The following is a 72,089-nucleotide window of genomic DNA, read 5'->3' on the forward strand; positions in this document are numbered from 1 at the left end:
TGAGGAGTAGGCTGCCCTCAGCTGCTGTGCTAATTCTATATTGCTACAGAAACCGATGACCACAAACGTAGCAGCTGAAAATACCACCAACTTATCATTTTCCAGTTCTGTAGCAGTCCAGGCAGGCTAGGCTGGGTTCCACCCTTGCTCAGTCTCTCGAGGCGCTGGGTGGGCTGGGCTCCTCTCTGGAGGCTTGGGTAATCCACCTCCAAGGTGACTGAGGTTGCTGGTGCGATTCAGTCTCCTGTCGGATGTAGGACTGAGGTTCCTGGGTTTTGTGTTGGCGGTGGATGTCAGCTGTGGGCCCCTCTCTACTCCTGCAGGCCATCACAGTGCTCTCCGCATTCAAAGCAACCACAGGACGTCAAGTCCTCAAGCCGCAGCTCTCTCGGACTTTATTCTGGCCCCCTTGGAAAAACTATCTTCACAGGTTGATGTGATGACCCTGAGCCTGAGGGAGTAACCCAAGATTATCTCCTTGTTTAGTAAAGATTATTTATTCACCTTCCTTGTAGGGTTAGAGACCGAAGTTACCACTACCTTGTAATATAGCATAATCGTGGAAGTGACACTGTGTTTCCAGGTGCTGTGCCCAGAATGGGACATTGTTGAGAGGCTGCTTCAGAAATTCTGCCCCCACAGCTGTCCTTCCAGCTCCCTGTCCAGCGTCCCTTCACCCCAGGTGCTCTTAGCCATCCTTGAATATTTTTAAGAATTTTTATTTATTTGAAAGGGAGCTGAATGAGACGTGATTCTTGTCCTCTGTGAGGCTGAAATGTCATCTAAGTTTCAACTAAACACAGAAAGATTGTCTCCTGGAAGTCATTTAGTACAACGGCCATAAGCTTCCAACTAGTGATCTTATTTTACTTTATTTTTTTATCTTGAACTCATCTCCTCACTCTTAATATCAAGACCAGGGTGTTCCGTGGGTGAGTTGGTGAACAGGAAAATAACAATAGACTCTGTCCTGAAACCCGAAACCAGCTCAGGCATGCGGCTTTAACGCAGAGAATTCTCTGCAATACGTATATTCGTATATTCGTATGTTTGTGCAGCGGCTCTCCACACCACGCTCCCCTGCCTCTCTGACAGGATGAGAGGCCCTTAACTGTTTCAGAGTTCTTTGATCCAAGAGCTTAATAAGTTGCAGCCTCAGGAAGAGCTCAGACCTGATCTTTGTTCTATATTTTAAGACCTGACTGTAAAGATCAAGAACTTGCAGAGAGCTAAGAGTATGTTTAACTTTCTAAACTCCTCAGAGACGGAGCAGCTGTTGGGCTGTGCTGTCTAGGCGAAGCCTTGGAGCTTTCTTCCAAATGCGGCTTTTAGTTTAGGTCAGCTAAACAGACAGGGTATGGCTTACTTCTGAGACATAACAATGCTGAAGGAATGAGAGATACTCCTTCAGCACTTGTTCTTGAAATTTAAGTTTGGAGCCACACTGAAACCTAACTGCTAATGGATTGAGGACAAGCTTTTCCTTGCTCTTAAGACCATATGGGGGCCAGTGCTGTGACACAGCAGGTAAAACTGCTGCCTGTGGTGCAGGCATCCCATATGGGCGCTGGTTTGACTCTCGGCTGTTCCACTTCCGATCCAGCTCTCTCCTAATGTGCCTGGGAAAGCAGTGGAAGATGGTCCAAGTTCTTGGGGCCCTGTACCCATGTAGGAGACTTGGATGAAACTCCTGAATCCTAGCTTTGGCCTTGCCCAGCTCTGGCTGTTGTGGCCATTTGGGGATTGAATCAGCAGATGGAAGACTTCTCTCTTTCAAATTGGAAGAAGGAGGGAAGGAGAGAAAGAGGAAAGTAGGGAGGAAAGGGAGGGAGGGAGGGAGGGAGGAAGGAAGGGAGGTAGGAAGGAAGGGAGGAAGGAAGGACCACATAGGTCAGTTTTTTCTTTTTTAATTTGGAGAGAATCTTCCATTTTCTGATTCACTCCCCAAATGCCTACAACAGTTGGGGCTGGCCAGGCAGAAACTGGGAACCCAGAGCTTCATGTGAACGTCCTACATGAGTGGAAGGGACCCACGTCTTGCGTGTGACCTGCTGCCTCCCAGGGTGCACTCTAGCTGGAAGCCGGATGGTGAGCAGAGGCGGGACTCAAACTCTGGGGCATATGGAGTGTGGGCATCCTAAGCAGTGGCTCTACTGCTGCACCCCAAGGCCTGCCCCAGCTGTGTCCATCCTTGATTGTCTGAAATGAGAGGATTTCCATTAGGTTGAATGCCAGTCAATACAACATGTGTGTTGTACACGCTGCAGCAATCAGGGTGGGGCCTTCTCTCCTTTGGTTTTCTGAGGAAACCGCCAGGTGGAGCTCTGTGTAACTTCCCCAGGAAGTCCGTCAGCAGGAGCGCAGCAACACACACGCCATGGTCACTGGAAGACTTTGGGCAGCACACATTGGATGCTTCCATCTCAGGTTCATTCGTCCTATTCAAAAGGCTGCTGCAATGTGTCATGTTCCTGCCAAGGATGGGGTTCAACCAAAACTAGCAAGCCACGAAAATGTAAACAAATACCGGCCAGCGCCGCGGCTCACTAGGCTAATCCTCCACCTTGCGGCGCCAGCACACCGGGTTCTAGTCCTGGTCGGGGCGCCGGATTCTGTCCCGGTTGCCCTTCTTCCAGGCCAGCTCTCTGCTGTGGCCAGGGAGTGCAGTGGAGGATGGCCCAAGTGCTTGGGCCCTGCACCCCATGGGAGACCAGGATAAGTACCTGGCTCCTGCCATTGGATAAGCGCGGTGTGCCGGCTGCAGCGTGCCAGCTGCAGCGGCCATTGGAGGGTGAACCAATGGCAAAGGAAGACCTTTCTCTCTGTCTCTCTCTCTCTCACTGTCCACTCTGCCTGGCAAAAAAAAAAATGTAAACAAATACCAAAAGAAATAGTAGACAAGAGGCTGACCAAATGGCAACTCAGATAACGCTATTTCAACATGGATTCACTAATTATGCTTAATACGTGTAAGGAAGTTAAGATTGAACACATTGGGAGATACCTGGACATTGGTTTAAACAATCAACAAATGGGAATGGCAGAGTTGAAGTTTGAGTGAAACCAAGAACTCAGTAGATGGAATGTCTACCAACGAAACTTTTTATTGTAGAGCTTCTGGGTGACCTCTCCAAACTATATTCCCAGGAAATGCGTGGCCTCCAGGAGGCAACCTCATTTGCCCTGCAGAGCTTGGTAGGGCTTTATCTTGGGAGAAAGGGCCTTTGGCATCTTCGAGTTTTTCTCTTTAGTTCTAACCCCTGAACCCTAAATGCTCACTTTGGTTTAGTATGTGTGAAGGATGAGGTCATTGGTCCTAGAGGACCAGTACCTGTTGGCTGGAAGAGCTACCTCTAGACTTCTAAGTTCCTAGAGGCAGGACTCCCCTTCTCTCTGCAATCCCACGAGCAGCAAAGTATCTAGGGGCAAGGATAGTCATGTATATGAATGCAGTACTTGGACTTGAAGAGCAGAGGGAAACCGAGGGTATGGTTAATGGGAAAGAGTTTGGAAAAAAAAAAAAAAAAAAACCTAGGCGAAGGCCTGAATGAAGCATATTTGGAAGCTGCTTCGCCTCTCCTCTGCTTCCCCTACTCCACATCAGTCTCCACTGGGCCATCCTCACTTCATAATGACAGCTCATCCACTGGGCCATCCCCCTTCATGGTGACGGCTCACCCTGCCGCTACTGACAGACCCTGAGAGTCGGAGGAAGCACTCACTGCTGAGATTCTCAGAGTAAGAATCACTAATCAGTGGGAGAGTCTGCCAAAGACCTGATTGCTGGTGACAGAGTGGGGCTGTTGGCCCCCACTTTCTCAGTGGTATCAGTTTCTCCCATATGACCCATTTAGAGTGAGCTCAAGTGAACACACATACATACCCCTTGGGAAAAGAAAACAAAAGGTAAATAAAGCCCCAAGCATACAAGGGTACCTTCAAGTATTCATGGAAAATATGTATTTTTAAACTATGCATGGATTTCAAAGCCTTTTGGCGCTAAAATAAACTTCTAATTTCATTTTCCATGAACTTTTTGAAATACCCGTGTACAACTAAATTTCCTCTGCTTGAATATTTCAGTCTTGAGTCAAGGTAACAAAAGAGCAACTTCAATTGTGTGCTGAAGACAAAGGAGGCTGTGGGGCTCCCAGTACATGGCTGAAGTTCCCTTAAGACTAAAACACCAATGCAGAAACAGTCAAGTTGCTGACCTGTTCCTGGTGTGCAAGACAGTGAGGTGGAAATTGGGGCTTCTGTATCTGGGTTCCCTCAAGATAAATCCCCTCATTTCCATTCACACCAAATAGTGAGGGCCTTGAGGGATATATTTCGTCCCGTTGGCTCAACAGGGGGGATGAGTCTTCCCAAGAGTGCTCCATACTGTTGGCAGGGACCATTCGAAGTTCACTGCTCCCATCCTTGGCTCCAGGAGCCTGTTTGCTTTCAAATTGTTTGTGTCTTTCCCACAGCAGAGAGGGTGTTGATGGAGTCTACTCATTAGGGTATCAGAGGATTTGAAGTCTGTTACCACAGCCCAGCTTGTTGGGTGTGACTCTGACTTGTATTGAAGCTAGCAAAAGGAGCTACCTCTAGACTTCTAACTGCATGCTAGCTTACTGAGTGTGCGCATCCGTGGGTTGAATCTTGCATAGAACGACCACTAGGAGAGGTACAAGTGGAAGTAACCTGAACAACTCCTGATTTTCCTAACCATGCTATAGGTGAAGGGTGAAGTTAATTTTTAATTTTTATAATTTTTTATAATACAGAATCTACAGAAAACAATGTCAATTCATAGGAAATCCCTACTTTAACTTCATTGAGAACACAATTGAGCTCCCTGAAGCTAAGAACAGCACTGCTGGGTCAAGTCACTGGTGCCTATTTTCATTGGTTCAGTTTTCCTTGTCTCAGTTTCCTAGCAACAGAAGTTTTGGTTAATTCTACACCGAATTTCATATACAGAGTAAAAATGAACTCTTTAAAAAGACATCATGATGAACCAGTTTCAGGTAACTATGCAGTGACCTACAGTCATAATCTCTGCATTGAGCTAGGATTTGTAGACTACCGAATTAGTAAGAGGCCACATATATTTCTACTGCCTAATATATAACAAAAGTTACACATTAAACCATTAATTTATACTACTAGGAGATTATCAGCCCTAAAATTAGCCCATTTATGACTGAAGGAAGATTTATGGGCACACAGCAGTTTTTCTTCTTTCCACCAAGTCTGCATATTACTCATGTACAGACTGAATCTCGATGTGGCTCAGGTGAAATTTCACTGCTCTGTTCTGCTTTTCTTGTTCATCCTCTGAGTCACTTGACAGCTGGATGCCAGTTTTCCGTTTGACACATTTGTGTGAAGATTCGTCCAAGTAGCCTGAGAGGGTCTAAGTGAGTAAGATGGAATAAGGGGCTCGCCTGGTGAAGACCGTGAGATTTTCAGGAAGAACACGACTTACCTTAGGACCACAGGGGCTAGCTGCTCAGTGTCTACCGTAGGCTAAGAAAACCCAGGTGATTCCACTTATGTCCCCAACCCTTTCCCATTTCTACTTCCAAAATCTCAGTATTTAGAGGAAGATGGATTTGGAAGTAACTGGCTTAAAAAAAGGACAATGATGAGTGACTTCCTAAAGTAATATTCTGTTCAATTTTGAGCCAGTTTGTAGAGCCAAGTGACCATGTGAAGACTAGATCTCAAGATTTGAAACCCTTAATGCACTGAGACAAACAGAACAGAATTCAGCCTCTATTTGGCTGTTGATGCCCTACTTGTGCAAGCAACACAGGACTCTGTGAAATACACTTGCTGGCACCAGGTCACTGGACAATCTTACTGGGGCCACAAACCACACTGCCACATCACACTCCCCCCAGGTAAACATGGGATTCTCTGAGAGCCACTGTTTTCATTGTCAGTTTCCCAGAAAGAGGTCACTTTTCCAGCAGTATGGGGTTGGGGAAAAAAAATCTTCATTTCTCTGAGTGCAGATGTCAGTCTGGCTGTCATTCTACAGCTGTGATGGTACCTGGAATGCCTCTATTGAGGCGGCTGGGTTACTTGTCATGCCTTGGAAACACACGGCAGAGAAGACACGGAGAAGGCTGGTGAGAGGTAAGACTTCTCTGGAGTCAGCGGCTCTCTTAAATTATTCTTTGAACTTTTCCTTACAATTAAGATTTCTGGTCTCTTGAGTGCTACGGGTAATAAGGATAAGTCTTCACCCAGGGTCACACAGGACGCTAGCAGGGGCATCCCTAGAGGAAGACAGCACTGCCCACCACATTAGGTGGTACAGGAGTTGACAGCTCTGGAAAGGCGGCCTGGGAGTTGGGTGACAAGAGTAATGTATTTCTGGGTACAAGAGATACTTGGGAACCTCTTGGGATGGTTGTAAGGGAGGTGATTGATGGCAATGATGATAGACAGGGTTCACGGGCAAATGCATAACGTACAGCAGAGTCAACTATAGTGTCTACACAAAATGTTACTTAAACTGATTTTTTTTAAAGACTTGATTTATTGATTTGAAAGAGTTACAGAGAGAGGTAGAGACAGAGAGAGGTCTTCCATCCGCTGGTTCACTCCTCAGATGGCCACAACAGCCGGAGCTGCGCTGATCTGAAGCCAGGAGCCAGGAACTTCTTCCGGGTCTCCCACGTGGATTCAGGGGCCCAAGGACTTGGGCCATCTTCCACTGCTTTCCCAGGCCATAGAAGAGAGCTGGATCAGAAGAAGAGCAGCCGGGACTCAAACCAGCGCCCATATGGGATGCTGGCACTTCAGGCCAGGACTTCAACCCACGGTGCCACAACACCGGCCCCAATCTAAATTGATTCTATCAGTCATTATGAATCGAAAATCAATAAAAAAGTAAAATACTGCAGAGAACTAAGAAGATGAGCAAACTAGAATAGAATGTTCACACAAAAACTCAAATTGATACCAGAATTCAGTGGAGCAAGCATGTACCCTAGCAGTTAGAGCACTGGAATCCCACGTTGGAGTACTGGGTTTGATGGGGGAATCTGGGGGAGAGCAGTGATGGGCTCAAGTAATCAGATTCCTGGCTCACCTATGGGAGACTGAGATTGTGTCCCAGCTCCTGACTTTGGTCTGGAACAGACTGGTATGGGCCTTTGGGAAGTGAGCCAGCAGATGGGGGCATTCTGTTTCTCAACTTTTTTTTAAAAAAGGATTCGCAAAATATATTGGGGCAATTAGACAGTTATCCTATAGTTATTTTCCTACATGACCAAGCACAATAAAAGAATATTGAGAGGAATCAAAAATAACAGTGTACAGGCTGGTGCCGTGGCTCACTAGGCTAATCCTCCACCTTGCGGCGCCGGCACACCGGGTTCTAGTCCCGGTTGGGGCGCCAGATTCTGTTCCGGTTACCCCTCTTCCAGGCCAGCTCTCTGCTGTGGCCTGGGAGTGCAGTGGAGGATGGCCCAAGTGCTTGGGCCCTGCACCCCATGGGAGACCAGGATAAGTACCTGGCTCCTGCCATCGGATCAGCGTGGTACGCCGGCCGCAGCAGCCATTGGAGGGTGAACCAACGGCAAAGGAAGACCTTTCTCTCTGCCTGTCTCTCTCACTGTCCGCTCTGCCTGTCAAAAAAAAAAAAAAAAAAGTGTACAAAAATTAAACTATAAAACAGGAACAATGTTTTAAAATTAAAATTAGCATTTACTATAACAGGAGGTTACTTCAAAAAGGTAACAGAAAAACGAAACTGAAAGTTTTTTTCTGCAAAGGTTAGTTTCTCTCACTAAAATTAGAAGGTATGGATATTTTCATCTTGTAAGAGATGCTCATTTTTTTTTTTTAAAGATTTATTTGAAAGGGTTACACAGAGGAGAGACAGAGGAGAGGTCTTCCATTCACTGGTTCACTACCCAATTGGCCGCAACAGCTGGAGCTGGGCCAATCTGAAGCCAGGAGCCAGGATCTTTCCAGGTCTCCCACGCAGGTGCATGGGCCCAAGGACTTGGGTCATCCTCCACTGCTTTCCCAGGCCACAGCAGAGAGCTGGACTGGAAGAGGAGCAGCCAGGACTAGAACCGGCACCTATAATGGGATGCTGGCACTGCAGGCAGCAGCCCTGAGATGCTTCATTCTATGAACTATACTTCCTATTCTCCTGTCGCGCCCCCTCTTCGTGGAGGAACGACACTAAACCCTGCCTAGGTTTCCTATCCGAGTCACGGCACCATTATGTTGCTCCCCCTCTTCGTGGAGGAACGACACAAGACCCTGCGCTGTTCTTTTGTCTGCTCGGCCCTCCCCGGGTTGGCTACCGTCCCTTCCACCTCCGTGGAAGGGCGGTTCCCCCTGCCACTTTCCCCACTTCCGCGGGGGAGTGGCACACCGCCGGCCGGCTCTCTCGGGGGCTGCACAGGTGTTCCTTCAGATAGATGTTCCCCTTAGATGTTCCTGGTGCGTGTTGTCTCTCTCCTCCTTTATAGTCCTCTTCCACCAATCCCAACTCTGCTACCCACACGCCGAGTATGCTGCTCTCCTCCAATCAGGAGCAGGTCCTACAGTTTATTGGTTGAACTGGAGGCAGCTGTGTAGAAGCTGTTTACTCCTCTCCCAGCGCCATATTGTGGGAGAGCAAATGCATAGAATAAGTCTTAATTCCAGTAACTTAGTCTAGTCCAAGTTGCTCCCCACATTCTCCCTTCTTCTGCTTGTCAGCTCTGACAGTCCTCAACAGTAGATAACCTCGCTCTTGGACATCGGGGTCCAGTCCCTTTAGTTCTGAGACCACTGTTGATCTAGTGAACAAGGCTAAGAATGCCCTATAGATCAGAATCAGTTATATCAACACACATTTCCTGGAAGTCACTGCTTGTGATGAGGTTTGAATCTAATTTTTTAAATCCTGGAAGGCATCAGTCTGGTCCCTTCTCATGAATTATTTCTATATAACCTCATCACCTGTGGAATCAGGTAAAAAGACTTGTGTATACTTAGCATAGGGAGCTGAGTGCCTTTAAGTTTTCTTCCTCCACCTCCACTTGAAGAAGCTGTGCTTGCATTCAATTACGTTTCCCACATCAGCAGAACTAGGTGCCAAGGACTACTAGCAGTGACAAGACATGCTACCTTTATTATGTAACTTCTCTATATAACTCCCTGTGGTCTGAACCTCACCTCTACCAAACCAGAGACTCCTCTCCCCACCTTGTTTCAAATAAGGGGGAAACACCTTCTAATTCTGTTCCTAGTAACACCTTGCTGTCACGAGTGCCATTCAAAATCTCCAGGACCACTTTGGCAAGAGATGACATCAGCTGGGATTAAGGACATTGAGGGCAGGTTCTGAATGGCTTTCAAGTATTGAAGCCTCCCCCCACCCTTCACTGTGGAGGTCCCAGAGAAAACACTTCCTTGGGTTGCAGGAAACTCTAGGATGGTGTTGGTGTGCATTCTGTGTGCTGCCTCTCCCTCCTCTTAAGTGACGTCTAGAAAGGCTTCTTACATTGGCTAGAGGGAACAGAAGTTTATAAAAGAACAGCATTAACATAAAGTGGGGGCAATGATAAAAAGTCTTCATAAAAAACTGCTGCCAATGACAAGGGAGACAAAGAGGGGTAGGGGCAGGTTCAAACAGTCAGAAAAAAGGAGGGGAAGTTGGAGTTTAACTACAACCCATCAAAGAAAACAGCTTATTATAAACATCTCATCAGTATGAAAAAGAAAGTATTCATGTAACCATAACCAACTCATTCTGTACCTGGTACACACACACGTGTATCATTCCAGCAAACAATACAAAATCAAGAAAGACAGTCCTGGGTAGAACTAAAGGAAAAGTTGAATCATTACTTCTACCCAAACTACTTTTTCTTCCCGATCTAACAAAGACAGCGAAGTTAGTGGAAAGTGAAATTCAGTCTACATGCTCCCGACAGCAGGATTCTGCTGTCAAGGGAAAAGCAGCAGGGAAACAGTGCAGTTTGGAAAAAAGTTCCGTGGGGAAAAACTCACTAAAGTTAAAGCCTGATCAGCTGTTAGGACACTGTATCCAAATCAGTATTAAGATGGTACAGGATATAGCAATTGTACAAATGAGAAAATATTGTTATTGTTTCATCAGGCACTCATTAGAAAACTCAAGGTTAAGTTCTAGAGTGGAATCTCATTTAAAAAGACAGTTTTTTGATACTGCAAAGTAAGCTGCTGCATTAAGCTAAACAATACAGAGGTAATGTATGTGAGAACTCGAAAAGGTTCATGGAAAAATGGAATTTAAAGATATATCTTGGTGTAAAAAAATAGAAGAAAGCACTATGGGTAATTTTTTCATAATACACATTTCCCATAAACTTTATGAAGACCCCACTTACTGAAAAGTGTTTCCATGTCCTAGATGAGATTTTAGTCCTGCAAACAGAAACATCAAGAACAGACTGCAGAGAGCACCAGGTTTGGCATCAGAGATGATGCAACACAGGCAGTTTCAAGAATGACAGCAGCTAACGTTCTAGGCAGCAAAACTAAATGCATGAGTTAGTAACAAATCACTCATGGCAAAGTTCACGTCTCACTAACACAGACTTACTGGAGAATGCCAATGCTGCTGAACTTGATCCACTTTAGCTGTTAAGTGTTCGTTCAGTCTTAACTAACCACTGAAAGGATTTCTCTGGGACAGCTGATACTGTCAGCATTATTAGATCTGATGAAAAATAAATCTGACGCTGAACCCTTCCCTCGAGCAAGAAAATAAATTCACATAATCCTCCTGTATCTTTTCCAGTATTATGAGGTTATACTTTGGAAAACTTATAGTAAATCTGTGTTTAGTAAATAAATCTCCTTTCCAATGACATCAATTAACAGCACAACTAAACACAGCTAACTGGAAAACATTTGGTTACCTAAATACGTGAGAGCATACAGCTGTGCTACTCCAGCAAGAGTGGCATTACCTAATCCAAAGAACTGTACACACAAAACTATGCTGGCACACACCAATTAGTGAATCTAATGAATATATTGGGTTACTGAAAATTGAGGCATGCTGGCTAGACTCAAGGGCTTTATGAACACGTGATAGTAACTTGCCTAGAATAATGTGGAATATAGAGCTGGTGCTGTGGCGTAGCTGGTAAAGCCACCGCCTACAGTGCCAGCATCCCATATGGACACCGGTTCAAGTCCCGGCTGCCCAGCTCTAGGCTCCTGCCTTCAGATTGGCCCAGCTCTGGCCACTGCGGCCATTTTGGGAGTGAAGCAGTGGATAAAGATCTCTCTCTGCCTCTGCTTCTCTGTAACTCTGCTTCTCAAAAAAATAAATCTTAAAAATGTAGAATACCAGGTAAATTTTTATGCATACACCAGAAGTCCTAGATACATTTAATATCAATGGACCTGAGCTCTGCATGAAATAAGCCTGAAAAAACAAGTTTTTTGTTCAGTGCATTGCCTTTCAGTCTGCTTTCATATTGGCCCAGAGCATGATTCAGCCAAGCTGTGAACATTCTTTACTACTAGGTGTGAAGAACTGCCTAGATGTAAGTAACTCCTCAGCATACAAAAGTCCGTCATTCAGGTCTCAGCTCAAATGTTTCTTTCTGATGTGTTCCTGTTGCCCTATGCAGGAAACTGCTCTAACAGCTCTCTCTGAAATGTCTTGTTCACTCCTCTTTCTCACTCTCTTTCTCTCCCACACACACAGACACACACACAACAGAGAAGGTGCTTCTAACTGTTTTAAGGTATACTGTTCTAAGTCAGAGGTGGAATATTTTGTTACTTTAAGGTAAGTAATAGATATTGCTATAAAATTATGTAAACCTATTCAAACTGAAGAACTATGATTGGAAAACAATTTAAAATTTTTGGAAAAATAACCCAGACACTATCCATAAAAGATATTTATCTCACAACTGTTATAGTTTAAAAATAACCAGATGAAACAACTTTGAACATGGTAATTTATTTTATGCAGTTGTTCAAATCTGTTGCTTAAAAATTTTCAAAAGGCACTTAAAAAACATTTAGAAATACATTTTTCTGACTTAATGGTGATCACTTAAAATAAGCAAGTCACCAGACATTTTCAAACCATTCATGACACTATTACCTTAAATAATTTTAAAATTCCAAAACACAGACATTCACTATGTAGTACAACACACTGCTTAGCAGTAAGATTAGTTTCCCTCTAACAATATACTCCACATAGATTATTACTTGGCAGGGCCCTGGAAAGTTATTCAAACTTAGCTAATATCAACTGAAAACTAGGGAGGTAAAGGAGCTGAAAAATAGAGCAGTTCTCTCAAGAGAGTTTGTAAAATTTCTTCTTCCCATCTGTGTTAAAATTTTTTTCAACTCAGATATAAATAACTCCTTTTTTTAATCAACAGAACTTACATTTAGCATAAAATATACCACAGATTGTCCCCCAGATTTCTTAAGTACAGTTCTGTCAGGTCTACTGTAAGGAAGTAGAGAAATGAAGCAGGGTTTTGCTGTTTGTTTCTGAGAAAAGGGTGAGTGGTGACAGGATCAATGATTGTAGATGTAGAAATAGTTTAAAAACTATAGGCTTTGAAACAACACAAGCCTCCTGAGAGCCAACAGGCATTATTCTTAGATGTTTACTTTCAATCTCATAGGGAAACCTATAGTTAATTAAGCCAAATTAACCTTGTAAAGGCAGCTTTAAGAGTAGCTAGAAAACAGAAGTTAGTTTTAAAAGAAATAAAGAAGGGTGTTAACAGAAACAAATGATCAAAGACAGAACAATGGTCTAACAAACTGAAACTTTAGAATAAAAGGTTAGATAGGAGCTACCACACTGAGGATTCTTTCAAGTACAGTAGCGCCTCAATCTGATAACAGTGGTTTGAGAGGCGCAAGGAAGTACAAAGCTGATACGCAAACAATTATGGAAAGTAACCAGTTAGCAAATCCAATGCCCAATTTTAATTATCATATTCAAAAAATATTAAAAACTGGTTAGTGATTTATTTGTGAAGCTTTTTACAGTAGTAAAACCTCCTCTGAAGTTTTAGGATTTGGAAGGAAACTCTGGGACAAAAATTTGCCTTGTATCTATGAACTTGCCATTAGAGAATACACGAATACTGCTGTAAGAGAACCCAAGACATCAAAGCCTTATGTTCTGAGAGCACATCAAAAGCATTCGCTCAAATGACGAAGATCTTAATCTAAGATGATAAATCATTATCATGAAATCTGGTTTGATGTACTCTATCAAATACTAGAAGAATTTTTTTTTTTACTTATGTCACCTAAGACAAATGATTCTTAAAAGTGATGAAATTTTAAATTGATATTATGAATTAGCAGGAAAATGCTCTGCATATTATAAAATACCATTTTGCTACCCCTATTTAAAAACTCTAGTTACAACAGTGGACACTTTTGATTACATTTATGTATGCTTTTAATGAAGCAGTATGTACTTATTAATACTTAAGGAACCCTGCCTGCCCCACTGTGAAATTGCTGAACTTGAGAGAATTACAGATTTTACTGTGGGCTTTGATATCAGTCTGGAGGAGCTAAAGAATTTTGCTAAAATGAATGATCCAGTGACCGTTGAAATTGTATTTTAAGTATTTTACACTGAATATAGTGTAATCCTGGACTATACTGATTTAAAACATTAGTTATTTAAGTGTTTGAAAAATATGTATAGTGCAGTAAGTAACCTTTGGTGTGTGCCAGATGTCGGCACCAGAACCATGTAAGTAGTTGGGTTCTCAAACTAGGGTGAAAATGATTTACCTCTAGTGCTTGTTTAAACACAAATGCTGGGCTCGCCTGCAAAGTTTCTGAGGCAGTGGCTGTAGGGTGAGGCCCGAGAGAGGCTGCATCTTGGACAAGTCTCCAGGTGGTACTGATGGGGTTTGTTGGGACCACACCTTGTGGCCACTGCCCTAGGCCGTCTAGTAAGAATGGAGACTCCTGGGCAACAAGCTAAAGTTAGAGATCTGGTGGACTAGGGTTTTGAGATCTGTACTTCAACAGTTCCCAGGCAAGAGTGAGAGACTCAAAATAAGAACCACTATGACAACAATTTGGCTGGTTAATCTAGTACTGGTTGATGTACTGTCACATACTATAAATTAAAATGGAAATAATGCTACACGACTAACACAGGACTTGAGCGTAAATCCTAGCTCTGTTAGCTCCTAGCTTTGTGACAGTGGAAAAGTGATCTTAACTCTGAACTCCAGTTTCCTCATCTATAAAATGAGATTATCACCTAAATGTTGAGGATTCACGCTGATACACACAGAGCATCTAAGCACAGTACCTGTCAAATAGTAGGCACTAGATAAATGCCAGCTATTACTTATAAGTAATGTATAAAATACTTACTTCAGTGTCTCATTTAATCATCTATTTAAATATTTACACACAAAGGTAAGAGAATAAAAATAAAATCTTATTGCTCCCTGTTCTGGGCCAGTGTTCTGAGCCTTACATACATGCACTTATTTAATCCTCATGTAAATCCTGTGAGGTAGGTAGTAGTAATATCTAACTTACAGACAAGGAAACTGAGGCACAGAGAAATAAGTAAATTGCTCAAGGTAGCAAAAACAGTGATGAAGCGAGACTTTCAACCCAAGCTGTCTAACTCCAGAGCCCAGGATTCTCCTCAACATTTACCTTTTTATGAGTAAATTTTAGGGTTTCTGGATGTTTACGATAAAGAATTTATACTTCCAGTAAAGAAAAGAAGCATATATAAAAATTTCATGTCCACATCACGGTGAAGAGCTAGCTGTTCAAAGAACAGAATGAATACCTTGAATTCTTGGCAGATGATACTATCATGAAAACAACAAACAACAACTGAACAGATAACAAGTGGTACGTGTTTTCATTATGCAGAGAGTACTCCACAACCAGCCACTGAAATGAACATCTTCTCAACAGACCATCCAGGGAGGTCATGGTTTTGACATGTTTTGGCACAATAAATATATTTAGGGAAGCAGCACAGTCAATGGTGTGACAGCCAAGTAAAGTTAGCATAATGACATGAAAAATGCAAATAATTTGTAACATAAAAAGTAATCTGATAAAGTCTAATATATTCTGTTACAATACACTCAGCACTTAGATTACTAAAGACAACAAAAATTGAGAATTTTCTTTCCTTCCAGAAACTCTTTAGGGAGTCACTACAATGAAAATGGAATTACTTGTGACTATTTTTGACAACAGTATTGGATGGGTATTCTGCTGTCCACTGGCAAGACAATTACCCCACAATTGTAAGTCGGCATCAAACTTTCCATTGTGACCCATAAAGTATTTGGTTTTTAAATAGGTGACAGTTTAGCTTGTTTAAGCATTCTGCATTTTCTAATGTTTTTAATTAACAAAATCTCCCATTCAAAATATCTTGCCAGAGTATTAGCCACCTGCGATCCTAAAAGTGCTTTACAAACTTTGCTTTAAACAAGTTATCTCTCAACAGAAAAATAAAATGAAATATAATTATGTAATTGGAAAAAGTTTTAAATAATCAATTTAAAATGTCACTTAATGATTCCTGAGAGTGGCACTGATACAAAAGAATGCCTAAACGGCATGAAATTTACTTATTCGTTACCTAAAAGTAACGAGAAATGTGGGAACCAAGTAACTTAAAATGCATGTTTACAGAAAGCTATTAATGCTGTGAGTAAATAAATATTAAAAGTGGAGAATAGTATTCAAGAGTGGTTAAACATATTTAGAAAAGAAATAACCAGGAACTGGAGGGTTAACTGCTAATTAGAACCCAGGATACAATATAGTCAAGGCCCAGGATAATTTCAAAATGTGGTTTTATTAATGCACTTTAGGAGAAGTGCCATTCTTACTCTACGTTCTTCTGGAAGAAATACTGCCAATTATAAATAATCTCAGCCAAACTTTCAGTTGACAAAAATGCTGTTTGTTGGGGTTTGGTTCATTTATATCATACTGCAAATATAAACTCATTTTTTGAGTTTATAAACAACACTGAGCAACAATATTTCCTTCTAGAATTTTCTTTAAGGCAGATCAGTTTAGCATCATGTGTGTTACTAACAGTGCAGTACTGCTCTAGCAATTAACTGTTTGAGTTTCTCAGTGACAGTAATACACATGGTCAGGAACAGGCAACAAAATCTCTCCTGGTTCCTCTCCCTGGCCACCATTTTAAAAACACAAATTATTCATATATATATATTTATATATTACTGTATGTATCAAAACACATTTTAACAGACTTCACAGCTCATTTAAAGCTTCAGTTTACAGTCATTTATATGTCAAAGATCTCTATTATGGAATGGTCACTTAGAATTGCCCACTGAGATTCCAGGGTTCTGTATGTCAAAAATGCAGAAGTCCTCCTTCAATGCAATGACAGCCATTTTATCTCTGTCAATTCATGGTTTCTTTCAAGGGTTTCCTAATTTTACTTTTGAATCTTCATTTTTGTTTGCTTGACTTATTTCCTTTAATATATTTTCAGGTAATTCAGGTTGGTATCTGTATAAATAACCATATGGACGAAGATGATAAACGAGGTATTCTAATTCATACATAGTTGTAGAATCAACATAATGAAAAGAAACTGCAAGATCAGAACAGCAACCTGGACCCTAAAAAAAAAAGAACAGTGGAAACACGCATTGTTAATAAAGCACACTGCTAACATACTAAATAGCTACTTATCAAGGAAATGCACATTTTAAAAGAATCTAAGCGTGAAAGCTGCCAAGGTAAAGCAGAGGCACCTGACTTGCTACAGTCATTATTTTCATTATTTATTATTTATTTAACTTATTAGAAGAAAATGAGAATCTTTCAGAGTTTCTGACGATTTAAAAACAAGAACAAATGCCAAAGTATTTCTAACTAACACTACTACATTCTTCAGTTTTGCAGATAAAATTCTTGAGGCTTCTTCAAGTGAAAGGGGCAGCTACACAAAAGATAAAGCTTTATTTCTCCAACTTCTGCTTTCTTTTCCTAACTCTCTCACTGGAACTTTCTGCTTGGTTTGGTCTTGAAGAGACAACGACTTGAGCATCCGATGACTATAAGGCCTGGCCCCGCTGTGTATCCACAACCTAATACTTTATATAATCTCTGTAAGCTTCTCTTTCCTCATCTGCAAAAAGTGGTTGCTTAAAGGAAACAATGTGTATAAAATATTTGGGATTATGATTCCTTATGATAAATTCTCAATATTATCTATTATTGATAAAATAATCACATTCAGGTCCCATCAGGATGGTCAGTTAGGTTTAAAACTCTGTTCAATTATCCAGTTCTCATAGATTGCTTATTGGGTTGGCATGAGAAAAAGCTGAAAATAAAACAAAAATTTGTAATAAATGAGAAGGCAAGAAAACAGAAAAAGAAACTGATTCAGAATCAAATAGTCACAAAGTCAGTCCTGGGACGTGGCAAATGTTTCATCCAGCTGACCCCAACTAAACTTCAGACTTGGACGTCTTGGCAAGGACCAAGGGAGAAAATCTGGCAAGTTCTCAGAGAAGATTCATAGTCAAGCAGCCTGAATTTCCTGAGTGGTATGTCATCTGTTAAATGGAGAATCACTGTAAGGATTAGCTATCTTGTCTATGTAAGTCACAAGGAAACTGGTGGTGGACAACAGAAGCAGCAGGGATTGGCTTCAGCGTTTCTTTTTACAGCTAATCACCCACAGCCAAGGTCAAACGTCCTAGACCTCAGCACTACTGACATGTTGGGTCACATAATTCTTTGTTAAGGGGGGCTGTCCTGTGCCTTGTAGGATGCTAAACATCTAGTGGGTTTATAATTCAGTGATCTTCTATCCACTAGATATCACTAGTAACCTCCTAGTTGAGACAGTGAAAAAATCCAATATCACATGGTATCCTATACATGCATCAGTTAATTTTTTTTTAATGTCTCCAGACCTTGGCAAATGTCCCTGAAGAAACAAAGCTGCCTCTGGTTGTAAACCACTGTTCTAGCTGATCATCTGGAAGCACTGGCTTGTGCAGAACAGAGCGGCACCATGAAGTGTTCTTATTTGCATGTTAAGGGTCACAGCAAACAAGGCAGAGAGAACTAGTGACTCGCCTAAAGGCATTATTAATAACAGAATTGAGTCTAAAAGCTTACTTTCATGGTTTCTGGCTTCAACACAGCAATGCTTACAATAGTAAAAAGTTTACTAAACAAGTATCAGCAGAAGAATGTATAAATTATAGTACATTCATAGATTAGTCAACCGTTTAATAAAGCAGATACATATTAATGCTGATGAATCACAATGTTGTATGAAAAGGGCAACTTGTACAAAGATGCATATGATATAGTTAAATGTATTTTAAAAACCCATAAAACAATACTGCATTGTATTTGTGAATACATAGAACAAGTAGGAAGATATTAAAATGTGCATGGTAATAAGCAAAACTAATTTCATGATAGTGTTAACTCTAGGGAATAAGGTAAGATAATCAGATTGGGGAAAGCATGTAGTCCTCAACCATACACAACATGTTTTTCTTTCAAAAATTAAGTAAATGTGGCAAAGGATTAATATTTAGTAAAACTGTCTGCTGGGTACACAGTATTATACTCTTCTCAAATATCTGTATTTCTGGAATTTTCATAAAAAGGGATCAGTCCATAGCCTGTTCCCGAAGTCTCCCATTTTAAGAGGCTTTTTTTTTTTTTTTTTTTTTTTTTTTTTAGATTTATTTCATTTATTTGAAAGAGTAGTAGAGAGAGAGAGGTCTTCCATCCACTGGTTCACTCCCCAAATGGCTGCACCAATCTGAAGCCAGGAGCTTCTTCCGGCTCTCCCAGGTGGGTGCAGGGGCCCAAAGACTTGGGCCATCTTCTACTGCTTTCCCAGGCCACAGCAGAGAGCTGGATCGGAAGAGCAGCAGCTGGGACTAGAACTGGCACCCATATGGGATGCCTGCGCCACAACACCAGCCCCTAAGAGGCCTGCCTTAGTCAAACCAGAGTACTCCATCCCCTTGTTGCCTTTCTTTTTCTAAAAGACTCTTAACATTCCCTGAATTCATATTAAATCCTTAGCTAGTTTGGCTGTGTTCACTCACTTCTCCATTTTCAATGGCTGACATACATAGGACCCAAAGATAGTAATTAAATGATTACTGCTGATGCCCCTGGTCTCATCTGTTTAGTTATACTATCACTCTCTATAAAAAGGAACAAGGGAGATTCCTAGTTATTGGCACTAAAGACAATATATTATTTTTTTTTGAATCAATGAAAGTCAACCAGAGAGACCAGCATTATGGCATAACGGTTAAGCCAATGCCTGCAAACCACATGGGTGCCAGTTCTGAATCCTGGATGTTCCACTTCCGATCCAGTTCACTGCTGATGTGCCTGGGAAATGGCCCAAGTGATTGGGCCCCTACATTCACGTGAAAAACCCAGATGAAGCTTCAGACTCTCGGCTTCAGCCTGTCCTAGCCCTGACCATTGCAGCCATCGTGGGAGTGAACCAGCGGCTGGAAGATCTAACTCTGCCTTTCAAATCTTAAAAAAAAAGTGGGGGTGGCAACCAGCACAAGTATTTATAGTAATAACATTTCTAAACTTACCTCTATAGGAGGATAATAGTTATAATTCCAGTACCAAAAGGTTCTGGGGAGATAACCTTTGATTAAGTGGTGTTCCGGTACAAAGGGATGAAAAGTTTCTTTTCCAGTGGTATCTCTGGAATCTCCTGCTTGGACATTTATAATTTCCATGCATCTTCCCAGTGCTAAGTCTTCAATGGAGGAACTATGTGTACATTTGTCTGTTTTGAATGCATCAACAAATCTCCGTAGGGCTTCTTTGCTTAGTACATATCCCGCTCCTCCACTCATGTAGCCCTGCTTTACATAGGGCTTAAATCTTCTCCCGAAGTAAATGGGCTCTTCAGGGTCATATTTTGAAAGAAGCCATCTCAAGTTGTCCAGTATGACATATGTATCATCATCAGCTTTCAGAAACCAATCGGCATCTTCTAAATAATGGTCATGAACATACTGAAAAGCTTTAATTGTTTTCCAGTATAGCTGATCTCTGCCTTCTTTGGTTTTTAATCCCACGGTAGGGAAGTCTTTATTTTCTTCTGAACTCATAAACAGCACTTTATTACAACGCTGGGCCCATGTTACTTTGACGTGTCTGGCCTTTTTCTCTAGATTTTGAGGGCCTGTCATAACCCAGCAAAGAATTTTAACTTTCTGATAGAGGTTTTCAGCGATGTCTGTGTTCTCATCTATTAAACAAATATTTTTAAAGAGTTATATTTACATAGGCAGAAAATCCAAATAACTTGCATTGAAAACATTTTGTAAACAATTTCAAAGACCTTCCTATCAGGATTCAGCTGAAGGAAAGCAAAACTCAACCAAATGTGAACTGACATTCTGATTGGTTTAATGTCAACCTTACCAAGATCACTGTAGCTAATAAGAGCTGTCACTGTGACCTAAATTGTTAATCAAACTGGTTTGGGAACTTGCCAGAAAGGCAGATCTCAGGCCCCAACTCGGACTGGATCAGATTTTTTGTTTTATAAGTTGTTCTAGCAATTCAAACATGTTACATTAAGTATTGCTTTCAGTAGTCTCTGCTTGGCATTTCATGCTACAAAGCAAACTCCAGCAGGTTTTCAATAGAACACCGACAGGAATTTCTCAGTTGCTGAAGGGACACCTGAAGTGGCAGTTCACTTCTGAAGCTTGCAAAGTCCACTGTTAACAATTTCCTTTTTCCAGAAGTTTTATTTATTTGAGATATTAAAAAGATTTATTAGAGTCAAAGAACTCCAGCCAGAGCAGCATGGAGAGGGACTTCCAAGAGAGGAAAAACCCAAAGGGCCCCATAGCACTGGGGTTTTTAAAACAATTTTGAAGGAAAAAAACTTGACAAAAGTTGTATTTTTACTGTTGAAAGGCAGAGTGACAGAGATAACTCCCATCTGTTGATTCACTACCCGAATGCCCACAACAGCCTGAGCTGGGCCAGGCTGCAGCCAGGAGCTCAGAACCCCATCAAGGTCTCCCACATGGGTGGCAGGGACCTGAACACTTGAGCCATCACCTGCTGTCTCTCAGTGGGCACATGAGCAAGAAGCTGGACTGGAAGTAGAGCAGAGATTCAAACTCAGGCAATCCAATATAGCATGTGGTGTCCCAAAGCATAACCTTTAACTGCTTGACCATGCCCACTCCACTGATAAGAATTTCTACAAGGACCCTGAGGTAACCGTGAAGGCTTTCAAGAGACCCCAGTTCAAAGCAGAGGAGTTAATGCATGGCCAAACTTAGTTCTGATGCTAATATACTTCAGTCCAAGATGCAAATCAATCAGTCAGCCACACAGCAAGGGGTACAAGTGGAATTTCCAAGACTGTCTTAAAGCTTTATTTTTAAAAATTATCACTTTGTAAAGAAATGAAATGAGGACCTGGGAGTTGGCATTGTGGTGCAGCAGGTTAAGTCGCTGCTTGTGATACCAGCATCCCATAGGAGAATGCTGGTTCAGATGCCCAGCTGCTTTGCTTCAGATCAAGCTTCCTGCTCATGTGCCTGGAAGGTAGTGGATAATGGCCCAAGTGCTTTGGGCTCTTGCCATCCACATGGGAGGCCCAGATGGAGTTCCTGGCTCTGGCAGCCATTTGGAGAGTGAATCAGTGAGTGGAAATCAATCTCTGTCTCTCTCTCTCTTGTTCTTTTAAATAATTCTTTAAAAAATAGGGACCTTATGCCAGAATACAAAGCAATGTATAGCTCCTTTCATGAGGGATGTCTTATACCTACTCCCCACCCCCTGCCGCCGCAGCCACTGCCACCACAGAAGTCCAATTCAGTAAGCAGTGAACTGAAGGACTTAAACTGACTCACATTCTAGTACAAACTTCTTTTCTGGGTGTAAACAATTCAAAGTGATCAGGCCAGAACCCCACAATCTGAGTAGCACTGATGTGGAGAAAGAGCTCGATGATGAGACTCTAGACCAGTGCTTCTCAAATTATCTGTGGTAAAGGACTAACCTTTATTCCTTACAATTAGACCTATACTTCTGTGAAAATGCATCACTTGAAAAAGAAACACAAGCCCTAAGTTTTTAGACTCAGATGAAATTACTGTGTCAAATTCCTATAAAAGTTTAGTTTCAAGCATAATATTTAGTTGACCAGTGTAAGTCTTGCAACCCACAGTTTGAACAACAATTCTCGAGGCTGTACCCACAGGAAGTATACCCTTAAAGTTAAGATCAAATAAGGAGTTACAAAGGCTTGGACCTGGAAAAAAAAAAAAAAGGGTATAATCCACAAGTAACTGAGAGGGAGTTAGAAGACAAAGGGTGGGGTTATCATGAAAATATTCACATACCCCTCCAAATTCCAATAATTCAATCTAAAAGGACAAAACTACGTAATTTTGTCAGAAAACATTCACACTGCATATACTTGGAGAGCCAACCTTTTAGCTCCACAGATACACCAATCACTGAATGGACACAATGGTGCACCCCAGGATCCCCAGTATGTTTCACTTAAGACAGCTGTTGGGGCTGGCATTTTCATGTACTGGGTGATGCCACCACTTGCAACACTGGAACCCCCTATGGATGCCAGTTTATGTCCCGGCTGTTCCACTTTCAACCCAGCTCTGTTAATGGCCTGGGAAAAGTAGCTGAAGATGGAACAAGTATTTGGGCCCCTGCCATTCATATGGGAGGCCTGGATGAAGCACCTGGCTTAGTTTTGGCCATTGGGGCCATCTAGGGAGTGAACCAGTGAATGGAAGATCTCTCTCTGTCTCTCCCTCTTATATATATATATTTTTTAAACTTTTTCCTTACTGCTGAGGTCTAGTAGATTCTCTCATTCTTCCAACTACTCATTAACTGTAAGGATACCTCAAAAAGTTCATGGGAAAATGGAAATTAAAGTTGATTTTCCTGTAAAAAAAATTTGAAGTCATCTAATTTTTTCCCAATTCACATTTTCGAAGGCCTCTCCTATTTGTACACAGGCATGTGCTGGCAGAAGAGATGAAAGATGAGCAAGACGCATCTCCTAGATTCACTGTCTCGTAGGGGAGCTTGCTGGACGTCCAAACCAGTGACTGCTACCTACTGAGACACACCATCATAGAGGTATTTACCAAGGGTTCAGTGTGCTGAGCGGAAAGCAGTGGGAGATAAACAGCAATGGATTGAACAGAGAAAAGCAACAAACAGTAGGAAAAATAAATGATGCCAAAAAAAGATATTTAAATGAGTAGGTCACCAAAATAAAGGACAAAAGGCAAGGTAAAGCTGGACATGGGTCCAGCTGAAGCCTAAATTTAGGGAGACTGTACTGTGAATGGGGAGAAAGATATTGGAAAAGTAAAAAATGGGATTGGTATGTGGAAAAAAATACCTACCATGATTTCACAGTTTTTGACTTAGGCAGATGATACTGAGCTATATAAAATTAGGAATATAAGAAGAACAAGTTTTAGGAGTTAAAAGGAAAAACTATTCAATGAGACAACCAGAGAGACTTAACAAACTCACATGTTATGAATCGTTCAAGGACAAATATGAAGGTACTTCAATAAAGTTCATGGAGTTGGAATAAAGGTAACTTTACAGTGGTGCAAAACTGTGTGAGCTCATGCACGTAAGGAGTTTCAAAAAGTTCATGGATAATACATGAAAAAACTACACATGGGTTTCAATTACTTTTGCACCAAAACAAACATGCTTTAATTCCATTTTTCAAAACCTTTTTGAAGTACCCTTGTATGATGTGTCTAACATGTGTCCTTAGTGCAGCCTGGCAGTGCTAGGGAAGCCTGGCTCCAAAGATCATGTGAAGATAGGATGCTGCACCACAGAGCCAGTGCACAATGGTCAAACTTCTGTGCTAAGAACACAGAGCACCTGTTCAGAACTGAATCACGGTTGTTTAAACAACCACATAACACAGCAGCGTGTGCTTGCTGGTTGATGAAACTGGGTCAGGCTTTGGTATTGACCCTTCAATCTCTTCTTGAGAGGTAGGGAGAAGTCACTTACTATTGGAAAGATTAGAAAAATAACTCTCAATGGGGGAACCTCTGCATCCCAGAATTCTAATTGTTTTATTTTTTTAAGGTTTATTAATTTTCAAAGAGTTACAGAGAGGGAGAGAGATCCTTCATCTGCTGGTTCACTCCACCCAAATGACTGCAACAGCCAGTGCTGGGCCAGGACAAAGCCAGGAGCCAGGACCTCATCCAGGTCTCCCAATTGGGTGACAGGGTCCCAAACACTTGGGCCATCTTCTGCTGCTTTGATCAGGCCATTAGCAAGAGCTGGATTGGAAGCAGAGCAGCCAGGACGTGAACCAGCACCTACATGGGATGCTGGCATGGCAGGCAGCAGCTTTACCTGCTTTGCCACAATGGCAACCCCTCCAATTGTTCTCAAGCTCCCTGGGTATTCTTTTTTGTCAAATCACAATTTGCAGAGATCTTTGCATTGTGTAAATGTTTTCCCACACTGTCTGGAACTGGGCTAAAGTTAAAGACAGTAAGAAATAGATGAAAACTAAGAGTATGAGAGTTGATGGCATCTTATGATTTAATAAAATACTCTAATTTCTACAGTTTTTTAAAAACTTAGAAATACTGCTTATGTTACTCTTTAATAAATCATACCTTTATGTTGGCTGGAATCTGCATTGAAGTTCATTTGTCCTTCTAGATGATTCTGTCCATTATCATCTGAATGCCTAGCATGAGGGTCATTATGAAGAATGTTAGGCTGGGTGTCACTGTGTTCTCCCAGCAAAATACTAAACAGTTGAGAACATAAAAAAAATCCTATTGCTGATCCACAGAGAAAGACTAAAAAATTCAGCCAAGATTTAGAGGCCATTTCCCGAAAGTTTATTTCTGTAAGAAAAAAAATAAGCCAAGTGTTATAAAATTATAAAGCAGTATACATATGAAGAGTAAAAACTCTGATAATGTTTAGCTATAATGAAATGTTAAATCCTTCCATATAAGAGAACATTCCTAATAGTATTTATTTTTTTATTACCTATAACTTTATCCCTCTTGTCACTAAAATAGCACATTATGGACAATTTAATAAAATCAATGAGTAAGGATGTGCTACTCATAGTAACAGAAACATGGTCATCACTATGAAAGAAGATGAAGGCAGAAAATATCCCAGTAAATGTACAAAGGAAACCCAAAGTAAATAATAGGAATGTTTATGGAAAAAGGCAAGGCCAAGTCATTACTTATCAAGAGTCACCTTAATTGTAAATAGCCTCAACTTTCCAGTTAAAAGACTGGCTGAATGGACTGAAAAACAAAACATTTATTTGATGCCTACAAGAAACACATCTCACCAACAAAGATACAGGCAGACTGAAAGTAAAAGGATGGAAAAAGGTATTCCATGCAAACAGAAACCAAAAAAAGAGGTGGTGTAGCCATCTTAATATCAGACAAAGTACACTTTAACACAAAAAAAGAGACAAAGAAGGGCACTAAGTAATGATTAAGGGATCAATTCAACAGGGAGATGGAACTATTAAAAACATAAATACACACCTAATTACAGGGCACCTGGCTCTTTAAAAGAAATGCTACAGAGGCTGGCACCGCGGCTCACTAGGCTAATCCTCCGCCTTGCGGCGCCAGCACCCTGGGTTCTAGTCCCGGTCGGGGCGCCGGATTCTGTCCCGGTTGCCCCTCTTCCAGGCCAGCTCTCTGCTGTGGCCAGGGAGTGCAGTGGAGGATGGCCCAAGTACTTGGGCCCTGCACCCCATGGGAGACCAGGAGAAGTACCTGGCTCCTGCCATCGGATCAGCACGGTGCGCCGGCCGCAGCGCGCCGGCTGTGGCGGCCATTGGAGGGTGAACCAACGGCAAAAGGAAGACCTTTCTCTCTCTCTCTCTCTCTCTCTCACTGTCCACTCTGCCTGTCAAAAAACAAAAAACAAAACAAAACAAAAACAAAACAAAACAAAACAAAATGCTATAGATCTGGAAAAAATGATGCTGAAATTCATATGGAGACACAGGAGACCTCAAATAGCTAAAACAATCTTGTACAACAAAAACAAAGCTGGAGGCATCACAATACCAGATTTCAGGACAAACTACTGGGCAGTTGTAATCAAAACAACATGGTACTGGTACAGAAACAGATGGATAGACCAATGGAACAGAATACAAACACCAGAAATCAATCCAAACATCTACAGCCAACTTATATTTGATCAAGGATCTAAAACCAATTCCAGGAGCAAGGGCAGTCTATTTAACAAATGGTGCTGGGAAAACTGGATTTCCACGTGCAGAAGCATGAAGCAAGACCTCTACCTTACACCTTACACAAAAATCCACTCAACATGGATTAAAGATCTGAATCTACAATCCGACACCATCAAATGACTAGAGAACATTGGAGAAACCCTGCAAGATATAGGCACAAGCAAAGACTTCTTGGAAAAGACTCCGGAGGCACAGGCAGTCAAAGCCAAAATTAACATTTGGGATTGCATCAAATTGAGAAGTTTCTGTACTTCAAAAGAAACAGGAAAGTGAAGAGGCAACCAACAGAATGGGAAAAAATACTTGCAAACTATGCAACAGATAAAGGATTAATAACCAGAATCTACAAAGAGATCAAGAAACTCCACGACAACAAAACAAACAACCCACTTAAGAGATGGGCCAAGGACCTCAATAGACATTTTTCAAAAGAGGAAATCCAAATGGCCAACAGGTACATGAAAAAATGTTCAGGATCACTAGCAATCAGGGAAATGCAAATCAAAACCACAATGAGGTTTCACCTCAACCCAGTTAGAATGGGACACTAACCCACTGTTGGTGGGAATGCAAACTGGTAAAGCCAATTATGGAAGACAGTCTGGAGATTCTCCAGAAACCTGAATATAACCTTACCATACAACCCAGCCATTCCACTCCTTGGAATTTACCCAAAGGAAATTAAATTGGCAAGCAAAAAAGCTGTCTGCACCTTAATGTTTACTGCAGCTCAATTCACAATAGCTAAGACCTGGAATCAACCCAAATGCCCATCAACAGTACACTGAAATTATGGGATATGTACTCTACAGAATACTATACAGCAGTCAAAAACAATGAAATCCGGTCATTTGCAACAAAATGGAGGAATCTGGAAAACATCATGCTGAGTGAAATAGGCCAGTTCCAGAGGGCCAAATATCATATGTTCTCCCTGATCAGTGACAACTAACAGCACCAAAAAGGAAACCTGTTGAAGTAAAATGGACACTATGAGAAACAGTGACTTGACCAGCCCTTGTCCTGACTGTTGATGAACAACTTAAAAAAATACTAAAAGGGATAAAGTATTATCTACTTAATACTACTGGTTGAACTCTTTAATTAACACACAATTATTCTTAGGTGTTTAAATTTAACTGAAAAGTGATCCCTGTTAAATATAAGAGTGGCAATAAGAGAGGGAGGAGATGTACAGTTTGGGACATGCTCAACCGAACTTGCCCTAAACGGCAGAGTTAGAAATGTGCCAGGGGATTCCAGTTCAATCCCATCAAGATGGCATGTACCAATGCCATCTCACTAATCAAAGTGATCAGTTTCAGTTCACAATTGATCATAATGATAGGTCTAATAGTCAAAGGGATCACACAAACAAGACTAGTGTCTGCGAATACTAGCTAATAGAATTAAAAAGGAGAGAACGATCCAATATGGGAAGTGGGATACACAGCAGATTCATAGAATGGCAGATGTCCTAAACAGCACTCTGGCCTCAGAATCAGCCCTTAAGGCATTCGGATCTGGCTGAAGAGCCCATGAGAGTATTTTAGGCATGGAAAGCCAAGCCACTCTGACTCTGGCAAACCAAACAAAACAAAACAACAACAACAAACCAAAACCCTAAATGAAAGATCTCTGTGAATGAGATCCCAGTAGAAAGAAAGAAAGAACAGGCCATCAAAGGAGGAGGTACCTTTCTCTGAAGGGAGGAAAGAACTTCCACTATGACTATGACCTTGTCTAAATAAGATCGGAGTTAGTGAACTCAAAGGGCTTCCATAGCCTTGGCAACTCATGACAAGAGCCTAGGGTGATTACTGATGCCATAAACAAGAGAGTCAATTGTTAACAACAGGAGTCACTGTGCACTTACTCCCCATGTAAGATCTCTGACCTTAATGTGTTGTACAATGTGAATTAATGCTATAACTAGTACTCAAACAGTACTTTACACTTTGTGTTTCTATGTGGGTGCAAACTGTTGAAATCTTTACTTAATATATACTAAATTGATCTTCTGTATATAAAGACAATTGAAAATGAATCTTGATGTGAATGGAATGGGAGAGGGAGTGGGAGATGGGAGGGTTGCAGGTGGGAGGTAAGTTATGGGGGGGGGGAGCCACTGTAATCCAAAAGCTGTACTTTGGAAATTTATATTTATTAAATAAAAGTTAAAAAAAAAAAAGAGAAATGTTATGGGATCTAAAGGGAGACATAGACTCAAATCCAGTAGTAATGGGGGACTTCAATACCTCACTTTCAGCAATGGACAGATCAACGAGACAGAAAACCAGCAAAGCAACAACAGAGTTAATCAATACTATAGACCAAATGGACCCAAATAATATCTACAGAATTTTTCAACATACAATTGCAGAAGACACATTCTTCTCACCAGTGCATGGAACTCTAGGATAGACCAAATGCTAGGCCATAAAGCAAGTTTCAGGAAATTCAAAAAAATCAAAATCTTTTTTTTAAAGATTTTATTTATTGATTTGAGAGGAAGAGTTACAGACAGTGAGAGGGAGAGACAGAGAGAGAGAGATCTTCCATCTGTTGGTTCACTCCCCAGTGGCCACAATGGCCAGCACTGTGCCAATCCAAAGCCAGGAGCCAGGTGCTTCTTCCTGGTCTCCCATGCGGGTGCAGGGGACCAAGGACTTGGGCCATCCTATACTACTTTCCCAGGCCACAGCAGATAGCTGGATTGGAAGAGGAGCAGCCAGAACTAGAACCAGTGCCCATATGGGATGCCGGTGCCACAGGTGGATGATTAACCTACAGCACTGGCCCCCAAAATCAAAATCTTACCATGCATCTTTCCTCAGACCACAATGGAATGAAGCTGGAAATCAACAACTGAAGAATCTCTAGAAGTTTTGAAAACACATGGAGACTGAACAACATGCTCCTGAATGAACAGTGGGTCACAGAAGAAATCAAGAGAAATCAAAAATTTCTGGAAACAAATGAAGACAACAGCACAACTTATCAAAACTTATAGGATACAGCAAAAGCAGTGTTAAGAGGAAAGTTTATAGCAATTGGTGCCTACATCAAGAAACTGAAAAGTAACAGCAAACAAAATCCAAAACTAGCAGGAGAAAATAAAAGATCAAATTAGAGAATGAGCAAAATTGATTGAAAAAATACAGATCAGCAAAACGAGAGCTGGGTTTTTGAAAAAATAAACAAAATTGACACACCACTGGCTCAACTAACCAAAAAAAGAAGGAAGAGGACCCAAAAATAAAGTAAGAGATGAAAAAGGAAATTTAACAACAGATACCACAGAAATAAAAAGAATCATCAGAAATTACTACAAAAAGCTGTAAGCCAACACACCAGTAAACCTAGAAGAAATGGACAGATTCCTGTTCACATACAACCTACCTAAATTGAGCCATGAGGACACAGAAAAATCTAAACAGAACAATAACCAAGATGCAAATTGAATCAGTAACAAAGACCCTCCCAAATAAGAAAAGCCCAGGGCCAGATGGCTTCACTGCTGAATTCTACCAGACATTTAAAGAACTAGCTCCAAAATTTCTCCAACTATTCAAACAGTTGAAAAGGGTGGGAATCCTCCCAAACTCCTCCTATGAAGCCAGCATCACCTTAATTCCTAAACCTGAAAAAGATGTAACAGAGAAAGAGAACTGCAGACCAATTTTCCTGATGAACATAGACACAAAAATCCCCAATAAAATACTAGCCAATCAAACCCAACAACACCTGGATCAAGTGGGATTTATCCCAGGTATGCAGGGATGGCTTAACATTCACAAAATCAATCAATATGTTACATCATGTTACCAAATTGAAGAACAAAAACCACATGATTATCTCAATAGATGCAGAGAAAGCACTTGATAAAATACAACACCTTTTCCTGATGAAAACTTTAAGCAATTTGGGTATAGAAGGAACATTCCTCAATACAATCAAGGCAATTTATGACAAACCCATGGCCAGCATCTTATTGAATGGAGAAAAGTTGGAATCATTCTCACTGAGATCTGGAACCAGACAAGGATGCCCACTCTCACCACTGCTATTCAATATAGTCCTGGAAGTTTTAGCCAGAGTGATTAGGCACAAAAAAGAAATCACAGGTATACAAATTGTGAAAGAGGAAGTCAACTATCTCTATTTGTACATGACATGATTCTATATATAGGCGATGCAAAAGACTCCACTAAGAGACTACTGGAACTCATAGAAGAGTTTGTTAAAGTGGCACGATATAAAATCAACACACAAAAATCAACAGTTTTTATATATACAGACAATGCCATGGCTGAGAAAGTGTTTCTAAGATCAATCCCATTCACAATAGCTACAAAAAATATATCAAATACCTTGGAATAAATTTAACCAAGGATGTCACAGATTTCTATGATGAGAATTACAAAATATTAAAGAAATAGAAGAAAATACAAAAAAATGCAAAAATCTTCCATGTTCATGGAATGGAAGAATTACTATCATCAAAATGTCCACACTACCGCCGGCGCCGCGGCTCAATAGGCTAATCCTCCGCCTAGCGGCGCCAGCACACCGGGTTCTAGTCCCGGTCGGGGCGCCGGATTCTGTCCCGGTTGCCCCTCTTCCAGGCCAGCCCTCTGCTGTGGCCAGGGAGTGCAGTGGAGGATGGCCCAGGTGCTTGGGCCCTGCACCCCATGGGAGACCAGGAAAAGCACCTGGCTCCTGGCTCCTGCCATTGGATCAGCGCGCTGCGCAGGCTGCAGCGCGCCGGCCGCGGCGGCCATTGGAGGGTGAACCAACGGCAAAGGAAGACCTTTCTCTCTGTCTCTCTCTCTCACTGTCCACTCTGCCTGTCAAAAAAAAAAAAAAAAAAAAAAAAAAAAAAAAAAAAAAAAAAAAAAAAATGTCCACACTACCAAAAACAATTTACATATTCAATGTGGTATCAATCAAAATACCAAGGACATTCTTCTCAGATATAGAAAAAATGATGCTGGAATTCATATGGAAACACAGGAGACCCCAAATATCTAAAGCAATCTTATATAACAAAAACAAAGCCGGAGGCATCACAATAAGAGATTTCAAGATATGCTACAGGGCAGGTATAATCAAAACAGCCTGGTACTGGGACAAAAACACATGGATAGACCAATGGAACAGAATAGAAACACCATAAATCAACCCACACATCTACAACCAAGTTATCTTTGACAAAGGAGTTAAAATCAATCCCTGGAGCAAGGACATTCTTGTCAACAAATGGTGCTGGGAAAACTGGATCTCCATATGCAGAATTATAAGGCAAGACACCTACCTTACACTTATACAAAAATCCACTCAAAATGGATCAAAGACCTAAATCTACAACTCAATACCATCAAATTATTAGTGAACATTGGGGAAGCCCTGTAAGATATTGGAATAGGCAAAGACTTCTTGGAAAAGACTCCAGAGACACAGACAATCAAAGCCAAAATTGACACATGGGATTACATAGAATTGAGAAGCTTCTGCACTGCAGAAGAAACTCAGCAAAGTGAAGAGGCAACCGACAGAATGGTAGAAAATATTTGCAAACTATGCAAGTGATAAAGAATTAATTTGCTTTAACTATAAAGAGCTCAAGAAACTCAACAAGAACAAAATGAGCAACGCAGTTAAGAAATGGGCAAAGGACATACACACACAGGCATTTTTCAAAAGAGGAAATCCAAATGGCCAACAGACACATGAAAAAATGCCCAGGATTATTAGCCATCAGGGAAGTGCAAATCAAAAACCACAAATGAGGTTTCACCTCACCCCTGTCTAAATAACTTTCACATGGAAATCTACGAACAACAAGTGCTGGCAAGAATGTGGGGAAAAAGGTACCCAAATGCACTATTGTAAACTGGTAAAGTCACTGTGAAAGACAGTATGGAGGTACCTCAGAAATCTGAATATGGACCAACCATATGACCCAGCCATCCTATTCCTGGGAAATTACCCAAGAGAAATTAATTCAGCACATGATAGAATTATCTGTACCCCCATGCTTACTGTAGCTCAATTCACAATAGCTAAGATATGGAATCAACCCAAATGTCCTTCACCTGAAGACTGGATAAAGAATTTATGTGCTATGTACACCAAGGAATACTACACAGTGGTTAAAAAAAATGAAATTCTATTGTTTGCAACAAAATGGATGAAACTGGAAAACATCATCCTTAGTGAAATAAGCCAGTCCCAAAAAGACAAATACCATATGTTCTCTTTGACCTGTGGTAACAGAGTACCTAAAAGGAAATCTATGGAAGTGAAATTGACACTGAGATGCAAAGACTCTGAACAGCCTTTGTCTCAACTGTTGAAGAGCAGTTTTTTCTGTACTATTTGTTGAACTCTTTACTCAGTACAGTTAATCATATGTATATAAAGTTAATTAAAAGTACATCTTAGTAATAAATAAGAATGGGAATAGGAGAGGGATGAGAAGAGGGGTGGGAGGGCGGGTATGATGGGAAGAATCACCATGTTTCTAAAATTGTATTTATGAAATGCATGAAGTTTGTATTCCTTAAAAGGTTTTGGCCGGGAGGAGAGTCAATGAGTAATGCTTTGCTTTGGATGTAGCTGATTCCCCAAAGGTCCATGTGCTGGAGGCCTGGTCCCCAGAGTGGCAGTATTAAGAGGTGGTGCAATCTTTAAGAGATGGCGCCTAGGAGAAGGTGATTAGGTCATTTGGGGCACAGCACTCAGAAGGGAATTAATGCTGGTGTCCTGGAGTTAGTTCCTATGAAAGTTAATTGTCAAAGAGCAAGCTGGCCCCTCTCTCTGCCTTCCTCCCTCACCATGGGATCACTTCTGCACTGTCAAAGCATGAGGCCCTTACCAGAGGCCAAACCAATGGGGCAACTGATTTTAGATTTTCAAACCTAAAACTGTAAGCAACAGGAAATGGGCTAACACAAGTAATAAGTAGCATAATCATTGTTCAGGTGCTAATAAATATATCAGTATTTGCCCACAGAATTTCCTATTCTTTCTACCAGGATCCCTCATAGACCCACACTTACTATAATCTTTCTTCCTGGCAGCAATTACCACTTCCTCTATTCCCCAACCCAGCAATCAGGAAACTTTTTCCACAGAGTACCAAAGTAAAATACTAAGTTTCTCTGGGGTACATGGTTTCTGTTGCTGCTGCTGCTGCTTTTTAAGCAACCCTTTAAAAATGTGAAAATTTAGGATGAAGAAGGTTGGGCTCAGCAGTTTGGGGACCTATGGGCCATAACTGGCCTGCATCTACTTTTGTAAATGACATTTCATTTGAATACACAGCAATGCCTTGTCTCTTATGTACTGACCATAGCTGCTTTTGCACCACAACAGCAGATGAGTAGTTGCAACACAGGCAATCATCCCACAAAGCCTTATCTGGACCCCTACTGTAAAAATCTAACCTCTGCTCTAAAACCCCAGCTTCACTGCAGTGCTGGATGTAGCTTCCCCTGATCACTTCTTTTATTGTTATCCCACTGGACTGCAAGATCCAGGGCACGGTCTTCAGGAATAGGCAGGATACCTGACACATAATGGCTGCTCAACACATGCTTAACTGCTGAGCTGATAATTACTATGTGGTAAAATTTTTAAGTTCCTATTAAATTTCTATGAATGATCCTAAATCTGTAGTTTCCAATTCCCCGAGATACTTTAAAAATTGTCTGCTGGGGCGGTGCTGTGACGCAGCGAGTTAAAGTACTTGCCTACAGCGCCGGCAACCCAGCTCCTTCTAATGGCCTGGGAAAACAGAAGATGGCCCAAGTCCTTGGGGCCCTGCACCTGAGTGGGAGACCCAGAAGAAGCTGCTGGCTTCTGATCGGCTCAGCTGCAGCCACTGCGGTCATTTGAGAACTGAACCAGTGGATGGAAGACCTCTCTCTCTGTAACTCTTTAAAATCAATAAAATCTTAAAAAAAAAAAAAATGCTAAACCTCCATCACCTGCCAAATGCTGTCCACAAACTATTTCAGGTAAAATTTAATTTCAATTGTGTACTTCATTAAAAAAATTAACAGATAATCTGCACATTGGCACAATCCAAGAGAAAGCCTGTGTTCTTTCCATTACATGTCTTAAAACTCTCCACCCAACCACCAATGGAGCACAATGGACAGTGTAGGGGCCTGGGAGACATAAGCCCCCAAATCAAAACTGTGATGAAATATTTTATAAAGACAAAATCCACAAGATAACAATCACTACCACCACAATGAACCAAAATAACTTCACACTGTTGTTATTTCCTAAATGGCTGACTGGATTCTATTGACATTTAATCAGGAAAACTGAACAAAATGTGGGGAAAAAAAATATTTGAAGACCCTGTAAAGAAAAGAAGGCAGTGACAATTAACAGGGCCAAAACCTTTAAGAGGCAAGTCGGGAGAGGGGGACTTGAATCAGCACAGCTCTGTGCAAGACAATTACTGATTGCAAAAGAGTGAAGAGGAGCTGAGCAGCAATGAAGCTGACCAGAAATACAAATTAAAAGAGAGACTGGGTCCTGACAGCACTTAGGTTTTTAACTGAGGACCCTGAAAGGTTACAACCTATGAATAAGGGTGAAATAAAAACTGATGAACCCTCTCAAGAGCTTAAGCTTAGGACAGAAACATCTCAACAACTGAATGATTACTGCGATAGCGTGCTCTAACCCAGTTGCAAAAATATTCTCCAGGAGAAATATACAGAACAGGAGTGAGGAATGTCCGGCCTGGGGGCCATGTGAAGCCCTTGAGGCCCTGTCTGGCCCTGCCAGGTGACCACAGGCAGGACTCAAAATTCAGTAACTCTACAGCAGGCCCATTTTTAAGCTGATGATTTTGTGTGGCCCACAAATGATGTTATACGTATCTAAATGGCTGTTGGCAGGAAAAAAAGATCCCCTCCCCTGATTAGAACTTCAAATTATCACTATAATTTTTGTGTACTACTAATAAAAAATAACCAGGCATCAAGTGTGACTGAAAACAGTGAAAAAAGTTGCCGACAGAAAAAGTCAAGGGCGACTCAGGATAAAATCTTCTCCTGTCACTAGTCTTGAAATAATTGTTCTTATGGCCTGAGTTGTGACAAAGCACGGTAAGTCTCCACCCGTGATGCCAACATCCCATATGAGAGCACCAATCTGAGTCCTGGCTGCTCCACTTCCCACCCAGTTCCATGCTAATGTGCCTGAGAAAGCACAAGATGGCCCAAATGCTTGGGTCCCTGCCACGAGGGAGACCTAAATGAAACTCCTGGCTTCAGTCTGGCACAGCCCTGGCAGTTGAGGCCATTTGGGAAATAAACCAGTGGATGGAAGACGGAGCAAATTTCTCTCCCTTACTCCCTTTTTCTTCTAATTCTGCCTTTCAAATAAATAAATAAATAAATCTTAGATAATCACTCTTATCTTGGCCACTTAAAATTGGTTGATTAAATTAAGAAGTAGGCACAGGCTGCGTAGCTCAAAGAAAATAAAATACCATAATGAAAACCAAAAACCCTAGGTATCCCATACGCAAACAGTTGAAAAGACAAAGGTCTAACCCTACAAAATAGAAGCAAGACCTCAGTAGAATATAGTATTTTTAGTACTGGAAGAAAAAAATTACCAACATACACTTCTTCACCCAGCAAAAATATCTTCCAAAAATGAACTTGAAAAACATTTTTCAGAAAAATAAAATTTGAGACAATTCACCACTAGCAGACTTATCCTAAAAGGAATACCAAGAAAAGAGGCAGAGGAAATTTCAGAGGTATGAAGAAAGACAGCTATAAAAAGGATATATGAATAAATAAATACAAATGAATCCTGGTTATATAAAACATTTTTAAAAGGCCCATAAGATATTAACTTTAAAGTCAATAACAACTCAAATGGATCATTAAAATATGCAAGGACAAAAGTTTTAGAAAAAAATTAAAAATAATTGGTATCTATAGCTAGGAAAAAGTTCTCAGAGTTGATGCCAAAAGGAGAATTCATAAAATGGAAAGATTTATTTTTTTTTAAAGATTCATTTTATTGATTTGAAAGAGTTACACAGAGAGAGAGGCAGAGAGAGGTCATCTGTCTGATGGTTCAAGGCAGGAGCCAGAAGCTTTCTCTTGGTTTCCCATGTGGGTGCAGGGGCCCAAGGACTTGGGCCACCTTCCACTGCTTTCCCAGGCCATAGCAGAGAGCTGGATCGGAAGTGGAGCAGCTGGATCCTGAACCAGTGCCCAAATGGGATGCCGGGGCTTCAGACCAGGGTGTTAACTCGCTGCGTGGGCCCCGGGAAAAATTTCTAAACTACAGTTTTATCAAAATTAAAATCCTTGCTTTTGTGAATTATCCTGGTAATAGGATGAACAATCCATAGATTGGAAGAAGAATGTACAAACCACATACCCAAAAGGGAACTAGCTTTTTAAAAAAGCAAATGGACATTTAACCTAGTGATTAACATTCCAGAGTAAAATGCGCAAGTCCAGTTCCATCTCCTGACTCAGCTTCCAGCCGGCAGACTACTGGAGGCGCAACTGGGTCCCTGCCACCCTCACGGCAGACCTGGACTGAGTTCCTGGTTCCTAGCTTCAGCCTTGCCAGGCCATTGTGGGTATCTGGGTAGTGAACCAGCCAGTGGGAGCTCTCTCTTCAAATAAATAAAACCAAAATAAACAAACCAACCTACCTCAAAAGCAAAACCAAAACAAAACCCCAAGAAAAATGCAACTAAAAAGTGGCAAAAATATTTCCTGACATTTTACCAGGTATGTACATATGACAAATAAGCACAAAAAAAATTCAGCTTCATTCTTCACCATTAAGAAAATGCAAATTACAACTATGAGATACCTGACACACATGTAAGGATGGCTAAAGTAAAAATTTGTGACAGCATCAAATGTTGGGGAGGATGCAGTGAAAATGGGTCAACAAACATTGTTAATGGAAATGTGAAATGGTGTGTAGTCACTGTGGATCAAAGTAAGCACCCAAATAAAAAATGTTTTAACCCATTACACAAACTTAACTTCTTATCAAAGTGGGGAAAATATTAAACAAATTTGAAGGCTATGACCCTAATTTGTTGAAGCTCTCCACACCTACCTATCCCTAATCTGAATAGTGGTCTTGGAGGCTGAGTCACAATTTTAAAAAAATAACAGATCATTTATCCTCTCAACTGATTACAATATTTTAATGCACATTGCAGACATCAAGTCATACTATCCCCACATACTTCTATATTCCTCCCTGCAGACATGAACATCTTATAAGCCATGATGCCATGAACAAATTCCTAACATAATTAATGCTTTGAACTCATCCTACCTAATCTGTAATCTAATTTCTCCAACAGTCTTCAATAATCAACAGTCCCAATAAGCTCACAAATCTTTTTAACAGTTTGTTCAAATCAGAATTCAAACTGTATTTGCATTCAGAGAAAAAATGAAAAATAAGGTAAAACTTTAAATAACAAATAGGTATTAAAAATGAAAAGCTAAATTAAACATATTCCTCTGGGGAAAAAAAAAAGCTATCAAAGCTGACTCAAAAAGTAAAACTTAAGTAGGTAAGTAACTTAGAAAATAAAAATTTTAAATACTGTAATAGAACCAGATTTCTAAAGTTCAGATTTTTCTTGGATGGAATCTATCTTTTCAAAATAATTTTTAAGGGGCCAGTGCCGTGGCTCACTTGGTTAATCCTCCACCTGCGGCACCGGCATCCCATACAGGTGCGGGGTTCTAGTCCTGGTTGCTTCTCTTCCAGTCCAGCTCTCTGCTGTGGCCCAGGAAGGCAGTGGAGGATGGCCCAGGTGCTTGGGCCCTGCACCCGCATGGGAGACCAGGAGGAAGCACGTGGCTCCTGGCTTCGGATCGGCGCAATGCTGGCTGTAGTGGCCATTTGGGGAGTGAACCAATGGAAGGAAGACCCTTCTGTCTATAACTCTACCTGTCAAATAAAAAAAAAAAATTTAAAAAATAATTTTTAAACCAAATTATTCTAGAAAAATAAGGAAAACTCCAACGAATTCTTTGATTCTAACATCTAACAAACAGGACCCTTCCCCAATACTCAGCATTGAAAACCTCAATCTAAATCTCACTCCAAAATATCAAGATTATCAAAGAGAATGCAGGGCAATTATTAGTTATTTTCTTAGGCTGGCTTCTCTGGAAACACACATGGTGAGGCACTCGTGTGGCAGTGATTGATTAGCAAGTATTCCTTGGAAAAACTTGGAGGCAAACAGGACAGGAAAGGCAATGTGATCATCAGCAAGGGTAAGAGTTCAGTGAGGGTCCAAGAAGGGTACTTTTGGCTCAGTCCCTCAGGGGAGCTCTCAGAGTTTTACTCATACAGTTAGTCACTGGTTAAGGGTTGCCCTTAGGAAACAAATTTCCCATACATTTCCACAGACTGTACACTGGCAATGCAGCCTCTGGACTTGTAAGCATGGTCATCCAACCGAGAATCTTAGAAACTATATGCTACATATGAGCACAAATCAGGAAGGAGCCTGAGAATGCGAAGCAAATACAGGCCTGGAACAGAGAAATGACATAATTTGCTGCAGTGAGTTTAGAATAAAGTGAAAGTTAAAAGAAAAAAATCTATCTGGGGAATAGGCATTTACAGTAGTGGTTAAGAGGCCTATATCCCACCAGAGTGCCTGCATGTGATTTCTGGTTCTGGCTCTGGTTCCTGACTCAAGCCTCCTGACAACGCAAACCCTGAAAGGAAGCAAGCAATGGCTTAAATAGTAGGATCCTGCCACCCATGTGGGAGACCTAGATTGAGTTCCTGGCTCCTGGCTCTGACCCAGCTCAGCCCCAGGCACTGACAGCATCTGGGGTGTGAACTAGCAGATGGAAGCACATTCTTTCTTTGCTTACTAAATAAAAAGAAAACTAAATCTTTAAAAACAGGAAGAAAAAAAAAAAAACAGATCTGAACTAGAACAGAGGCTAGGAAAGGTAGGCAGAGGTACCAAAACCATGACAGAAGGACTAAGTTCTAATATTCCACAGCACAGTGGGGTGACTATTTCAAAATCATGTATTATGTACTGTAGGGAAGAACTAGAAGAGAGGTGTTCAGAGGTTCCATAGAGAAATGGAAAAGCTAATCACCCAATTTGATCAGTTTATGCTATACACAGTCACTGAGTTATTGCTTTCCACCAGATAAAAATGTTCAATTACATGTTAATCAAAAATTAAAGGGAAAAAACCATGGTTTGGATTTTGCACAATGGAACCCCCAAAAGATTGAGCAATGAAACACTCAAGTAGATCATCCTACAGTTGAAGATCACCAGTGATCAGCCCCAGAGACATGTGCTGAGATTAGTTTTTCAGTATCTACTCTGAATTATGAATAGCCAGCTAAGAATCATCACTTTAAGAAAAAGCCATTAGGGGCCACACAGCAGATTAAAGTCCTGGACTGAGGTGCCGGCATCCCATATGGGCGCCAGTTCTAGTCCTGGCTGCTCCTCTTCCGATCCAGCTCTCTGCTACGGCCTGGGAAAGCAGCAGAAGTTCGCCCAAGTCCTTGGGCCTCTGCACCCACATGGGAGACCTAGAGAAAGTTCCTGGCTCCTGGCTTCAGATCGGTGCAGCTCCAGCCGTTGCGGCCATCTGGAGAGTGAATCGGCTGATGGAAGACCTCTCTCTCTCTCTCTCTATAACTCTTTCAAATAAATAAATCTTTATATATATAAAAAAGAAAAAGCCATTAATAAGAATAACATGGTCCATTTAAAGCAACTTGGAAGAGTCTGCACAATGTCACAGAAACTTAAGCAAAAGCTACCATTAATATCATGACTGAGATGCAAGATGATATACAATCACATTCATAAAATGATACTACTTTTCTAAATATCAGAGAACAAAAGCAACTCATACAAATTAAAATATAATAAAATTTAAAATATCAATAGAACTTTTATAGTTCAGATAAAGAAATCTCCCTGAAAGCAAAAAGATAATGGGAAATTTAAGAAAATTTACGTGGGCCGGCGCCGCGGCTCACTAGGCTAATCCTCCGCCTTGCAGCGCTGGCACACCAGGTTCTAGTCCCAGTCGGGGCGCCGGATTCTGTCCCGGTTGCCCCTCTTCCAGGCCAGCTCTCTGCTGTGGCCAGGGAGTGCAGTGGAGGATGGCTCAAGTGCTTGGGCCCTGCACCCCCGCATGGGAGACCAGGATAAGTACCTGGCTCCTGCCATCGGAGCAGTGCAGTGCGCCGGCTGCAGCGCGCCAGCTTCGGCGGCCATTGGAGGGTGAACCAACGGCAAAGGAAGACCTTTCTCTCTGTCTCTCTCTCTCACTGTCCACTGTCCACTCTGCCTGTCAAAAAAAAAAAATATATATATATATATTTATGTTAAGATCAGTTTAGACATCTGGATGAAAGAGAGGAGAGGCCAGCGCTGTGGCACTGGCACCCCATACCGGTATCAGTTCAAGTCCTGGCTGCTCCACTTCTAATCCAGCTGCCTGCTAATTTGCCTAGGAAAGAAGCAAAAGATAGCCCAACTGCTTGGACCCCTGCACCCACATGGGGAACCCGGAAAAAGCTCCTGGCTTCTGGCTTCAGAATGGTCCTGCTCTGGCTGTTGCAGCCATTTGAGGAGTGAACCAGATGATAAAAGATCTCTCTCTCTCTAACTCTTTAAAATAAATAAATCTTACAGAGAGAGGCTGGAGCCGTAGCTCACTAGGCTAATCCTCCACCTTGCGGCGCCGGCACACCGGGTTCTAGTCCCAGTCGGGGCGCCGGATTCTGTCCCAGTTGCCCCTCTTCTAGGCCAGCTCTCTGCCATGGCCCTGGAGTGCAGTGGAGGATGGCCCAAGTGCTTGGGCCCTGCACCCACATGGGCGACCAGGAGAAGCACCTGGCTTCGGATCAGCGCGATGCGCCGGCCACAGCTGCAGGCCGCGGCAGCCATTGGAGGGTGACCCAACGGCAAAAGGAAGACCTTTCTATCTCTCTCTCTCTCACTATCCACTCTGCCGGGGGGGGGGGGGGGAGATTGAGAGGAGGAGGAAATCAATAACCAAATATTTCGAAGATGTTCCCACATTAAAAGAATCCCATGATACACAGCACAGCAAATAAGGAGACCCATAACACATTATAATGAAATTTTAGAACACGTCGGTCCAAGGAACTATCCTATAAGCATTCAGAGAAAGAGACAAAAGGCCACATAAAAGAAATAAGGAATTAAATGGTGTCAGGCTTTTGCACAACACAAAACAATGGAGGAGGTACCAGCACTGTGGTCAGCAAGTTAAGCTGCTGCCTACGCTGCCAGCATCCCCTATGAGTGTCAGTTTGTGTCTCACCTGCTCCATTTTGGATCCAACTCCCTGCCAATGAGCCTGGGAAAGCAGTGGAACACAGTAAAATACTTGGGCCTCTGCCATTCATGTGGGAGACCTAGCTGGGGATCCAGGCTCTTGGATTCTGTCTGGCCTAGCGCTGGCCACTGCAGCCAGTTGGGGAGTCAATCAGCAGATGGAAAGTATCTTTCTCTGTCTCTCCCTTTACGCTAACTCCCTTTACGCTAAAAAAATGTAATGAAGGAACCCTTCAAAATGCTGAGGAAAATTATTTCCAATCTAGAATTTAATACCCAGCTAAACTATTAAACAAGTGTGAGGAAAGAATAAAGATATTTTAAAGACATGACAGATTTTAGTTATCCCATTATTCAATGTATCTGTTTTAAAGCACCCCTTAGACATTCAAAAGTCTAGAGGTTGAAAAAACATTCAGAATGCTATCTGTATATATGAATTATAAAATTTGAAATAGTCAAATCTAACATATTTTAGCACATAAAATTGGTAACACTAAGGAAATTACTAGTCAGGATATCTTTTTAAATTATTTATTTCCATCTTTTCTTCAACCTTCTGCAAGCTGTTACCTAAATTTCTAAAATTTTATTGTTAAAAAACACAAATTTATTTATTTATTTGAAAGGCAGAGTTACAAAGAGGCAGAGGCAGAGGCGGAGGCAGAGAGAGAGAGGTCTTCCATCCACGGGTCCACTCGCTAGATGGCCCAATGGCTGGAGCTGCACCAATCTGAAGCCAGGAGCTTGGAGCTTTTTCTGGGTCTCCCACGTGGGTGCAGGGGCCCAAGGACTTGGGCAAATTTCTACTGTTTCCCAGGCCAAGGCAGAGAGCTGGATCGGAAGTGGAGCAGCTGGAACTCAAACAGGTGCCCATATGAGATGCCAGCACTGCAGGCAGCGGCTTTACCCACTATCCCACAGCACTGACCCCTCTAATAATCTTAATAGCTTTCTATATGACTTGCTACTGTTTAAAAAAAGCATAACTGAAAAGAGTAAATATTCTCTATAAGCATGCTCCTTTCTTTGTCTTCAAAATGTAGGTGGCTTTTTTACTCAACTCAAACTTAATCTAAGGAACTCTTAATAAAAACTAAATTATGAACAGTGTCTACATATAATATGCCTTCAAGTATTTGCTAAATAGAAGATTCATAGCCAGAAGTTATAATCCTAAAAGTCAAAATGAAAATTATACAAACTAAAATATACCCACTAAGGAGATGATATAATCACTAAAATTTTTTTGATAATTGTAATATGGAACATAGTTAGAACATAGCAAAATCTTATACATAATATTATTTCAACTATGTGCATTTAACAAAGCTATCCTAGGGCTAGTGCTGGGGTGCAGTGGGTTAAGCCAACACCTACGGTGTCAGTATCCGATATGGGCATGAATTCAAGTCCTGGCTGATCCAATATGGTGTCAATTCAAGTCCCGGCTGCTCCACTTCCAATCTAGCTCCTGCTAACATGCTTGGCAAAGCAGTAGAAGATGGCCCAAGTCCTTGGGCCTCTGCCTCCCAAGTGGGAGACCCAGAAGCTCCTGGCTCCTGACCTTTACCTGGTCCAGTCCCAGTCATTGCAGCCATTTGGGGAGTGAACCAGAAGACGGAAGATCTGTTTCTCTTCCCCCTGTAACTCTGCCTTTCAGATAAATCTTAAAATAATAATAAAAGCCAACCTAAAAAATATATATCAAAATGTTAGTGTTTCTAAATTCATTGGCAAGATTAGGGGCAACTAGGATTATTTTTTCTTTCCCTATTTTTCCAAATTAAGCTTAACAAGTACATCTTACTTGAGCAGCTCTCAAAAATTAATATAAGGTGCAGTTGGCGCTGTGGTATAGTGAGTAAAGTTGATGCCTGCAGTGTTGGCATCCCATATGGGCACCGGTTCAAAACCCGGCTGTTCCACTTCCAATCCAGCTCTCTGCTGTGGCCTGGGAAAGCAATAGAAGATGGCCCAAGTCCTTGGCCCCTGCCCCAACCTGGGAGTCCTGGAAGAAGCTCCTGGCTTCAGTCAGTGCAGCTCCAGCCATTGCGGCGATCTGGAGAGTGAACCAGCGGATGGAAGACCGACCCCCCCCCCCACTCTCTCTCTCTCTGCCTCTCCTTCTCTCTGTGTGTAACTCTGACTTTCAAATAAATAAATAAATCTTTAAAAAAAAATAATCTAAGGTGCCAACACTGTGGCATAGCAGTTAATGACACCACCCACAGTGCAGGCATACAATATGGGTGTTGGTTCGAGTCCCAGGTGCTCCACTTCCAATCCAGCTCCCTGCTAATGTTCCTAGGAAAGCAGCAGAAGATGGCCCAAGTGCTTGGGCCCCTGCACCCATGTGGTAGACTCGAAAGAAGCTCCCGACTCCTGGTTTTGGATCCGCTGGGCTCCTGCTTTGTGGTCATTTGGGGAGTGAACCAGCGGATCGAAGATCTCTCTCTGCGTCCTTCTCTCTTTTTTAAAAAAATATTTATTTATTTGAAAGTCAGAGTTACACAGAGAGAGGAGAGGAGGAGAGGGGAGGGGAGGGGAGGGGAAGGTAGAGAGAGAAAGAGAGAGAGATAGAGATCGATCTTCCATCTGATGGATCACTCCCCAGATGGCCGCAACGGCCAGAGCTGCGCGGATCCGAAGCCAGGAGCCAGGAGCCTCGAGCTTCCTCCAGGTCTCCCACATGGGTACAGGGGCCCAAGGACTTGGGCCATCTTCCACTGCTTCCCCAGGCCATAGCAGAGAGCTGGATCGGAAGAGGAGTAGCTGGAACTAGAACCAGCGCTCATATAGGATGCGGAGGAGTAACCTACTGCGCCACAGCGCCGGCCCCATGTGTCCTTCTCTCTTTCTCTCTCTCTCTCTGCCTCTCTGTAACTCTGCCTTTCAAATAAATAAATAAATTTTAAGAAAAAAGAGAGATGCTATTCTTTAAAAAAAAAATTAATCTAAGAATCCCTTTAAATTCTTAATGAATAAGGACAAACAGCTTTTGTTTCTGTGGGTTATTTCCATTGATTAGATATTTTAAAGAAATTAAAATGAAGGATTTTTAAGGCTTTACTTTCTTGGGAGGCAGTTTAGATTTGCAACAAAATTAAGAGGAAGGTTTCCTATAGCCTCTGGCCCACCCCCATGCACAACTCTCTTTATTATGAAGTTCCCTCATCAGAAGGCACATTTGCTACAACCAACAGACCTACACTTATACACCATTATCACCCCAACCCAGAGTTCACATTGAGTTCACTCCTGCTGTTGCATATTCCATGGGTTTGGACAAATGCATGATGACATGCCTTTAATACTACAGTATCAGAGTATTTTCACTGACTCTAAATACCTCTGTGCTTAAACCTCAGAAGCTCCTCAATCATGACAGAGTTTTCCCAACAATCCCACTGTGAACTGAAAATATAAGCTAAAAAATGCATTTTAAGTATCTACCAAACATCACAGCTTAGCCACAAAGTAAATCGCTGAGGACTAGTTTACTCTCATGATCACCTGGCTTACTGGGAGCTGTGGCTCACTGCTGCTACCAGCATAACAGGACAGCAACCTACCACACAGCACCAGCCCAGGAGCTAGTAAACTTCAAAGTCTGAAGCACAGTTTCTACTGAATGTGTATCCCTTTCATACTAGGATGAAGTAAAAAAAAAAAAATCCTAGGTTGAACCACTGTAAATCAAGGACACTCTGTTTATTCATAAAATTGGAATGATTGACCATCACCCATTTCTACAACCCGTTTTATGGGAACTAACTATACTTTAAAAATTACCTTTCTCTCCGTCTCTTCTTCTCACTGTCTGCAACTCTACTTCTCAAATAAATAAAATCTTAAAAAAAAAAGGGGGGGGGGGTGGTGCCATGGTGCCGTAGGTTAATCCTCCGCATCCCATATGGGCACCTGTTCTAGTCCTGGCTGCTTCTCTTCCAATCCAGCTCTCTGCTATGGCCTGGGAAAGCAGCAGAAGATGGCCCAAGTGCTTGGGCCCCTACACCTGCATAGGAAGACCGGGAAGAAGCTCCTAGCTCCTGGCTCCTGGCTTCGGATCGGCACAGCTCCAGCCATTTGGGGAGTGAACCAACAGAAGGAAGACCTTTCTCTCTGTCTCTTCTTCTTACTGTCTGTAACTCTACCTCTCAAATAAACAAAATCTTTAAAAAAAAAATTAAAGGATTGGGGCCAGTGATGTGGCAGAGGTAAAGCTGCCTATTGCAGCGTCAGCATCCTATATGGACGCCGCTTCAAGTCCCAGCTGCTCCACTTCTGATCCAGCTCTCTGCTATGGACTGAGAAAGCAAGTTCTTGGGCCCCTGCATCTGCATGGGAAACTTGGAAGAAGCTCCTGGCTTCAGAACGGCGCAGCTCCTCTGTTGTGGCCATCTGGGGAGTGAACCAGATGGAGACCTCTCTCTTTCCCTCTCTCTGCCTTTATGTAACTCTGTCTTCCAAATAAGTAATCTTAAAAAAGAAATCAAAGGAGTGTCACTGCTTTAGGTTTTTCAAATCTTAATGTTTGGCTTAACAGAAAACAGCTGGATCTGGAATTCTATATCTCTTCCTGCATTCAATCTGTTGGATATCACATATCATGTAGTTTCTAGAAAACCTGACAGTATACTTGTGAGATAATGAGTGAAAAAAATCAAATGACATCTTGATATTAGTATGAGTAGTTCTGACTTTATGAACCTACAATGGTCTCACAGAGACCTAGGTTTCTCTGGACCACAACTGGAAATAATTTCATTAATACGACCCCAAAATTTCCCATCCAAAAATACTGAATGGTGACTGGTAGCTTGAGGATCATGAAATTAAACAGAATGGAAACTTGAGAATTCTTTGGAAACTTCAACTTCCACGTCTCACAGAAATAAGGGAGCATGTTTTTATGTTTCATTCGATTTACATTCAATTTCTTAGCGTAAGCTGTAACCAGGCATGGAAATCCAGTCTGAGTGTTGGCTACTATGCAGTACATGTGAAATGAAATCTGTATGTCACTTTCTACTCTCCCCCGTCTTCATTTTGATATAATAAAGTGGTGCAACGTATCACTAACTTTGGATATCACAGAAGCAAAAAGTATCTGTGGACTCATAGCACACTAGTAAGCCATTCTCACATTTTGATCTTCTGAACTTGGTATTGGTGGGAATATTGGTATTTTTTTAAAAATGCAATCACAGTTTGAGATTTATACCCTTGATTTTAAACTTGACTGCAAGTTTTTGGGAATCTTTTCGAAGGAAGGTGTTCCTGTGCTGTTGGTTGAGTACTTTTTCACATGTCAAATACAGATGCTCTTCCTCGTACATTGGAATTCCCTCCCAATCCTAAGTCAGAAAAGCACATTTAATACTCCCAATACACCACTGCAAAGTCAAAAAAACATAGAAGTGAACCACTGTTAAGTCCAGATGCTCCGTGACTTTCTATCAAACTCCTATCAAGCTTTCTATCAAAGTCAGAGGCAACTGGGGACCATCTGTACTGTACTAGGGAATAAGGAAATACTTATTGGTGTATTTTCTTGTTTATAGGATAAGCTCCCAGAAGGCAAAATATAATATCTGCATAGTAACATTCAAGAATATTATAACTGAAAAATATTAAATGTGATGCCCTGATAATGAAAGAAAATAGCTATAGAGAAGGAAATGAGACCTTAAGGCAGGAAGTGGGAAGAAAACAGCTAGAGAACACAGAAAGCAAATAGCAAAATGACAGAAGGGCTTCCTTATTAGTAATTACATTAAATGTAAATGGAATAACCTCTCTATTCAAAAGGCAGATATTGGTCGAATGGAAAAATATCCACCTACATATGCTTTCATTTGTTTCTAAGGACTTTCTAATTTGTCCTTTGATCCATTGGTTAATTTTCTTTTAAAAAAAAAAAACTGTATATCAGTCTAGAATACTGCCTTCTATTTTTCTTTTTCTTTCTTTAAAATTTATTTATTTATTTCAAAGGCAGAGTTACTGAAAGGAAAGGGGGGGAGGGAGGGAGAGAGAGAGACAGAGACCAATCTTCAATCCACTGGTTCATCTCCAAATGGTTGCAGTAGCTGGGGACGTGTCAGGCCAAAGACAGGAACCAAGAGCCCCATCTGGATCTCCCACATGGGTGCAGGGGCCTCAAACACTTGGGCCATCCTCTGCTGTTTTTCCCAGGTGCATTAGCAGGGAGCTGGATCAGAAGTGGAGCAGTCAGGACTTGAAACGTACTGCAGGCAGAGGTTCAGCCTTCTATGCCACAGGGCCAATTCTGGTTGTTTAATTTTCACAAATTTCTGTATTTTCCAGTTTTCCTACTGTTACTGATTTCTAACTTCATCATGTTGTGATCAGAGAAGACACTTTGTAGCCTATCCTTTGAAATCTATTCAGACTTTGAAGACTAACTTAGTTTATCCTGGGAAATGTTCTTTGTGTACTTGAGAAGCATATGTACAACACTTAGTGGGTAGAATGTTCTGCATTTGTCTGTTAGGTTTAGTTGATTTATTGTGCTATTCAGATCCTCTATTTCCTTCTAACTATTCATTATTGAAAGTGAGGTACTGAAATCTGCAAGTATTATTACATAACTATCTGTGAGTATGTGATAAAGTATTAGTATCCAAAATATACAGAGAATTCCTAAAATTCAACAAAACATCAACTGATTCAAAAATGGGCAAAGGACTTCAATAAATATTTCTCCAAAGAAGATGTGAAATGACCAATAGCATAAGCAAACATGTTCAATACCACTGCTCATTAAAAATACAAATTAAAACTACAATGAGATGCCACCACGTACCCACTATGATGGCCACCATCAAAAATCAGAAAATAAAGTGTTAGAGAGGATTTAGAAAAACTGGAACCCTTGTGCAGTGTTAGTGGGAATGTAAAATGTTTCAGCTACTGTGAAAAACAGTACGGCAATTTCTCAAAAAATTAAAAATAAAATTACCATATGATCCAGCAATTCTACTTCTGGGGGTATACCCTCAAACTTGAAAGCAGGGTCTCAAAGAGATATTTATACAACCACATTCATAGCAGTTGTATTCACAGTAGCTAAAAAATGGAAGCAAAACAAGTGTTCAACAAGTGGACAGACAGAATGGAATATCCACATGCAAAAAATGAGCTATCTTGGGGATGGGACTTAAGTCTAAACACAAAATTCATTTATCTTTTTTAAAATTTTCAATTACTAATTTTTCATTTTTTTGAAAGGTACATAGAGATTTTCCAATATTCCATTGCTACTTCACCTCCTAAATGGCTGCAACAGCCAGAGTTGGGTCAGGCTAAACCCAGGAGCCCAGAACTCAATCCAGGTCTCCCGTGTTGGTGGCAGGGAACCAAGTACTCAGCCATAATCTGCTGCCTTCTAGGGAATGCAGGCAGCAGTAGGAAGCTAGATCAGAAGCAAAGGAGCTGGGACCTGAACCTGGTACTCCAATACGAGATGCAGGCTTCTAACCCACTGTGTCGCATGCCCACTCCCCGTTCACATTTCCTACACACACAGGTTGAAGGTAACTTTATTCAGTATTTCTAGTGCACCTGCATTCTGACTGCAACCTGTCACCATGAGGTCAGGTATGGAATTTTCCACTTGAAGCATCATGTCAGTGCTCAAATGTTTCAGATTTGGGAGCATTTCAGACTCTGGATTTCAAATTCAGAGATGTTTAACTTGTAACATCTCCAAATGTTTCTAAGATTTTAATGTTTTTAAAATGAAACAAAAACTGGAAAACATCTTTTTGTATTTTTGTTATCACGAACTGAGATTTTCCAAAAACTCAGAAGCTAAGACTACTATAAAAACTAAATTTATTCTTCGGATAAAATTCTGGCAATGATACTGTTGGCCAAAGGTATGTTTCTACATAAAATGAGTGTATAAAAATACTAAAAACTGCTATAAATAAAAAGACAAATGATCGACCCAATATAAAAATGGATAAAGAAAATAAGATTCACAGAAACAGCCTCACCTTCTACTACTCCATACCTTCTAATTCACGCTTCAGCAATCCTGCACTAGCAACAGTTGCTTCAGCACACTGACCCAGTCAGCTTGTCCATGGCTACTGTCTCTTCCCTCCACTTCCCTCAGCCTCCTCAAATCTCTTAACCTTGGCAACCACTGATATCGCGAGTTGGAAAATTCTGTTTTCTGAGCTGTCCTGTTCACTTTAAGACGTTTATCAGCAGCGCTGCTGGCCTCTACTTACCAGATGCCAGTAGCAGTCTCCCTCATTATGATGTGCAAGAATATTTCGAGACTGCTAAATGTGTCCTGCGGAGAGAATCAGCCCCAGTCAGGAATCACTCCGCCAACTTGCTAAACTTAAGTTTCTCTTTTGTACATAAACCATCTCAACAAGCATATATAAGGGCCGGCACTGTGGCATTGCGATTCGAGTCCCAGCTGTTCTACTTCCTATCCAGCTCTCTGCTAATGATGCCTGGGAAAACAGAGGAAGATGGCTCAAGTCCTTCAGCCCCTAGCTCCTGGCTTCAGATCAGCCCAGCTCTGGCCATTGAAGCCATTTGGGCAGTGAACCAGTGGATGGAAAATCTTGGGCGTGAGTGCTAATTCTGCCTTTGAAATAAATCAGTAAATCTTAAAAAAAAAAAAAAAAAAGAATATATAAAGACTACTTGTACAACTAGTTGATTTTCAGGAGGCCAACTGAGTGAGCTAACTACAATAGGAGTAAAAAGCTTAGCTTTCCCTATACTCTGCATATTTTAGACTATACCTTTTCTCACCTCTCCACTAATAGCACCTTGGTCTGAGCCATCCCCTATTTATTTATTTTTGAACTACTACAACTTCCTTCTTCCTCTACCCTCAGTCCGTTTTCACCAGTGGCTAGAATGATCCCTTTAAAACTGAAATCAGATCTTGTTATTCATTTGCTCAAAACCCTCCATTGTCTTCCTAACCTCACTCAGAAAGCCAAAACCTTAAAATGACCTTCAAGCAACCATCAAACTACTCCATCCCTTTCTTTCTGGTCTCTTCCAGCATCTGCTGGTTTTGCAGGTCAAAAAGGGACAAATGGCAGCAACTTCATCAAATGGAAATGCAACCTGTTTCCCACACTATATTTTAATGCAGGACTCCCTGCTATGCCTTAAACACACTTTCTGTTCCCTGCTGGGAACACAACCCAGACAGTCACAGGGATCACTCCCTATTTCAGTTCATTTACCTCTCAAAGGGTCTTCCCTGGTCACCCTTTCCATACCCACAGCACCTATTACCATCTAATATCACTTATTTATTAATCTTGTGTACTGTCTTTTCCATCTTCTTCAGTGGTTCTCCAACCTGAAAATGCCTCAGAATTACTTGGAAGGATAGTTACAACAGCTTCCTAATCAAGAGATCGGGATAGAGTCTGAAAATTGGCACTTGTAATACATTCCCAAATGACAGTGATGCTGTGGATCCAGAGACCACATTTTGATACCAGTATTTCGAAACATAGGCTTGATGAGGCCAGGATTTTTGTCTATTCACTGTTTTATCGCTAAGACAGGGCACACAATGGGCACTGGCATATCTAAGTGGATACCAGTATTTCCTTTGTTCCCACTGTATCCTCTAATTCAGTCTGTCACATGGTGCTACACACTACACTTACTGAACACTGCAAAAGATAAATTATATAGTTGTTATGGGTTACATTGTGAGGTTTTTAAATTTTATTTTCCATTTGAAAGCAGCAAGACAGACAGAGAGAAAGAGACAGAGAGAGAGAGAGAATCTTCCATCTGCTGGTTCACTCTCCAAATGCCCCCAAAAGCCAGGGCAAGGCCAGGCTGAAGGAGCCTGGAACTCAACCAGGTCTCCCACATGGATGGCACGGACCCAAGTACTCCAGCCATCACCTACTGGCTCCCAGGGTGTGCATTAGCAGGAAGTTGGGGTAAAGTGGAGGAGCTATGACTGGAGCCAAACACTCCAATATGAGACGTGGCATTTAAACCACTGCACCAAAGGCCTGCCTCTGTGGGCTACATGGTACCCCCCATGTTGAAGTCCTAACCCCAGTACCTGATGCATATAACCTTATTTGAAAATAGACTATCTATAGACATAATCAGGTTAAGCCAAGGTCACCAGGGTGAACCTTAATTCAAAATGACAGATGTCCTTATAAGCAGAAAGCACCCTAAGAAGACAGCCACACAGAGAGAATTCTCCATGAGACAAGAGAGGCAGGGAATGAAGTGACACAGCTGCAAGGCAAGGGATAAGGAGGAATGCCAGGCAGTGACACCTGAAACTAGGAGGCACGGAACACATTCTCCACCAGAACCTTGAGAACTGGGCCTGCTCAACCTCATGCTTCCAGACATCCAGCCTCCAGAACTGACACAAAGTCCTGTTGTTTTAAACTGCCCAGTTTGTAGAATTTTATTAACAGCACTTAAGAAAACAAGAACCAAGAATGCAAAAGACTACATCAAGCTGTATAATTTCAAATTATCCAACTTCTACAAGTTTAAACGCCATTTAATACAAATATGGGCATATAGCTCTCATTGTTAACTAATCAGATCTGTTTCCAAATCAATGTGCCCCATGGGGCCGGCGCCAAGGCGGGGCGGCATCCTATATGGGCGCAGGTTCTAGTCCTGGATGCTCCTCTTCCAGTCCAGCTCTCTGCTGTGGCCCTGGAGGGCAGTGGAGGATGGCCCAAGTGCTTGGGCCCTGCACCCGCATGGGAGACCAGGAAGAAGCACCTGGTTCCTGGCTTCCGATTGTAGCGGCCATTTGGGGAGTGAACCAATGGAAGGAAGACCTTTCTCTCTGTCTCTCTCTCTCACTGTCTAACTCTATCTGTCAAAAACAAAAACAAACAAACAAACAAAAAAACAAATCGATGTGTCCCTTAAATTCGCAAAGCAGCTCTTACTATAGGTGCCAGATGACTTATTCATTTTGTTTTCTTCTACTTTCTTATAGGCTTCTTTACATCATAAATACCACCTTATTTATACATATTTTTTTCCTCCAAGATATACTTCTTAACTTCATACTTTACAGATTCTGGTGTGTTTTCCCTCTAGACACTTGAATTAGGTGCAAAATAAAAAGGTAAGTACACACTGGACAAGACTAAGATAAAATGCTAATTTCTCCCTTCACAGGACATTTTTTTTTTACTTTTTTTAAAAGAATGACCTTAATCCCATTAATTTTGGGTAAAAAAAAGTGTCATTCCTTTCTTTCAACCTTGCGGTAAGATGTACACTAGCGTTTCAAGTGTGTTTTGAAAAAAAAGACAATTGTATTCAGAAGCTTCAGCTTTTAGGCGTATCTGAACTGAACTGCAGCATGAAGCTATTTATTTTCTATTTAAAGTTGACTTATAACTGCATTGTCACAAAAATTCCAATGATTTTATCACAAAAACTCTAACTTACCATGGTTTATAAAGCTAAGCTATACTCATAATGCAATTTTATTTTTTATAAAAATGAACATACAAATAGTATATAGCATATACCCAGTGATACACTTTTGTATTTCTATGATTAGGCAAACATTTAATTCATTACACATACTTCTATGTAAGTTTATGATTAAAAACTAAGAATTTCTGGATGGTGACTTTACTTAAAAATATAAATAGTAAAATATTAAAAAGCCTAATTCTGAAAAACTTTAATGGCGACTGGCATTGTGATAGGGCAAGTTAGGCCACTGCTTTGGATACTGGCATCTGGTGTTGAAGTGCCTGCCTATTGGGAGTCCCAGCTTCCTGCTATGTGCCTGGGGAAGCACCAGACAGGCCGACCACTTAGCCCCTGCCACCCACGTGGGAGACCTGAACCGAGTTCCGGGTCCCGGCCTCGGCCGGGTCTAGCCTTCCCTGTCCTGTCACTGTTGCAGCGATCTGGAGAGTGAGCCTGCAGATGGAAGACATCACTCTCTCTCTCTGTGGCTCTGCCTTTCATAGAAATAAACAAACAAATTTATATTTCATATAAATAAACAATAAAACAAAAACCTTAATGACTAATAACCACAGAATATTTTTAAATGACACAGAAGCACAAATTCTGGACAAACTTTAAGAGGCATTTAATTGTTCCCCGCTAGTACTGAAAAATCATTTTCTTTCCCTATGAAGAACTCTCAGTGAGTCATAGCTTCCTTACTAAATCACTGTTTTACTTAACATATGGTGAAAAGAGTTAACTGTTTGGTAACTTGAAACTTTATATTCACTTAAATTGTACATCAACATATACCAAGGCTGGCAGAAAATAAGTCTCGTTTACTACATACAATGCTTAGAACACACAGCCCTCCCGTGCCTAAGGCTCCTTACACATTTATCTGATAAGAGTGTGCCAAGCTGTCACCTAAACACCTTCCACAAACTCCCATTGCCACCTTCCAAACTCACACCAGAATTAAACAACTTGAAATTACGGACGACACTTCTTCCGGGCATCTGGACAGAGCTAACTGTGTCCCATGGCCAACTGTCATAAATCAATATATTCCTGTCCCTCACACACTGGCCTAATTATTCATTGACACATTAACGTCCTAACTTCATATCTATCTTTTAAACTCAGAACGCAATCAGTGCATCGCCGGCGTAAGAGTGTACTCTTAAAAGGAAATACTGTGACATCCACCAATTACTCGGAGAGCAAGGTTACACATCTCATCAACTTTTTCCAGAACGCGTGTTCTTGTTTTTTTGTCGCTGAAGTTGTTTTCAATGACTGGGGGGAGTACACAGAATAAACGGGTGTATTAAGAATCCCCATCCCTAAATTAAAGTCATCATTAAAACACACATTTATGGAGACTCAAAGCTGTGCGCACAACTTCCATCCGCTGCGAAACCCATCACACTTTGCTGGGGGAAAGGGAGAGGCAAAATAATAATAATAATAATAATAATAATAATAAAATTCCCTCTCACCTCCCCGCAGAAGGGCCCCTGGGACACACCTGCCCCGCTCACCGGGTCAGCGGCGGGGAAACTTACAGGCACACCTCCGCGGCTGGCACACCCGACGATCCCCACGCGCCCGAGCGCGCTCCAGGCACTTGTGGAGGGCGGCGGCGCGGCGGCTCCGGCCGGAGGGCTCCGCACCTGAGCCCGCGTCCGCCGGACGCTCGGGGCCCGGGGGCGGGGCGTCCGCGGCCCGCGGGGCAGGACCGCTAGGCGGCCCGACGCGGACTCGCGGGGGCCGGGAGGAAGCGCCCGGCGCGGGAGAGGCTCCCCGTCGCCCCCGGGGCGAGCCGCCGAGGCACCGGGAGCAGGAAGTGCCCCGCGCCTCCCTCAGGAGCCCGGCGACCCCCGGCCGCGGCCGCGACCCCGAGACACCTGTTTGGCCGCGCCCGGGCTTCGGTCCCACCCGCGACGCTCCCCACCGCCCCGACACACACACGCACCCCGAGCCGGGGAAGGCGAGGGGAGCCCAGCCCTCGCACCCGCAGCCTGAGGGCGCCTCCGCCGGCCGTACCTGACATCAGCCGCAGCTCCCTCGCGCCCCTCCCGGGGGGCGGAGAGGGGGACGGCACGGGACCCGCGCCCTCCGCTCCGCTGGGCAGCCGCACAAGTGGCTCGTGGCCGCTAGCCGGGGCCGCCCGCTGCCGCCCAGATCAGTCCCGCCGGCGGCGGCGGCGGCGCGGCGGCGGCGGGGGCCGAGGCGGGCCCGGCGCGCGCTCCCGCCCGCTCGCTCCGCCCCTCCCCGCAGCGCGTCCAGGCCGCGGCCCGCCTACGGCGCAGCCGCCACCCAGGGGTCTCCTAGCGCTGACGTCGCGGCCGCCGCACCAGCCCCGGGGAAGGGCGGGGCGGGAGGGGGCAGGGCGAGGCGGGGCGCCGGCGACGTGCGCAGGCGGGGATTGGCCGCCGAGCGCGCGCTCCGCCCTCTGCGAAGGGGTCTGGGAAGTCGGGGCTTTCGGGAGCTGTGGGTTGGGTTGTGGGCCCCTTGGGGCTCCGGTGTTGCCGGCGTCCACGTCTCTGAGTGTGCTGTGGTGCGGGGTCGTGAGCTGGCCTCGCGGCGGGGACTGAGACTGGGGATGCCCTGGCGACCTCTGAGGAAGGGCAGACGCTCTCGGGCTTCGCCGGCCCTTAACCCTGTTCCTGCTCCCGCGCTGTGCCTCAGCGAGAGGCGGCGTGGCCGCTGAGGCGCGCAGACGGGCCCTGGACAGCCAGATGTGGGAACCGGGCGACGCCGCAGCGCGAGCGGCCGGCACACGCGGGCCCCGCGGTTCTGTCGGGCGGTGTCATCGCCGCTTTCCTGGGCACTGGGCTGGGGATCGGGAACCTTCTCTGGGGTAGAGTTAGGGGGCCGACCCCAGGGCTGGGATCGGGAACCTTCTCTGGGGTAGAGTTAGGGGGCCGACCCCAGGGCTGGGATCGGGAACCTTCTCTGGGGTAGAGTTAGGGGGCCGACCCCAGGGCTGGGATCCGGAACCTTCTCTGGGGTAGAGTTAGGGGGCCGACCCCAGGGCTGGGATCGGGAACCTTCTCTGGGGTAGAGTTAGGGGGCCGACCCCAGGGCTGGGATCGGAACCTTCTCTGGGGTGGAGTTAGGGGGCCGACCCCAGGGCTGGGATCGGAACCTTCTCTGGGGTAGAGTTAGGGGGCCGACCCCAGGGCTGGGATCGGAACCTTCTCTGGGGTAGAGTTAGGGGGCCGGCCCCAGGGCTGGGATCGGAACCTTCTCTGGGGTAGAGTTAGGGGCCAGCCCCCTCAGGGAGGAGGTGGGAGCCCGGCTCCCGCTTCCTATAAACTTCCTGCTTAGTGCGCAGGGCACCGCTGTGGGGGAATGTGGGCTCAGAAGCCGCACCGTCGGTCTCCCGGCCTGCGTTCTGGCGCTCGGAGCCCGGACGTGGAGAATTACAAAGACATTTTGGCTGTGGATTCTGGTCCAAGGTCAAAGGGCCGGCCCTGGTGATGGTTATCTTTTCTAGTCCAGAGGCAGCACAGGGCGCCACAAGACAGGAGCCCTAGCCAAGCGGGGTGGTGTAGCACACTCACTCCCCGCAAGCACGTTAATCCACCATCATTCAAAGGTGATCAGTCCACTGGGAAGGGCAGAGCCCAGTCACCCCGTGGAGGCTGCACCTGGTCACACCTGCGCGTGTACTAAGAGTGAAATTTCGACATCAGTTTCAGGGAGAAGAAGCCACGTTCACGTCAGAGCAGGCTGGAATCTTGGATCCTCCACCTGTTTGTGCCGCTGGCGAGTTACTTAACAACAGACCTGGAACACTGTACAACGTACGTTAGCTATTACGGTTGTAATTTTTCCTTTCATTTGGTGAGGTTCAGCTCGGGCATAGTTTACCCAGATGTGCCCTCAACAGACTCCAAAGTGGTTTTAAAATGTAAAGCCTATCTAGTGATTCTCCTCCAAATGTCCCATTTTTCAGATGAGAAAACAGAGGCCAGCAAGGTCCACTGATAGGCCCACGCTGGAGGCACAGGTATTCTGATGTCAGGTCAGCCTCGTTCTTTCTTCCCTTACCTCTCCATCCCCCTCAGCTGCTGTGGCTGCTGCCTAGCCACACCCCCTTCCAGAGCTTTCCACAGCATCCTTCCACATGGTGAGACAAGGCAAGGAGAGGCATAGAGAGGGCACAGTGTTCCAAGTAGAAAGTAAAACTCAGGACTTTTTATCTCATTTTTATTGCATGGAAAGTTGTAATGAAGGAGGAATAACCCAGTGAGCAAAGATAAGAAACCCTTCCCAGGGTAAGCTCAGCCACGGCCATATTTAGGAAAATGGCTGGCAAAAAGAAATACTGATAAGAACAAGACTGTGTTAAATTACCCCCACCTCATACACACACTTTGTGGTGTGTATTTTTAAATAGCTATTGTATGAAAACAGTACATGCTCTTCCAAATAAAATCAAAGGGTTTAAGCAAAAATGCAGGGAAATTATTATTTGTCCAAACCCCATAATCTAGACATGATCATTTTTAAAATTTTGTGTTACCTTCTTCCAGACCTCTGGAATGAAAAATACATAAAGACATATAAATACAACATTTATATAATTTGGAAACACAGTTCTTTTCTCCCTGTACAATGTGTCACAACATCATTTTGAAAAATAGCATAGCGAGAGTCAGCTTGATGGTACAGCAGGTTAGGCTGCCACCTACAATACTGGCATCTCATATGAGCACTGGCTTGAGTCCTGGCTGCTCCACTTCCCATCCAGCTTCCTGCTAATGTACCTGGGAAAGCAGTGGAAGCTGGCCCAAATGTTTGGGCACCTGCCATCCATGTGGGAGACCCGGATGAAGCTCCTGGCTCCTGGCTTAGACCTGGCCAAGTCCTTGCCTCTGCAGCCATTTGGGGAGTGAACCAGTCAGAGGATGAAGAATCTCCCTCACTCTCTGAAACTCTGCCATTCAAATAAATAAATCTTTTTTTAAAAAGATAGAATAGTATCTGTTAAGCGGATGTACCATCATTTATCTGACCAGTATTCTACTGATTGACATTTGTGGGTGTTTCCAAATGTTTCTATTGTAAATAACTCTTTAGTGAATTGCTATATATATATACACCCTTGCCCAGCTGCATAATTATCTCCTTGGACATATTTGACATTTTTATGAACCAATTCTTCAATGTTATCAACTAGACAAAAGATTGAAAAATACATTTTCTATATGAGACTCAAAACTGACCACAATATCCCATTTGGAACACATTTGAAACTCAGGTAAGCTTTGGACAGTTTTACTGTGTCTGGTGTCTAGTGTTTTAATAAAGAGTGTCAGACTTCCTGGGAGTGGAGAGGTAAACATTGCTAGTTGTCTAAACCAATATCCTTTCTTTCTTACTGGAGAGAAAGCCTGATTTTTTTTTTTAATTTATTTTTGGGATGAGAATGTGTCCTGTTAAAACTTTTCACTTCTCCAGTTTGAGTTACGGCTGGCCAAGTGACCCATCAATGAAATGAAATCATTGTCTTGAAAAGGAACTCAAGGAAAGTATTATAGAAGCAATGTCACCTTAGCCATTCTGCCTGTCCCCGTCTTTTTTGTTTCCTGGAACAGACATGATACTGAAGGTGGAGCAGCTATTTGAGGGTGCTTCAAAAAGTTCTTGGAAAAAAATTCTTGGGTTTAAAAGATAAATTTATTTTATGAAATCCTTGTGTAGTTTTTTTTATAATATATATTTTCTAGTAAATTTTGAAGAGTATGCATGTGTTTCAAATTGATTTGGTGCCAAAATAAACTTAGAAAATAGAACTAAGAATTTTTTTGAAGTACCTTCTTATTTTAACCATAGTTACAGGAGCCACACACAAGGTTGATAGCATAGGAAGCCGGAGGTGCCTGGGTTCATGGTTGTGTTGGGTGGCTGGCTTTTCAGCTCTGCACTGTGCATTTCTGGATTGTTGCATGAGAAAAATTAGTCCCTTCTAAAAAAAGGTTTTGTCATTTGAATTTTGTGATACCAATTGCTACAAAAGATAGGTCCTGTCATTTATTTAACTCTCCATAGAAAATGTTTTCGTAGGGTGAGATGAAAACAGACAAAAAATTCAAAACAATAGCAATACAACATTCTCATCTGTAACAGACTGTTTCCCTGTAAGTACATTATTCTCACAAATAGGTTAACAACTGATTTCATAATAATTAAGCTAACTTTTGTAAATTAATTTATATTTACCTGTATGGTGATTTATAAAACATACCCACAAATGCTTTGTTGCCTCTTTTTTTTTTTTTTTTTTTTTTTTTTTTTTGACAGGCAGAGTGGACAGTGAGAGAGAGACAGACAGAGAGAAAGGTCTTCCTTTGCCGTTGGTTCACCCTCCAATGGCCGCTGCGGCCCACGCGCTGCGGCCGGCGCACCACGCTGATCCGATGGCAGGAGCCAGGTACTTATCCTGGTCTCCCATGGGGTGCAGGGCCCAAGGACCTGGGCCATCCTCCACTGCACTCCCTGGCCACAGCAGAGAGCTGGCCTGGAAGAGGGGCAACCAGGACAGAATCCGGCGCCCCGACCGGGACTAGAACCCGGTGTGCCGGCGCTGCAAGGCAGAGGATTAGCCTAGTGAGCCGCGGCACTGGCGGTGCCTCTTCTTAAAGGGTAGCACTTGCTCCCCCTTAGCTTAAGCTGAATTTAGTGACTTATTCTAATGAAGAGGATGCAGTGGAAATAACGTAGTGTGACTTCTAGGGGAGTTTACCGAACACACCAGCTTGCTTCTTGTTCTCTTTCCGGGATTCCTGACTGGATGGTAGCTTTCGTGTCATAGTCGTACTATGGAGAGGCCTGCGTGAGTCGGTGAGGTTTCCAGCCCACAGCCAAGGAGGAGGAGACCCTTTAGTCCCAGTCAAGCCCTCTAATGGCTGCATAAATCTTTGGTCAGCATGTTTTTATTTTCTTTTTTAAAGATTTATTTATTCACTTGAAAGGCAGGGGGGTGGGGAAGAGAGAGAGAGAGAGAGAGAGAGAGATCTATCCTTCCATCCTTTGGTTCACACTGCACACAAATGTTTGCAACAGCCAGGTCTGGACCAGACTGAAGCCAAGAACCAGGAACTCCATCCTGGTCTCCCACTGTGAGTGACAGACGACCAAGTATTTGGGCCATCTGCTGCTGCCTTCCCTGGTGCACTAGGAGGAAGCTGGAACAGAAGCTGAGTAATGTAAGCCCATGAGTGCAGCTTAACCTGTTGTACCACAATACTCCCCTACCCCCATCAACATATTGACTCTAGCCTCAAGAGACTCTGACACAGAACCACACAACTAAGCTGCTCCTGAATTCCTGGTCCACAGAAACTGTGAGATAAAAATGTAAAGGATTATAAACCACTAAATCTGGAGACAGGGGCCGGCACTGTGGTGTAGCAGGTAAAGCCACCACCTGCAGTGCTGGCATCCCATACGGATGCTGGTTTGTGTCCTAGTTGCTCCTCTTCTGATCCATAGCTCTCTGCTATGGCCTGGGAAAGCTCCTCTTCCGATCCATGGCTCTCTGCTATGACCTGGGAAAGCAGTAGAAGATGGCCCAGGCGCTTGGGCCCCTGCACCTGTGTGGAAGACCCTGAAGAATCCTGGCTCCTGAATTCAGATCGCTGCAGCTCTGGCTATTGTGCCATTTGGTAATGAGCCAGCAGATGGAAGACCTCTTCCTCTCACTGTTTATAACTCTACTTCTCAAATAAATAAATAAAATCTTAAAAAAAAAAAAAAACCACACACACACACACTTGGATTCTGCTCCCAGTTTTACCACTGATGAACTGAATGATTTATGGCTGGTCACCTAACTAAATCTCAGTTTCCTTCTGCATTAACTGGGGACAATAATCCCAGTGTGCTTCAAAAAGAAGTCATGAGATTATATATACCAGGAAACTTTGAAACCTTCATGTAAAAAAATTCAAAGTTTATTTTCGTGCAAAAAAATTGAGACCCATGCATAGATTTTTCATCATGCTCATTTTCCCTAAACTTTCTGAAAACCTTATAGTTATGGACTTTCAAGATTTTATATCACAGTAAACTTATCTTTCCTTTAAAAAAGATTTACTTATTTATTTGAGAGGCAGAGTAACAGAAAGAGAGAGGGAGAGACAGAGAGAAAGGTCTTTCATCTGCTGGTTCACTCCCTAAGTGGCTGCAAGGGCCAGAAGTAGGCTGATCTGAAGCCAGAACCCAGGAGCTTCTTCCGGGTCTTCCATGTGGATGCAGGGGCCCAAGTGCTTTCCATTTTCCACTGCTTTCCCAAGCCATAAGTAGAGAGCTCTATCAGAAGAGGAACAGGCAGGACACAAAACTAGTACCCCTATAGGATGTCAGCGCTGCAGGTGCAGGCTTAGCTTACTATGTCACAGTGCCAGCCCAGACAATAAACTTATCATTTAATTCCTTTTTTTCATGAACATTTTTAAGTGTCCTAGTATGTGACAGTAACTCCAAAGCATTAATGAGTGTTAAATTAGGCTAATGACATCTACTTATTTTATTTTTAAACAATTGTGCATTAAAATTTTCATCTGAAAATACTAAGACTTTTCCTTCAAGAGCTGGCAGTTTATTTAGTGATTTTACTGTGTACCTTTTAAAAATAGTGGCATTATTCATAGCAAGCAGTTTGGATTTAAGAGTATAACAGAACGGTAGCTTATTAAATGTCAGATCCCATTTTAATAGCCTGTTGAAAATTTATTGCACTTTAAAAAGCGTATGTAATTATGACTGGCTCCTTTTTCTTTTCATGAATTAATTTGTGACTGTGGCAGAGTATCTGCCCTCTTTATAGTAACAGTGGTACTTAAACATTCTTAGTAATAAACTTATATCTAACCAATAATTTGGTCTCAGAGTTTATCCTAGAACAAAATTGCACTGAACAGCAAGAAAATGAATGATAGAATATACGTCTTTCTCTTCCAAAGTACAGACGTGGGCCACACAGGGGAAGGCTTTATACACTGGAACACCGGAGGTAGAGATTCTGCAATTATTGACAATACACAAATTGGCATAAGTAAGCTAAGAGGTAAGTGAGAAAGACGAAGCTTAGTGCAAGATTCAATCCCAATTGTGTAGTGAGGGAACTATGCAAACTCCCTGGTTTGGTTGTGTTCTTGTTGTTTCTTGCTTTCTGCTATTCCACTGTGACCCCAAACTATTGGCTTAACTAGACATCAGATTATTTGTAGTTATAGATGTCTCCAGATAGGAAAAGGAAGGATTCTAGGGGGAAAGAGGACAAAGCTTCATGCACAACATTTCCAATATGAAATGGGGAAGTACACGAGAAACAGAAGGCAGGGGAATGGGCTGAGGGACAGCCTTCTGGTGACAGTGTGTTTTCCTGCCCTCAGACCTCATTGTCCAGTCTTCATGCCCTACAGCTACAGCTCCACAAAATCCACCAAGATTCTGAGACTCTTGGAAAGGCTGGGTGGTTTTCTGAAATGACTGACACAGGAATGGGGTAAAGATGGAGGCCAGAGCAGAAGAGGAGATAAGGACAAAAAAAAAATTTAAAAAGTCTAGGAAATACTTTTAACCTCGAGGGAAGAGGACTCAGCATGACTCACAACATATTAGCTTGAGAGCAGGCACTGCTACGTGTGCACTAAGAAACTGGTGTCATCTCAGGAAACGGTCTCAATTTAAGAGGTTAGGTTCCCTGGGTGCCTCTGATTCCCTGCAACAGCATCAGAATATTTCTTAATTGTCTTCCCTTGTGGCTCACCAAAAAGTAGAAAATATTTGTTATAAATGGAATGGGTGAAGTTTGCTTTAGTTTGAAATCCCAAAGGGGTAAATTATTTATAAGTGTATTTTCTGCTTCTATTATTGTAATGAACTAACTAACTGACTTACAAATTTTAGCTGCATAATTTTCCTCTTTTCTTTTAAGTTGTATTTCTTTATTAAATTTTATTTAAGATGTGCAAATTTCATGTATTTCCTATATACATATTTAGGAACATAGTGATACTTCCTACACTACCCTCCCTCCCGCCCACAATCCCTCCCTTCCCTCTAACTCTAAGTAGGGACCTTGGTAGACACTTTGTAGGGTTTTCGGCACTCTTTTCTCATCCTTTTTCTCTAATGGCCATATACTGGTTGAGTCCCCAGAGCCATGTTTGTGTGGAAGGACCTTTCTTCCTCCCTGACCGTAGCTGAATGCATAGGGCTAGGTCTGTAAAGCAATCACAGTCCACCAGGTCCTCTCTGCTGGGAATGTGGAATTAGGACAAAGAGTTCTTATTCCCTGTTGAACACAAACGGGACTAAAACATGAGTTGTAACCCGATCATGTAACCCTCAAATAAGGGGAAGTTGCTCTGCAGGGATAGAGAGAGTAACACAGTAGGCTGAGAAGTATGGTTGACCCTGGGCTATGGAGCTCCTCCAGCGCAAGAGAAAGAGAGAACAGTTTTCTGGATCCTCACAGATTTCCCCTGGCCATGGTCCTACAGATGGCCTGACTGTTCTTGAGTTCCCTGAATTCCTACCCTATATTCTTATATTGCGTTACATTACACGGGCTTTGTTGCTGTTGTTAAATTAGCTGGCGTGTACAATTTTTCCCATCTTTAAAATACATTTGATCACTTCATTTAAGAGAGATAAAAAGTTCTCCTCATTTATATGAAGTACAAAAGTGTGTTTGAAAGCTTTTGTCTGAAGGAATAACATAAGGCATGTGAATTTATGCAAATATTATATACAAATAGTATAATCTTTTGAGTAAAGAGAGCAAGATGGCAGAGTAAGAAGCTCTAAGCTCTTGTCCTCCCACAGAAACAATGCAAAACAAACAGAAACTCCTAGCACTGATTTGTGAGAACTATGGAAAACACTCCAAAGCCTGCAGCAATCAACACAGCCCTCAATAAAAAAAAAAAAAAAAAAAAAAAAAAAAGACACTCCAAAACAATGGGCTTGGTGATTTTACTCATCCTCCCCCTACACACCCTCCTGCATGGGGAAGCTTTCAAACGTCCATCATCTTAAGGTGGCCCCAGAGAGGCAGCTGTTTTAAAAATGGTAGCAGTCTGCAAGCACTAGCAGCTTGGAACTGTTTCCCTAGACCCAGGAAGGAGCAAAACAAACCGTGTTTGCAAATTATTGTGTATGTCTGTTCTAACCAGTCTAGAGATGCTCCCTCTCCCCCACCAAATTCATATGCTGAAGCCGTATTCTCCAACGCGACCACATTTAGAGATGGGGCCCATGAGCAGCTCAGAAGGCTAAGTGTGGGCATAGGGAAGAGCCTGTCAGATAGAGCTGGTACCCTTTAAGAAGAGGAAGAGAGGGGCCAGCGCTGTGGTGCAGCAGGTTAAAGCCCTGGCCTGAAGTGCAGGCATCCCATATGGGTGCCAGTTTTAGTTCCGGCTGCTCTCTGCTATGGCATGGGATAGCAGTAGAAGATGGCCCAAGCCCTTGGGCCCCTGCATGCACGTGAGAGACCTGGAAGAAGCTCCTGGCTCCTAGCTCCTGGCTCCTGGCTCCTGGCTCCTGGCTCCTGGCTCCTGGCTTCTGGCTTCGGATCAGCGCAGCCCTGGCCGTTGCGGCCATCTGGGGAGTGAACCAGCGGATGGAAGACCTCTCTCTCTGTCTCTACCTGTCTCTGTAACTCTGTCTTTCAAATAAACAAACAAATCTTTAATAAAAAGAAAAAAAAAAAGAAGAGGAAGAGACCCCAGGGTTCTACCCTGTGTCCCTCCATCTTGTGCGGGCCCAGGGAGCAGGTGGCCATCTGCAAGCCAGGGTGAGAGCCCTCATCAGAAACTGGATCAACCAGAACCTTGGTCTTGGAGTTTTCAGCCTCCTGGACTATGAATAATAAATGCTTGCTTTTGAAGGCACTCAGCCTGTGGTGCTGTGTTGCAGCAGCCCAAGAAGACTGCGACCCTGGTTGCCCTAGGCCTGATGAGAGGTGCTCCTTTCTGTTTTGCCCAGGTCAGAACTTCCTCTGGAAAAGCTGGAAAATACTGCAAACGAATCAACATCCTTCAGAACCTGGGCGCAAAGGTAACAGTTGAGACATACAGAAGGGGGCCTAAGGCCAAAGCTGGAAAGGGTTCCTTTAGCAAAGTGGAACACTCAAAAGCAACCGCATGTGCAGGGGAATTCAGAAAGTCTTGCACCTGCCCAGAGCATGACACATTGTCTAAAAACACCCAAGGAAGCCCTAAACTTTCACCCGGGGCTGATCCCTCGGCACACTGCACATCCAGCTAAGACTTGAAGGAGGCTCTGGCTCAGAGCCAGCTTGTTAAGACTGGGAGAATTCCTGGAATTCAAGAAACTTTTTGTCAAAATTCAGGGGTGGGGAACCTTATTTTCTGCCAAGGGCAACTAGATATTTATAAAATCATCTTGGTCCATACAAACTTATCAAATTAAGAATTAGCTTTCTGTAGATTGAACTTTGAGTCCTGCCTGTGGTAATGAAGTAGGCAGGCATACAGGTTAAAATTGATCAGATTTGTGAGCTGGAAGACCATGCCTTCGCCACGCCCCTTTGTGACTTCACGCCTGATACCTTCGCCATGCCTCTTTATGACCCTACAGTCTACCTGATACCCCACCATGCCCCATGTGACATCAGGCTCTATCTGACCATACCTGAGTGCCCACCTGGCCACAAGCCACTCCCCTGTGGAAAATATATAAAAAGGCAGGGAATGTCGCAAAACCTCTCTCGGCCTCTGCGGTGCTGCCGGTGGTAGGTGGTGGACAGCAGCTCGAGGTGCTTGCTACACGTGGCATTGGCCTGCTCTCCAAGTGGTATGGACGCTACTCCAGCTCCCAGACTTTCCCCTCTCTCCTACCTGAACTAAAGCCTTCACTTTCCTAGATAGGTCTTGCACTAAAAGCTTAAAATGTACCATGCTGCCTCGTTTATCTGTGCCGGTATTTAGAATTCTTCTCTAAATATTAGGCAAGAACCCTCTTGGGCTTATTAATATCGGGGATTTAGTAATAAGCCCGTGGTGAAATCGTAAGGCACCCTAAATTCTGGTAGCGCATGTGGCACCCCGGATAGCATTTCTATGGAACCTAGGGCCACATTTCAGTGTAAATTTTAGGGGGTCTTTTCCGATTTCAGTTACTTTGGCAAGGCCAGATCAGATGATTTTGGGGGTCTTAACATTCCCCACACCGTTAGCTGAACACAAATTAAGGAAAAGCCACTTCAGTGACTACAGCGACAAGGAATGGAGTCTTTACAATAATAGTTTGTGAAAGGCATTAAATAAACGGATTGCCACATCCTTCAACAACCAGAAAATAAAAAATTCCAGGAAAGGGGGGAAAACCTGCTTTCCAGTTACAACATTATGAGAGTCTGATGTTCAGTTTCCTTCCCACCCCCCAAATCACAAGGCATACAAAGAAACAAGAAAATGTGGCCCACTTAAAGGAACAAAATAAATTTATAGAAACTGTTCCCAAGGAAGACCAGACATTGCATTACCACACAGTGACTGTATTGTTTTTGTTTTTTTAAAACTTTTATTTATTTTCATTTTACTTAAGAGGTAGAAAGACAGAGGGAGAATGAAAGGCAGACACAGGGAGATCTTCTGTCTGCTGGATCATTCCCCAAATGTTTACAAAAGCCAAGGCTGGGCCAGGCCAAAGCCAGGATCCTGGAACTTCATCTGGGTCTCTTGTGTGAATGGCAGGGACCCAGTTACAGTCGCCTACATTTGTACCTCCCAGGTGTGCATTAACAGGAAGCTGGATGTGAATCAAAGTAGGTGGGATTCAAACTGGGCGCTCTGATGTGACATGCAGGTGTCCAAAGCAGTGATTTATCCACTGTGCCAAACGCCTGCCCCAGTAGTGACTTGAAAACAACCATCTTAAATATGCTCAAGAGCTAAAGGAAAACATGAACAAAGAACAAAAGGAAACCAGGAAAATAATATGTAGATAAAATGAGAATGTCATTAAAGAGATAGAAACTATAAAAATGAACCAAACAAATTTGGCTTAACAATTTTTTTAAAAAGTACAGTTAAATATTTAAAAAAATCTAGGGGAGTTCAGTAGCAGAATTGCACAAGCAGAAGAAAGAAGTTGAATATAAGTCAATTGAAATGATCAAGTCTGAGGAGAATAAAGGAAAAAGAATAAAGAAACTCACTCATTGTCAAAATGCAAATAGCACAGCCACTTTGGAAGAGTTTGTTTCCTTACAAAAATACTGTTTGCATATGATCCAGCAATTGTGCATACTCAAATATGGACACATGAAGTGAAAACTTATGTCCCACAAACACCTGCATACGAATGTTTATGGCAATATAAAATGAGGTAAGAAGGACACATGTAGAGCAGGAAAGAACTGAAGGAGGGAAAGAGCATGGGGAAATTTAAATCATTTTGCTTCTTGTATTCAAATGGCCTCTTGAGGTGTTGCTGCCTCTTATCTTTGATGTGCAGACTTTCCCCACCTTAGGCACCTCGGGTGAGCTGGGAGGCAGGGCTCTCTAGGGTGTGAGGGAGGAAAGGAGATGCTCTGCTCCAGTTTACTAAGATTCCTGCTAATAGGGGAGAGGTCGGTTCCCTTTTCTTCTATTATACCTTAAGTGTGTTTTAATGAACCGTTAGTGACAATTTCTATAGAAAACTATATCCCTCAGATTGGATCACCTTAAAATGAATTTTTGGAATTTAGCTAACATTATCTAAATGTTGCAGATAAAGAAAACAAAGATGGAAAAATTGTGACTTTGCCAAAGGCACTGCAGTCAAATTAAGCTAAAATTGAGATTATGTGCACCTTTATTCAGTCTGCAAAATTTCCTTTTCTCTTGGATCTCTGGTGAGGTTAGCCTTGAGAGGTTATTGTGGGGTGAGGGTGAGGGGATGGGGGCGGGGCAAAAAGGACTGAGACAACCAGCACCATCCAACAAACATCTCTCTTCCTCCCTCCCTCCCTTTCTTTTCTCCTTCCTTCCCTCCCTCCTTCCTTCCCCTCTCTCTGCTTCTAATTTCCATTTCTATTTCTCTTCCAATCTTTCTTTCCCCTCTCTTCCTCTGTGTGAGTGTTTCTTTTGCATCCTGGGCTTATACTGCTCTCCGACCTACCTCCTCTTATTTTTCAGTTCTAGTTTTTAAACCCGCTCCTTCTAGTAGAGAAAAGAATGTTATTATTACTGTTATTTTTTTTGAAGTTCTTTACTCTTTCTGGCTCTGTGCCAAGCATTGTAAAAGGGAAATTACATAGAGAGAATTTAATCTCCATAGGCATACAACTTATATTGAGTGCCGGCTGTGGTTTTATAACACTCTTATCATTCCTGATTTTTTTTCTGTTTTTCAAAACAGTTAAAAGTCTGGTGATAGCAATGAATTGCCTACTTCCAAAAATGCATAAATTGCAGACATAACCTATCTACATGCAATTTCAGAAGATTCTCAATCTCCCTGTACCCCTTAGGAGTCTATGATCGCAAATCAAGAACCCTGATGATCATCTCAATGTATTTCACAAATGGGAAAAAAAGGAATAGTGTTTTAAAACAATATATTTTAATTCATTTCATCAAGAAAACCAATAGGCTGTATCATAGCCATTTTGTGTGAGTGGGAAAGGAAAAGAAAAAATGTTGTTAAATTACAAATAGTTCATAACATCTAAAAGGAACAAACATACATCTACATATATGTATATATATTTATGATACCCATGTGATACAACTGTTACAAAAATTATAGATAAAAATATATACATGTAAGTGTGTATAGAAGTATAAGTGCATAAAACATGTCAATTATATATAATACAGTACATATAAAATTTTTGTGATGGGGTATCATGAAGAAATTATTGCATTTAGATATGGAAATTGAGTATCAGGGCACTAATGAACACCTGAGTCAGAATTCTAACCTACCTCTAACTCCAATGCCCCTTGGAGAATAACATCTTATTTATCTTTTCTACTTAGCACAAAAATTGTACCCATGGAATATTCAAATGTTGACTGAGTTAAAATGGACAGAGTCAAGTGAGGAGCCCAGCAGTAGATCATGGAGACTAGAGAACACGCTCTCCACCCGATCCCACCTCCCACTGAATTTATTTTCTTTAGAGGAAAGGGAGGGGTGTTCTAACCTGTTCTAAGAGTTGGGGGACTGTACAAAATTTCAAGGAAATACGGTAGCTTTGCCGTATTTCATCAGAGAACTATGTGGGCTCCAAGCCTGTGAGAGGAACAAGCTCAAATACACCAGTTCTCATCTGAACAGAACGTGCTGCAGACTCAAGGTGGAGTAGCTTGAGGAAACTGTTTTCCATCTAGCAAATCCTCTGTGCACTAACGGAGGCGTCCTTAGGTCCCTGAAATACAAAGACCAATGGGAAACCCGCCTGGGAGGGAAAAAAGCAAGTTGAGTGTGAAGATAGTTCTTAAGTGAACTCTGATTGTAGGGGAAAGGACTCAGTGACTGAAGACACTGTTCAGAGTACACACGTACAGACTGTAATGGAGGCCAGCTAATGAAGGACAGTGAATATGACGAGCGACAGTGAAAAAAAATGGACACAGTATCAGAATGTGGGCAAGGCTGAGCTAGACGCTGATTTTACTTCAAAGCAGTGTCTCTAGGGAATCTAACAAACTGGACGCCGGTGTCATCTTAGACTTAAGGCAAAATGCATGACTGTGCTGTCGTGGTTGGTAGGGTCATGATTTAAAAACATGCCCATCTCAACTTCAGGTCAGAGCAAGTTCAGAATGCAAAATTTTTGGATTTCTCAAATCCTTTCCTAAGAACAAGCTAAACAGCGGGGAACATGCCCCATGCCCCTGAAAAGCAACTGAGATAACACTCCCATGAGTCCCAGGACACGGGTGAGCCTTGGCCCACCTACCCAGGACCCATCCAGGGCAAGCATGAGTCTAGCAGCTGTGCAGAGGCAGTGGAAGGGGAGAGAACAGGAGTTCTGATGATACAGAAATGGCCTCCAAACACTCAGGAAGAGAGCGTCTCACCCTGGCGGAGCTCTCAGCCAGTGAATATGGTGAGAATAGCAGTGAAAAAGAGAAGGTTCTAGTCTTCAGTTTCTGAGTCAGTAGAATAACAAGATGTCAGCTACCCACTAAGGGACCCTGGAGAGATCAGAAGGTTTTGGAGTGGCTTAAGCACTCAAACAACTCCAAAATAGCGGACAAAACTTCTTCCCTGTGAAAAATCCTTCCATGAAGAGAATTTGGATTGAGAGAGTGAGTCAGAAGGTAAAGGGCCATGAGGCTTTGAACAGTGGGAGGCAAGGGGGCAGTTGAGAGGAGACAGAACCCTGACAGCGACGTGACTAGGCTACCTACCTCTACACGCATCTACTTTTCTCTCTTTCTATTACCTCTACCTGTCACTCTGGGTTCCTATCTGTCTATCATCTGTCCATCACTGACCTGTCTGTCCATCATGTGCTAATAATAGAGGAAGAAACCCTCAGCAGTGAAGCTACTAAGGCTACTATGGAGCATCCCAGTCCCCTACAGGGGAACCACTTTGGAAAGTCACGGAACACTTGACTTTACACATAAACAACACAGAAAAATAGTCTAACACCGAACAAATATATTACTGTAGAAAATGAAAAAATGATGAAACAATGGATAGTGAATGTATAACAGAAAATACACAGTCAAAAAGAGATAGAAGGGGTTGGTGCTGTGGTATAGCAGGTAAAGCCACCGCCTGCAGTGGCAGCATCCCATATGGGCACCAGTTCGAGTCCTGGCTGCTCCACTTCCTATCCAGCTCTCTGCTATGGCCTGGGAAAGCAGTAGAAGATGGCCCAAGTCCTTGGGCCTCTGCACCCATGTGGGAGACCCAGAAGTTCCTGGCTCCTGGCTTTAGATCGGCCCAGCTCTGGCCACTGTGGCCATTTGGAGAGTGAACCAGCAGATGGAAGAACTTTCTCTCTGTTTCTCCCTCTCTCTGTCTGTGACTCTTTCTCTCAAATAAATAAATCTTAGAGGGGGGGGAGGGGGGAGAGGGAGAGAGGGAGGGAGAAACTAATTAGTAAAGCAAAGTTATCTAAGTGAAATCAAGGGTGCAGTAACAACTGTCAAAGAACAGCATCTGTTAGGATAAAGCACTGAGATATGAGATGGCTACCCAACAACTGGGGATTGATAGAATTCGTAATTAGACTGAAGTCACTGACCGGTGAGGGCTGACCCATTTCCAGTTTACCTTTACTCATACGCATGTTCTCTTTTGGTTCTAGTTGAAAGCCTACAGTGTTTTACAGATCACTTATCCCTGATATCTCTCAACCCCTTAAATCTACCAGACGTCTTGCTCCAGTGCCCATCCTTCAGCTGTTTTTCTCGGGCAAATGCCTCAAGGCTAAAAGTAATGGCACACACCAGGCTCAGATCTTGGGATTCTCCACCTGAGTGACTTTTTAATACCATAACCTTGTTCTGAAACGACCCAATTTACCATAATCCAAAATAGAACTTGCTAAATACAGTTAACAAAGAAAGGGGAAAAAGACAAGAGATAACAAGTGTTCAAGAGGAAAATGATAGTTACAGAAGACAGGAAAAGAAGACCCATCTGAAGTAGAACTTATGTTAGAAAAGGAAAATTGGAACAATGGAAGAAAACAAATAAAATGTCCTTAGCACAAGAAGATTCTCTTGAAACAAACAAACAAAAAGAAGAACACCTATATTCAAAGATCACACTATTAACCTTGAAAAAGAGAATGCAGAATTGTCAATACCAAAACAT

At 42.5% G+C, this 72,089-nt stretch overlaps 1 protein-coding gene across 6 annotated transcripts; it reads right to left on the minus strand.

Moving 5' to 3' along the window:
• Positions 1-11,952: 11,952 nt before the first annotated feature.
• C1GALT1 (core 1 synthase, glycoprotein-N-acetylgalactosamine 3-beta-galactosyltransferase 1) lies at positions 11,953-55,532 on the minus strand. 6 transcript variants are annotated; one of them, XM_051852948.2, is made up of 4 exons: positions 55,317-55,532; positions 24,735-24,971; positions 19,644-20,311; positions 11,953-16,661 (listed from the first exon to the last, which is right to left on the minus strand). In XM_051852948.2, the coding sequence occupies exons 1-4, from the start codon at positions 55,321-55,323 to the stop codon at positions 16,458-16,460; spliced, it is 1,116 nt and encodes a 371-aa protein (XP_051708908.1). In that variant the 5' UTR covers positions 55,324-55,532; the 3' UTR covers positions 11,953-16,457. The 6 variants fall into 6 exon arrangements, with proteins under 6 accessions (XP_051708908.1, XP_051708910.1, XP_008259923.1 ...); XM_051852950.2 differs by having other exon boundaries at positions 55,246-55,532; XM_008261701.4 differs by lacking the exon at positions 55,317-55,532 and adding an exon at positions 54,770-54,979.
• Between the last annotated feature and the right edge of the window lie 16,557 nt (positions 55,533-72,089).

This window comes from Oryctolagus cuniculus, chromosome 16 (assembly GCF_964237555.1).
Source record: "Oryctolagus cuniculus chromosome 16, mOryCun1.1, whole genome shotgun sequence".
Taxonomy (NCBI): Eukaryota; Metazoa; Chordata; class Mammalia; order Lagomorpha; family Leporidae; genus Oryctolagus; species Oryctolagus cuniculus.

Excerpts from the sequence above, each read along its gene's own strand:
- C1GALT1 (XM_051852948.2), bottom strand. Across the intron at positions 20,312-24,734 it reads AGATTCCAGCCAACATAAAG|ATGAGAACACAGACATCGCT; the intron begins GTATGATTTATT and ends TTTGTTTAATAG. Across the intron at positions 16,662-19,643 it reads ACTATTATCCTCCTATAGAG|GGTCCAGGTTGCTGTTCTGA; the intron begins GTAAGTTTAGAA and ends TTTTTTTTTTAG.